We start from the raw sequence: 72,089 nt of genomic DNA, 5'->3' as shown, positions 1-72,089 counted from the left end.
TTTCATTTTTTAATGTTTTGATTTTTTTCATTTTTAATCAGCTAACATGCCTACCAAGGCACCACTTTTTATCTCCTAGGAAAACGTTAGGGTTTTAGGAATTCAGCTTCATTGGATATTTGCCCCACAGTGATTTAGAAAGTCCTTCCTCATCTGTCACTTATGAAGGAGATGTTATGAACTGAACTGTGTCCCTGCTCCCACCAAAATTCATATGTTGAAATCCCAAGACTCAATGTGATGTATCTGTAGATGAGGTATTTGAAAGTAATTAGAGTTAGATTATGTCATTAAGGTGGGACCTTCATGCTGGGATTACTGTTCTTATAAGAGACATCAGAGAGCTTACTTGCATTCTCTCTTTCTGCCATTTGCAGACACACAGAGAAGGTAGTTGTCTACAAGCCAGGAAGAGACCCTCGCCAGGCATCAAACCTGCTAGTATCTTGATCTCAAACTTCCTAGCCTCCAGAAATGTGAGAAACATCGATCTATTCTTTAAGCCACCCAGTGGTACTTTGTTATGGGACTTTGTTATGGCAGCCTGAGCTAATACAAGAGGCCTTGGCTTTTGACCATCTGTGTATGTGCTCTGTGGCCAGTTTCCAATGAGACAGCTTGTTAAAGTCCTACTGTAAATATAGGATGGTTTCAAACACTTTCTCACTTCAGGGTTGTTGGGGTCCACGTGTTTCCTAAACAAAGGAATGAACACACAAGACAACACAAGACAAGACAAACATGGCGGCCACCTCGAATCGCGCTCACCTTTATTTTATACAGTCGTTTGTGGACTGTTGCCAAGTCACAAGACACATTGTTGTTTTTCTGACCTTTCCCTGACTTTCTGGATTTTCAAGATATTTACATATAAACAGGCCCCCAACGCCCTGCTTCGTTTGCAAGAGCAGGACTTGTCTGGAACGCCCTGCTTCGTTTGGGAGAGCAGGACTTATCCGGAACACCCTGTTTGTGAGCATGTAGTCCTCTACATTTCCCCTTTCCTTATTTACAAGTTTGAATTTCTTTTAAAAAGATCATTACATGTTGGGCTCGCTGGGATTCGGTGTTTGCCCTTTGGCACCGTCTCCAGCAGACTGTGAAAAATGACAAAGGCAAGAACAACAATCAATACATTACAGAAACAGAGGTCAGCAAAGTTTTTACAGGACTCATAGGGTTCAAAGACGTCAAACTTTGTGCAATAACAGTCATCAAATCTGCACCAGTCAGCAACGGTAACTGATTGCGAAATGTTTCAGAAATGTTCTGTGTTAATTCTTGTATTTCTAGGGAAAGATTATTATGACCAATTAAAAGTCTCTTTATCTCAGTCCAATTATGTACAGTGCTGTTAAAAGGAACAGGAGTAATACAAAATTGGGTAGTGTTCCAATCACATTTCAACAAAACTCGGGTATTCAACACTGTTAGCTGATATCCCAACCAAGAAACCACTTGTTCCAGATTATCTACTTGTTCAGTCAAATGAGCATCTATGTCTCGTTGCTGCTGCCGCAACAAATGTGATTGTTCATGCCATTGTTGCACAAATTCTGCATTTTGTATACTCTGGTGTAGAGCTAATCCAGCAACAGCGGCGGTGGAAGCAATTGCTACAAGTCCTATCACCGTGGTCACGACGATTCCAACCATCCTCCGACTGCGGTGGACAAGATCTTGCATAACCTTGTAAATTTGAGTAACCCCAGCAGATTCACTCCAAGTACGTGTTAAGTTTACAGGTAGCCAGGTTTCTTTTCTGGCTCTTAGTATATATAAATCGGAATGAGACTCATTCCAATTATTATTCCACCAAGTAGTATTTATACAACTTAAGAATGTACAATTGTTTGTACAGTTAACTACCCCTGTATTATTATCCTATTTAAAAATTCCTGTCAACAACAAGTAAGGCTTTCTTACACATGCAATAACATATCTAGAACTATTTCAATGCAAAGATATATGGAAAGGGTTAGCAATATTAGTAAGATTTAAGGACATGTTTCCCATGAAAGTGAACATTGGTTTACCAGCAGCTAGCAACTTCCAAATATGACCTTGTATTTGTGAGGTATTAGCCAAATGTGGCATAGGGGGTGATAGACCACCATCATGCCAAATAATAGTTTCATTGCCATCTGCAGCGATGTTGTGATTACCTATATGCCAACGCAGGTTGACATGGTTGAATTTAGTCTGAAAATCATGTACACTCCAATCTGTAACAAGGTATTTCCGACTCTTTCCTTTTACTTCTAACAACAATCGTGGCCCACTACTTCTACATCTAGTCCACTCTAGTTGGGAAACACCTCCGGACACATCAGGGATAGGGCATAAAGATAATGTACTTGGCAGAGTTTCATCAAGTACTGCAGTATGATTATACTTGAAACTTTGAGCCACAACAATCATAGTAAAGGCAGAGATATGACTATGGTTATAGCGAACAGCCCAAGCCTCATGAGAAAGATGCAGACAATGCGGACTACCCCCCCAAGACATATAGGTAACCCTTTAACCCCAAATTGATATGAACTATTTACTGTGCCAGTGTTTAATTCAGGATCCTGGTTTAAAAAAGGTGATGGCATCCAAGCAGTATCATTAGTAAATACTGGGACTTCTCTGACTCCCCAGGCCACACCTTGATATAAGGGTGGAAAAGGAATATAAGCCCAGTATGTAAATTCTCCAGCTGTTACCTGACAGTTTACTACGGCCAGCATAGCCAGGAATAAAGTCAGTGGGGTTTTGGGCTGCCCAGCTTGTTGAACAACCCCTTCAGCTTCTTAACTGTTTCAGTTGTCCCCATGTAGGGGGCTCCACACGAGTTCCGAAGGTGAATGTTCTCTGAGCGCTCAGATTTAGCTCCTGGAATTCCTTCAGGAACTCTTTGGATTGGCTCCTCTTCGCCATGGCACTGTTTCAACAGTCGAGATGGAAACCACTCGTCTCTGGCACCTGTACGGACAAGAGCATAGCCTAGGCCCCATTGTAAAACTTTTCCTTTTAAATATTGCCCTTGTAATGAAGGATGATACACCCACTGATTACTGTTTTGCAGTTTTTCTAAAGGCTGTTGAAAATGTTTCACCGCTGCAGACTGCTGTAATTGGCGCCAATGGTTGAGAAAATTTAAAGTAAAAAGGGCTTTCAGAATTTGATGTTTTGGGGAATCTCGCCCATCTCCCCCTTTTAGTTTTAAAAGTTGTAATTTTAAGGTAGCATTGGCTCTTTCAATAATTGCTTGACCTTGACTGTTAAATGGAATACCAGTGGAATGATGAATATGGTATAAAGAGAGAAAGGCAGCCAATTTGCAAGAGCAATAAGCAGGGGCATTATCAGTTTTTAATTCAGCAGGGACTCCCATAACTGCAAAGCGAGTAAGTAAATGAGTAATAACAGAGTCAGCCTTTTCAGAGGGTAATGGCGTAGCCCACTGTAAATGTGACCACGTATCAATAGTACGATGAACATATTTTAAACGACCAAAGGAAGAAACATAAGTTACATCCATTTGCCAAATGTGATTTTGTTGAATGCCTCGAGGATTAATACCTGGACTTAAAAAAGGTGTAATAATAGGAGCACAAGATCAGCAGGCTCTGACAATAGCTCAGGCTTGATGGCGTGTTATAGAAAATCGCTGTTGTAATCCTAAATTATTAGTATGATGTAGGTGGTGCTCATCCTGAGGCCGCTGGACACTGCCAATAAGTAAAGAATCAATCTGAGTGTTGCCAAAAGATAAAGGTCCTGGCAAAGCTGAATGAGAATAATTTTTATAGGGTCAGCACCAAGCAACTGACGAGCTCGATGTCATCCTTTAATAATTAATTCAGCCAATTTATCAATATATGGGTGAATTTTCTTAATGGCTTTATTAGCCAAAAACAGCCACTCCAGAATATTATTATCTTGGTGTAAAACGGCCATTGGTGAATGGGGAGTATGCAAAAGACACAATGAAAGTGGAAGATTGGGTGCAATATAATCAAGGTGAGCTTCACTAATTCTATTTTCTACAAATGACAATTCTTCTTCTGCTACAGGGGATAAAGTCCCCATAGGTTGAATACAAGTATTTACAGCTCTAAGATCAGTTAATAAGTGCCATTTTCTTTTTTTCTTTTTTCTTTTTTTTTTTGACAAGACAAACACAGGGGAATTCCATGCAGAAGTACTTGGTTCAATATGCCCCTCGGCCAATTGTTCCTTAACTAAATTCTTTAAAGCCTTAAGTTTTTCTTTAGATAATGGCCACTGTTCCACCCGAACAGGAGTTGTAGTTTTCCACTTCATTTGTAAAGTTTGAGGCTTGTGGACAGTGGCTAAGAGTTTAAAGGATTGTAGCCCATTTTGAACATCATATTTTTGGCAGCAGAAGAAATGAGGAATGCTTAAAAAGGCACCAAATTGTTGTAAAAGATCATGGTCCCAAAGCTTAATATTAATGGGAACAATATAAAAGAACACTTTTCCTTGTTGTCCTTCAGGTCCTACCCAGCTCAGGGGCTCGACAGTTTGGTAGACTATGGAAGCAGTACCTAGGCCAGATAGAGGAACCGATACTTGTTTCTTTTTCCAATGATAGGCCATTGAGCCAAACATTATTATATACATCCTCTCCTGTGTCGACTAATCCCTCAAAAAGTATCCCATTAATTTGCAATGAACATAAAGGTTTTGATCAGAAACTAAAGTTTCCCAGAAAACAGTTTTCCCAGTACTACCGAAACCTCCTTGACGAGACACATCTCTAGATAAGAAAGGAAAAAAAGGCAATAAAAGCAATTGTGCAATACGTTCCCTTGCCTCTAGGTGCATAAATTGTGAGACTTGTATCATAATAAGGATTTCATCAGTAAAATCAGGATCAATAATTCCTGGGACCATCATTAACCCCCGCATAGCGTTGCTGCTTCAACCTAGTAAAAGTCCTACATGTCCCTTTGGCAAAACACCACACACTCCGGTAGTCAAGTTATATATTCCTCCATTAGGAGATAAAGTATAAGGTTGGACAATAGCTAGGTCAGCAGCGGCACTCTGCTTAGTGGCAGCATAAAGCTGAGACTGGCGTAGGCCTGCATTGTAGTTGGGGCCCCAAGCCTGCGGGCCCCGGTTCCCGTTTCCCGAGAGGGGTGACAGTACATTCCCACTTTATCAGTTTTTGAACGGCATTCATTGGTCCAATGTCGACCCTTGCCACATAGTTTACACATATCAGATGGTAACCTTTTTTCTTTTAGAGCAGAAGAGCCTAATTTTTTCAGCATTCCTTCTTAAAATGACCGAGTTTCCCACATTGGTAACATATACCTTGTTTAGAATTACCTTTTAAAGCCTTAGAAAGTGCCCCAGCAAACAACTGAGCATTGTAAATAGCTCCTCCAACACCTGCACAAGCCCCAATGTATTCAGCTAAATCAGCTCCACTAGCTTTTAGAGGACGCAGCAATTTTTGGCACTCAGGATTAACACTCTCAAAGGCCAGAGTATCCAAAAGAATTTTAGCAGCAGGGCCTGAACCTACAGTCTTTAATACAGCATCTTGAAGACGGGCTACAAAATCTGGATACAGCTTAGTGGCTCCTTGTAGGATCTTTACAAAAGGTAAAGAAGTTTTACCCACTATTCCAACCTTAGTCCACGCTTTTATAAACAAGGCTTTAATCTGAGTGAGAGCAATATCATCTAGGCCTGCCTGAGCATTAAGAGTGGCGTATTGTCCTGAACCTGTAAGCTGCTCCTCAGTAGCCCTGGGGGATTTCGCGTAGCATTTTTTCTAGCTTGTACTCTTGCTTTTTCCCACCACCAACTTTTTAATTGAAGCCATTGCGAACGATCAAGGACAGCCTGTCCCAACGTTTCCCAGTCAATAGAAATCATCATATGTTCTAAAGAGAAGAAATCGAGAAGGCCAAGAACAAACTGTGACTGAGGTCCATAATTAGCATTTCTTTCAAAAATTTAAATTGTAGGGCTGTAAAAGTCACATTCTGGCCACCGTTTGGGAACTGAGCATTGGGGCCAAAAGCAGCCCGTGTTATTGGGAATAAATCTAATTCCTCGAAATCATCCTTTTCCTTCGATTCCTTCTTTTCTCCTACAGGAGGAAGAGGCACAGAGAAAACCTGACCTGACATAGGCAAAGAGGTTGGAGGTGGAGGCAAAGGGAATTCCATTTAGCAGAAGGGAAGGTAACAGGGAAGGCTCATGGCGGAGAGATAGGAGAAACAGGAGCAGCGGTACCTTGCAATTTTAACAACTGTTGTAACATCTCTAAAATGCACTGCAAATCAGAATTTCCTTCAGATGAAGGAGGCATTAGCTCTTTTTCCAATTCCTTGTCCTCAAAAACCGGGGCGTAAATATGTTCCTCTCTAGGATCATTCCTCTCTAAAGCTTCAGATGCCTCACCTCCTGTGGCAGTATCGCCATGCTCTGAGTCAGTTTCAAGTAACTCTAAGGCCTGAGTAATGGAACTACACACAAAGTCCACAAAGTCAGAGGCATCATTTGCCCTTGCTGATGAGCTCGACGCAGTACTTTAACCACTTGTAACCATTCCTTTTGATTTAACTGCACTTTGGTTTGATATTGAAACCAATAACAATGTTGTTCAACATGGGCAAACAATCACTTCAAAGTCTTATGTTCCTTAACTAACTTCTACTCCTATAGACATCAACAGTACCTGCAGTAACCACAAATATTCAGAGGCCAGACAGGTGGAATTCCCCATAATTTTCCCGTGGGTCCCCCTTTCTTTATTTACCTGCCCGGGGTGTTCCCCCTCCGGTTCCTTGCTCTCGTGGAGCCACGGACCCTGCTCGCTGCGCCAGATGTTGGGGTCCGCGTGTTTCCTAAACAAAGGAATGAACACACAAGACAACACAAGACAAGACAAACATGGCGGTCACCTCGAATCGCGCTCACCTTTATTTTATACAGTCGTTTGTGGACTGTTGCCAAGTCACAAGACACATTGTTGTTTTTCTGACCTTTCCCTGACTTTCTGGATTTTCAAGATATTTACATATAAACAGGCCCCCAACGCCCTGCTTCGTTTGCAAGAGCAGGACTTGTCCGGAACGGAACGCCCTGCTTCGTTTGCGAGAGCAGGACTTATCCGGAACACCCTGTTTGTGAGCATGTAGTCCTCTACAAGGGTTGTATCCCAGGAACTGATACGTTACAAGCCAAAATCAGACGCTACTCGCCAGCTCATTTGGAAAACATTTTAAGAATGTATTGAAGACATGCAGCAGGATGATCAGATGTCTAAAGGTCGCTATTCAAAGTCAAATGTATTTTTGCTATTAGAGGGGCCCCAGTGTGAGGAACAGGGACAGTCAGGGACTTCTGCAGAAAGTAGAACTGTTCTATGTCAGGAGAAGGGCAGGTGACTCTTGGCTGTTCCACTTAAGTAGGGCACAGCCTTTAAAGGATGCAACCATGAAGAGCTTAGCAGCAAGCTAGATTCCAGAATTGGACAGGCAGGCATATGGGGCAAGACCATTGTGGAAGGGTGCTATAATTCGGGAAATTGCTGGGAATGCACTGAAACGCTGGCACCTGGACAGAGTTGGCTCTCACGGAACCACAGACAATCCCTGAATTCTGTTGGTTCTCCTCGTCATCTTCCTTCTTGTCTTAGTTATTTCATGCTGCTGTAAGAAAATGCTATAGACTGAGGGTCTTACATAACAGACGTTTATTTTCTCCGAGTTCTGGAGGCTGGGAAGCCAAAACTCAGAATGCCAGTATGGTGGGTGTCTGGTGAGGGTTCTCTTCCTGGCTTATAGATGCCTACCTTCTCTGTGAGTCTTCACATGGCAAAGAGAGAAAGGGAGAAAAGTGCAAGCATTTCTTCCTATAAGCAAGATACGGTGTGGATCAGTGTCCCCACCAAATCTCATGCCGAATTGTAATCTGCAGTGTTGGAGGTGGGGCCTGCTGGGAGGTGACTGGATCATGGGGACAGATTTCTCATTAATAGTTTAGTGCCATCACCTTGGTACTGTGCTCATGATAGTGAGTGATTTCTCACGACATATGGTCATATAATAGTGTGTGGCAATGCCCCCCGTCTCTCTTGCTCCTGCTTTCACCAAGTGAAGTGCCTGCTCCTTCTTTGCCTATTGCCATAAGTAAAAGCTCCCTAAGGCCTCTCGAGAAGCAGATACTTCCATGGTTCCTGTACATCCTGCAAACCACAAGCCAATTAAACCTATTTTTTAAAAATAAATTACCCAGTCTCAGGTATTTCTTTATGGCAGTGCAAGAATGATCTAATACAGACATTAATCCAATCGTGAGGGCCTACGCTCTCAGGACCTCATCTAACCCTAATTACCTCCCAAAGGCCCCATCTCCAGGCCATCACACTGGGACTCAGAGCTTCAACATATATATATATATATATATATACTTTTTTTTTTTTTTTTGGAGGGGAACACATTTCAGTCCATAGCACTTCTTTAGGTGTACTTTTTGTAGCTTGACCACAGGGTCCTTCATTTGGTTGCCTGAGAGACATGGATTCCTGAGAAGTAAATAGCAAGACAAAAGTCAGCTTCAGTTTGGGACGAGAAGGAATGACATACACTCAGATGAATTCAGACCATGTGTATTTGTTTGCTTTGGCTGTCATAACAAGGTACCACAGACTGGGGGAGCTTAAGCATCAGAAATGTGTTTTCTGAGTCCCAGAGGCTACAAGTTCAATCTCAAGGTGTGGGCAGAGTTGAGTTGTCCTGAGGCCTCTCTCCTTGACTTGTAGATGGCCATTCTCTTCCTGTGTCTTCACATGGTCTTTCCTCTGTGTGTGTCTGTGTCCTAATGTCCTCTTCTTGTAAGGACACCAGTCGTATTGGATTGGAGCCCACCCTCATCTAGCAGGGATACAGTCCCAACCCTGTTGCTTATTAGCCATGTAATTATGGGGAAATTATCAAGCTGCATGAGCATCAGGTTCTTCATCTGTGAAGCAGGTTTGATAAAGTCTTATACGACTGTCGGAGTGTGTGCAATGAAAGTAAAGCACTTGGCTCAGGGCCTGGCGTGTATTAGATCATTAATGTTTGGCAGTTATTTGTGTTAGTATTTGGAACTCAGATCCTACCGCAGTTTCCTCTGGAAATTTTGTTGTTGCTGTTGTTATTGTTATCTAGGAAACCTCAGAGTACCTAGCACAATAGTACAGGGAATACCAACTCAGCCCAAAGTGTTGCTTCATAGACAAAACACAGTAGAATTTCCCTCCTAGATGATCTATTATTATTATTATTATTTTTTTTTTTTTTTTTTTTTTTTTTTTTGAGACGGAGTCTAGCTCTGTCGCCCAGACTGGAGTGCAGTGGCGCGATCTCGGCTCACTGCAAGCTCCGCCTCCTGGGTTCACGCCATTCTCCTGCCTCAGCCTCCGGAGTAGCTGGGACTACAGGCGCCCGCCACCACGCCCGGCTAATTTCTTTTTGTATTTTTAGTAGAGACTGGGTTTCACCGTGTTAGCCAGGATGGTCTCGATCTCCTGACCTCGTGATCCGCCCGCCTCGGCCTCCCAAAGTGCTGGGATTACAGGCTTGAGCCACCGCGCCCGGCCCTAGATGATCTATTATTTAATTTGTGTGCGGAGGAGTCTTCTTCAGCTGGATGCAGCTCAATGTTTCCTGACTTTGAGGACAGGACCAACTCTTTTCCTCGCTCTCAGCTGCTTTTCCATCTCAACCACTATTTTCATTCATATAATCACCACCCAAAATCTAGCCCATGCTTAGGAATGGCCAAATGACACTTGAGACAACCTAATTAGAATGCCATTTGAATAGAGTCAGCTCCGGCTCTCCCACTAAGGCAGAAGAAGAGTACCTTGCCAGTGGCTTCTGGGCCTCCCTTCCTGAGAGATTCACCCTTACCTCCCAGGAAACCCTTGCAGATGATGAATATCCATCACCTAGCTCTCGGGCTGTATTCAACCGCGCTGGCATAAGAGCACAGGATGCCTTCCACTCCTGCCCCAGGTGGAAACTCGTCTATGTTCATTCACCGACCATAATGAACTGCCCAGAGCAGTTTTCCATTCCAGGCTTTTCTCTCACTGTTTGAGAATCTGGCCCTGGGCCCACCCAGCTTCATTAGAATCAGCGTCCTCAGAAGGAACTGCAGTTTCCCAAAGCCTGAAAGGCCCTCGCCCAGGGCATTTACACTCCACCACTCTCACCAGGGCACCACACATTCTGCCCTCTCTTACTTTTCCTCTAGGTCTTAGAGGACATCTCACCAACTTAATTTTATGACTATAGCTCCTAGATTCTACCACCCTTCGGGTAGGGGTGGGTCTGACTTATTCCAGTATCTCCACTAACATAGGGCCTTCCAAAGAGCAGATGTTCAGTGAATGTTTGAGAAAGAATGAGCCAGTGACCAGGACTTCCATTTAAGATATAATTTCTCCTACATCCTTGAATAAGCCAAGAAAATCCAGGTACACATATATGGTTTAATTTTATAGAACAACACATGAATAAAAAGCTGAGAATTAACTGTCTTTTCCTTTTATTTTTATTTTTTAGAGTAAAGTGAGAGCAAGTTTATTAAGAAAGTAAAGAAATAAAAGAATGGCTGCTGCTGGTTGTCCTTTTTTTTTTTTTTTTTTTTTTTTTTTGAGACTGAGTCTCACTCTGTCGCCCAGGCTGGATTGCAGTGGCGTGATCTCGGCTCACTGAAAGCTCTGCCTCCCTGGTTCACACCATTCTCCTGCCCCATTCTCCCAAGTCGCTGGACTACAGGTGCTTGCCACCCCGCCCGGCAAATTTTTTGTATTTTTAGTAGAGACGGGGTTTCACTGTGTTAGCCAGGATGGTCTCAATCTCCTGACCTTTGGCCTCCCAAAGTGCTGGGATTACAGGCTGAGCCATGGTGTCCGGCTGGTTGCCCATTTTTATGGTTATTTCTTGATTATTTGCTAAACAAGGGGTGGATTATTCATAAGTTTTTCAGGAAAAAAGTGGGCAATTCTTGGAACTGAGGGCTCCTCCTTTTTTTCAGCCATATAGGGTAACTTCCACACGTTGCCATGGCATCTGTAAACTGTCATGGTGCCGGTGGGAGTGTCTTTTAGCATGCTAATGCATATAATGAGCAGTGAGGATGACCAGAGGTCACTCTCATTACCATCTTGGCTTTGGTGGGTTTGGGCTGGCTTCTTTACTGCAACCCGTTTTATCAGCAAGGTCTGTATGACTTATATCTTGTGCTGACATACTGTCTCATCCTGTGACTAAGAATGCCTTACCTCCTGGGAATGTAGCCCAGTAGGTCTCAGCCCTATTTTACCCAGACCCTATTCAAGATGGAGTTGCTCTGGTTCAGACACCTCTGACATTTCCCTCCTCTCTTTTATCTGAGAACCTTTATTCCTAAAGGTGGTAGAGGGATGAAGATCCATCCTCTGTAACTTCTTCAGGCTGAATATGGGTGATGATATTACCGCCTAATTATGAGAGTCTTTTGAATTCAGGGCAGAGAGGAACTCAGTCAGAAAGCGTCAGTGTGGTGAGGGTCATACACAACTCTGAGTTCTGACAAAAGGCGGTATCTGGAAGATTAATAAGTGTTCAGTTTAAGAAAACATTGAGTAAGCTTATCCTGCACTCCTACACCAAGAGTACAACACCAATGTATTCCACAACAGTAAAGCAAAATAGGTAAAATTATCCCAAGTAAACTAAATAAGAAGGCTTTCCTTGAACTGGGCAACTGTTAGAACCAGGCAGATATGGGGTCATTATCTGATTTCAGTATGTGCCCAGAACTAGAATATTGATCCAGATTTTTACATTACCTATCCCTCTTGTTTCTTCTAAATAGCAGTCAGAGATCACTGATTAGTTCACAGGAATAAGAAAAGTGAGTCTAAATTGCAGGAAAAAACTTGAAAACAACTAATGAAACTAGAATCTAATAACAGGGGTACCATAGTTTTTGCACCATAATGTTTTTTCTCTCTCCAGTCTCCCACTTTTACTAAAGACAAATCGTGGTAAGACTGATTTGTTTTATCATACTTGGCCTGATCATTTGTATAAAGTGCAGCAAGAATAATTATTTTTCACATACGCTCTTTATATTTTTATTTATATTTTGTTTTTTTAATAGAGTCAGTCTCCCAATGTTGCCCAGGCTGATCTCGAACTCCTGGCCTCAAGCAATCCTCCTGCCTCGGCCTCCCAAAGTGCTGGGACTGCAGGCATGAGCCACCATGCCCAGTCTCACATAAGCTCTTTTAAAATTGACTTTGATGGTCCTGGCATAGTGGCTCACACCTGTAATCTCAGCACTTTGGGAGGCTGAGGCAGGCGGATCACCTGAGGTCAGGAGTTCAAGACCAGCCAGGCCAACATGTCGAAACTCCATCTCTACTAAATATATATATGTATATATAATTAGCCAGGTGTGGTGGTGGGTGCCTGTAATCCAAGCTACTCGGGAGGCTGAGGCAAGAGAATCGCTTGAACCCAAGTGGTGGAGGTTGCAGTGAGCCAAGATTGACCCCCGTCCCTGCACTCCAGCCTCGGCAACAAGAGCGAAACTCCATCTCAATAAATAAATAAATAAATAAATAAATAAATAAATACAAAATTTAAAAATAAATGGCTTTGATGGAGCTCTCTTCCATAGAAGGAATCTCATAGAAGGAATCTCAGATAAGACCTTTTAAAAGGTATATACCCCTCACCCTTCACTGACCCTGGCTGCATCTCCTGCTGAAACTCTCTCTTCCTCCTCTCTCAAATCCTCTTCATACAGGAATGGGTATGAAGTGAGTTCTCTTCCACTGATCTTGGTCACGTACTCCAAGACTTTCTTCTTGCTGGTTTCAGCATGGGCCCTTGGACCCCACAGGAACTCATAGCATGCAGGATCACTTCTGGGCACCTGCCAGTACTCCAGGTAATTTTCCTGCACCCAATCCTGGGTGAGCAGCTTCCTGGGCTCCCCATAGATGAAGTGCTCCCACCCAGCATACACCTCTATCACATTCAGGGCTTCCCACATAACCTCCTCTGGGGCACAGTTGCCCTCCATGTAGATCACACACAGGACAATTATTAGGAGGTCCGTCTTGGGCTTGCTCAGGTCATCAACCAGCATGCCATCATAGGAGAGGCCCAGGGAGGTGACAAGGACATAGGAATGACCGGGGAGGACCACTCCCTTCACGTCATTGCCAAAGATCAGCTGCATGTACTCGGAGGATTCCTTGAAAATGAAAGGAAAGTAGTCTTTGTAATTTTTGATGACACTACCCACCATTTCTGGCGTTGTGATTGACTCCTTAATTTGAAACTTGTGGAGCAGGACACTAACTAAATCAGACACCTTGTCAGAGTGCTTCTCGGAGCAAGGACTCCATGACACTTGGGTTGGGCAAGGTGATTGGCTCCTTCTTTTCTTGGTTGCTGGAGCCCTCATCAGATTGGTTCCATAGAGTGTTATCGATGGTAGTGGGGGGAGGAGGAGGCTCCCTGCATACTCTGGGGAGGACTCAGTGCCCCAGGAGCACACAACTCCAGGGTGCCCATGGTCAGACTAGAGGAAGAAGAAGCAGCCTCCTCCTCCTCAGGCACAGGATCCTGCCCACCCACCAGGCCAGGGGTCTCTCCTTGGGCCTCACGGCCTTCCTCAGGCATGTAGTGCTGACTCCTCTGCCCAAGAGGCATGATGACTCTGGTCAGGGCAGCAGACGGGAGTGTGGGCAGGAGCTGGGTAATGGGGATCCACAGGTCTGGGAAGAGAGGGAGCGTGTGAGAGACCTCAGCTAAGAACCAAACCTTGGAGGCTCTAACAAACGCCTATTTATGGATTTTCTCCTTCAGTGCTCCTCTAGGGCCTCCTTGGGTTCCTGTCCTCCTGGTCAGCCTGTCCCCTGAGAATCTGAAGAGAAGTGAGACAGCTCCTGAGGTTACAGCCAGCCAGCAGAGGCCAAGGCTCCAACACTGATGGTAGGGCCGGTGGGGCTGGGCGCTCTGGAGTCCCATCCATTATGGGTGGGTGGGACCCTTGGTATACATTCAGGGTAAACACCTCAACTTGACTGCTGACACTGCCTGGGTCTCCTCTGCTCTGTGACTTGAGGACACTGACTCAGACTAAAGCCTCACCTCCAAGTTCCTGGAGCTCCTAGAAGAGGAATCAAGGGGTCCTCAGGGTGCAGGCTGCAAGCACTGCCTCAGTCCCCCAGCACTGTCAGGAGGGTGGGCTGGACTCTGTCAGTTCCCCCACTCATTTGCATAGATGGTCCCTTCTATGCTCACCCAGGGCCTTCACATTTCTCCTAGCAGGGCCTGAATCCTGCCCCTTTGCTGGCCTGAGAAAATCTCAGATCAAGAGCTCATATCCCTGATATGGAACAGAAGGGCATGAGGGGACCCACATCTGGCCACACCTGCTCAAGGCTTCACAGCAAGGACAGTAAGAGGTGGCCATATTCAGGTGGGTCCGTATGTCCTGAGATGAGGAACCTGCTTGGTCCACATCTTGATGCCTGCAGATCCCGGGACTCTTCCTGTTGACCTGAGGCCACCACCTTAAGTCAAAGCCCTATCTCCAAGATACACCAGTAAAGGAAGTGAGGGGATTCCATCCACCCACTGTTCCCTGCAGTTTCCCATGCCTGACAGAAAAGGCAGGGCAGGGCTGGGTCATTTGCATTCTCTGTGTGGGGTCCACTTAGTCCTCAGCTTGACTGCTGGCTGAGCCTGGGACCCTCCCTCTGACCTAAATGCAGCCCCTCCAACCAAGGCCTCCCCCTCCCTGAGACCACTGATCCTGGTATAAGAGAGGAGGCCTCAACTGACAGGTCTGACCATGCTCTCTGGGGGAACAACAGGGGCAAGGCAGATTTCTGTGGGGCCTCCATCTGCCTTCTGGTCCAGGGGTACCCTTCATCCTCCCTCAGGTTCCTCACCTAGGGTCTTAGCAGATCCTGGGTCCACTCTGTCTGTCAATCAGATGGGGGTCCCTGTGTTGGCCTGAGTAACCCACTGAGACCAAGGTCCTCACTTCCCTGAGATCCCAAAGCCGAAGTGAGGAGGACTCACATCCCATCAACCTTCCATGGGGTGTTCAGGGCTGACACCAGGGGCTGCCCCCTTTTGTTCTATAGGGTGGAAGTTCCAAAGTCCTCCTGTGGGTTATTCATCTTTACTCCTGCCGGGACCTGCCGGTCCTCAACCCTCAGCCCCGTGAGGTGAGCAGACATCTCCCCTTTACACATCTCCCTGAGGGTTCTCTAACTTCCTGCCCATGGCACAAGTGAGATTGCCACTTAGGGCTACCGTGGATCAGGTCCCCCCAGAGCCAAGAACAAGGACAGCAGACTCTGCGGGGTCTCTTCTTTCTGGGATGGGGGTACCTCCAGTCCTCATGAAAGGTGCACACCTTGGGTCCTGCAGATCCTTGGACTCCTCCCTCTGCTGACCTGGTGTGGCTCCCTCTACTGGCCTGTCAGTGTCACTGGGACCAAGGTCCTCACCTCCCTGAGACCTCCCGCCTCCAACCACATGGCAGAAATAAAGGCATGCCACATGCCATCCCTGCCTGGGGCCTCCCAGGGCTGAGAACAGGGGAAGCTGGGCGGCTCTGCAAGTTCCCTTCTTCTTTATGATGTGGAGGTAACTTCTTATCTTCAGTCCTTACCAAACTTCCTCCCAATCACTCCTGGAAGACCCTGGACTCTACCCTGTGCTGACCAGGTGTGGCTACCTCTGCTGAGCTGAGGACGCCCCTCAGACCAAGGCCCCCACCTCACTGAGACCTGGGAGGTAGAGGTGAGAGGGCACCACACCGTCACCCCTGCGTGGGATTCCCAAAGCTGACAGAAGGTGCAGGTTTCGGGGGGCCTCCACTGTCTGGGTGTCTTCCAGGTATTCAGATTGAATCCCGACAGGGCCCCGCTCTTTCCCTTCTGCTGAACTGTATGCCAAGGCCACCATGTTCCTGATACCCTCAGGGAGAAAGTGGTGGGACAGCATCCCTTCCCCACAGTCCTGCCGAGGCCTCCCAGGACTGACAGTAGGGGCAGGTTTCCTAAGTCTGGGAAGAAAGGTCTTCTGAGTCATCCTTCAGAGCTCTGGAACTCCTCTCTCTGCTGACCTGAGGCCCCACTCTCCAAACCACAGCCCTCTCCTCCCTGACACCCCAAAGGCACAGCGAGTTCAGGCCACATGTGGCCACTGTGCCTGGGACCTCCCAGGGTCGAGGTCCCCACTGATTTGGACTGCAAGTTCCCGTCAGTCCTCCCTCTTCTTCCTGCCCTTGACTCCTGGCAGGCTTGGGCCCCACCCCAGCCTGCTGAGCTGAGTCTTCATCCCTCAGATTCCCAAGGCCAAATGAGGAGGCACCTCAGTCTCAAACAGGGGGAGGGTGGGCCCCCTGTCCTGAGGTCCTGGGTGCCCTCAGGCCTCTCTCAGGTCTCCCTTGTCTCCCAGCAGGGCCCGGGCCCTCCCTCTGCTCCCCACGAGCCGTGCTCATGACATGAAGCCCCTTCCCTCCGTCAGCCCTGGATTCAGATGCCAGGATCCACATGCCTGGCCACCATGCCCGGAAATTCCCAGGGGTGACAGCAAGGACAGAGCCCCGCTCTGTGGAGCCCTCAACCCTCTCTGAGGGTCCTGAATGTGATGGCTGGCAGAGCCTGGCTGCTGCCCTCTCCTAGGCAGCCCTGCCCTGGTCACACCAACCTCTGACTCCAGAGTCCCCTGAGGTTTAAGTGGCAGAGAGCTGGGGGAGGCCCAGCCTGAGAAGTCCGCCCCCGGGGTGGTCCTGGGTTGGCAGCAGTGCTGGTGCTGGATTATTTAGGATCCTCTATCTTGGCTTGCAACGTGGCGTCCCGAGTTCTCCCTCAGCGCCTCACCTTTCCTTCACACAAAGCCTGGGCCCGCTTTCCTCCGCCGCTCTTAGGCCGCCCCTCAAAACCAGGCCCTTGCTTCCCTCTGATCCCTGAGGCGCAAATCAGTGGCGTCACATCCGGGCATCTGGGGCTTTCCTGCGTTGACAGCAGGGGCAAAACCTGATTCTGTCGGGGTGGGAATGGGAATGGGAATGGGAATGGAGGAGGGGTGGGGGCGAGGATGGGGGTGATGATGGGGATAGGGGTGGGGATCCTGAGGCTGTAGGTCCTGGCGGTGACGGTGGGCCTGGCGATGAGGAGGGCCCTCAGTCGTTCCTCAGGGTCCTCACCTTGAAGCCTGGCAGAACCTGGGCCCTACCCTCTCCTAACCACCCCTGCTTTGGTCACACCAAGCTCTGACTCCAGAGTCCCCTGTGGCATAAGCGGCAGGGGTTGGCAGGGTGCCGGGGGGTGACCCAGACTGAGAAGCACGCCCCCAGGTGGTGCAGGGCTGGCAGCAGGGGCGACGCTGAATGATTTGGGGCCCTCTATCTGAGGTGGAGGCGTCCTCAGTCCTCCCTCAGCCTCTCACCTTGCCTCCTCACAGAGCCTGGGTCCACTTCCCTCTGCCGATCTCAAGCCGCCCCTCAGACCGAGACCCTCGCTTCTCTGACCCCTAGGCGTCGCAGCCGGCCACCAAGCCTGGGGCTTCCTCGGGTTGACTGCAGGTGTACCGGATTCTGCTATGAGTGGGGGTGGAAATGGGGGTGGGGGTCGTGAGGGTGGAGGTGGGGGTCGAGGTCAAGGGGGTGCGGACTCTCAGTCATCCTCAGGGTCCTGACCTTGATGCCTGGCAGAGCCTGGATCCCATCCTGTGCGGATGGTGTCTGCTCCCCTCAGACCAAAGCACTGACTCCAAGTCCCCTGAGGTGGCAGTGGAGGGAGGGATATGGTCGGGGCGACAACATTGCCAGGGTCTTCCAAGGCTGACAGGAGGGGCTGAACTGGATTCTGTGGCCCCTCTATGTGGGGTGAGTGGACCCCCAATCCTCACTCAGGAGGGCCCTCCTCCTGGCTCCTGACTCTTTGATGAAGTGATGGGTGGAGGATGCTCAGTTTCTGTCACCTCTGAGTATTTGCCCAGCTGTACCCCTTGCAGAGAATGGCTGCGGGTCCCAGGCCAGGTGCTCCCTGGGGAGCTGCAGCACCTGTGATTGTAGTGACCTCTGAGAGAAGATAGACACCTTCCCACGGGGGCTCCTCCCCAGCCAGAAGTTGACTTGTCAAACCTTTTGTCCTAAAGGGTTTATTTTTACACTGAAGAGGCTGAGCAGCAGCAAGAGAATTGAGGAGTCCTGCATTTTGAATTTATCTGACATTTCATTATACAGTTTAGTGACTTGCATATTTTAATCCGCATTCATACAGTGAGAAATAAATTTTACATTTCTGCTAATTGTATGTGTACACTATATGTCATATATGTAGACTACGCTTATGTTTAGATACATAAACTCCTATGTATGTATATATGTCTATTATATATGAATTTTATGTATTCACATGTATATATCTTTACAGATAAATGTGTAAATATGTATTACATATACTTATTAAACAATATCTACTCATACTATGTATGATTCACTCACGCTATTCCATTTCTAGTTCATTCTTTATATTCTATTTAAATTATATTTTTGGAAGGCCAGGCCTCACCTACTAAGATGGTTTCAAGTGGGTATTAACAGAACTCTGGAGCCATCGTGTCTCAATCACACCAAGATTCCTGGTGTCCTGATATTACCCCAGGGCTACTGGCATCACATTGTGAGATGCTGCCTCATATTAGGCAATAATAATGGGGTGGGAGTTTAAAATTTTTTTTCTACCCATTCCGTAGTGTGCTGTCAGCACAGGCTACAGACCTCCCCAACTTCTCTGCCACTACCGCATGCCCCAAACACAAGTACCAGTTCAAGAAAGTCTTAGTCTCCCCAGGGATTTCTCTGTTTTGTTGTTTAGATTTTATTGCTAATACTTTTTTTTTTTTTCTTTTTCCATTGTATAGTTTTTCAGAATTGATTTTGGGAACAGAACACAGCAGCCTGAACTTGATTGTTATTTTGACAGCTACAGGTAAGGCACTAGATCTGTACATAATTTAAGCAGAATTGACATCCTTGCAATATTCTGTTTTCCATCAACGAATATGGGATACTCCTCCATTTACTTGGAAATTTTTTTCCAGAATCTATCAGTAAACTTATACAGTTGCCTCCGTTAATATCTCATATATTTTTGTTAGGCTTCTGTTTAATTTTGGATTTTATTGCTTTTTTGAATGCTATATTTTCTGTTTTATATGTTCTAAGTTGCTTTTGTGTGGCAATCCTCTTGATTTTGCTATAGTGATCTACCATTTGCTGTTTTCTGAATCCTCTTAATTATTTGAATATTCCATGTGTCTTTTCCTTTGAATTTTCTTGATCGATAATCATATTCTCAACAAATACTGTGTTTCTTTTCAATCTTCATACCTCTTTTTCATTTTGATATCCATAGCTCTGACTCTTTTGCATTTTTGTTACCCACTGCAGCTATGGACGGTAGCCATGACAGCATATGTCAGTGACTTGTGCCTGACATGAATGTGAATGCTTCTTCTAACAGTTCGTATTTAAATATGGTTGCTGCCAATTTTAGGAAATGGAAGTTCCTCTTCATCTTAGTTTGCTAAAAGTTGTTAATTTGAAATCGCATAGTATTTCTTTCAGAGGCTTTTTCTGTACTCATCGAAATGACCAAATGTTTTTCCACTGTATCTTGTATGTACATAATTACAATTGAATTTCTTTCTAATGTTAAAAATACTTTTGGCTTGCAGGCAGAACAAGATGGCCAAACAGAAGCCTCCACCAATTGTCCTCCCTGCAGGAAGATCAAATTGAACAACTGTCCACACAAAGAACATTTTAATGAGAATGAAAAATCAGGTGAGTGATCATAGTACCTGGTTTTAACTTCATACCAATGAAAGGGGCACTGAAGAGGGTAGCAAAGACAGTCTTGAATTGCTAACACCACCCCTACCCCATGTCCCAGCAGTGGCTGTGTGGCACAGAAAGAGAATCTCTGTGTTTAAGGGAGAGAGAGGGCAGTGATTGTGGGACTTTGTGTTGGAACTGACTACTGCCCTGTCACAGCAGAAAGCAACACCAGGCATAAATCAGCCAGTACCCACAGAGGGAGCATTTGGACAAGCCCTAACCAGCGGTCAGAACCTGAGTTCCTCAAGCCTCGTCACTGTGGGCTAAAATGGTCCTTGGTGCTAAATGAAAGGCAGTCTAGGCCACAAGGATTACAATTCTTGAGCAAGTCCTGGTGCTGGGCTAAGCTCAGAGCCAGTGGACTTGGGGGGCATGTAACCTAGTGAGACAACAACCGGGGTGGCCAAGCGGGTGCTCGCACCACCTCTCCCCCCCCAGCCGCAGGCAGTACAGCTTGCAGGTACAGGAAACTCAAGAGAGGAGAGGGAAGAGTAAAGAGGACTTTCCCTTGCAACTTGGATACTAGTTCAGCCACAGCAGGATAGGGCACCAGGCAGAGTCCTGAGGACCCCATTCCAGACCCTAGCTAACAGATGACATTTCTAGACACCTCTTGAGCTAGAAGGGAACCCACTGCCTTGAAGCAAAGGAACCAGTCCTGACAGGATTCATCACCCGCTGACTAAATATCCCTTGGGCCTTGAATGGTCAGCAGGGGTACCCAGACAGTATTTGCTATGGACCTTGGGTGACACTCAGAGATGTGCTGGCTTCAGGTGTGACCCAGCAATTTCCCAGCTGTGGTGGCTACAGGGAGAGACTCTTTCTGCTTGAGAAAAGCAGAGAGAAGAGTAAAGGGGATTTTATATTGCAGCTTAGGTACCATGACCAAGTGGGATTTATCGCAGGGATGCCAGTATGATTCAACATACACAAATCAATCAATGTGATACATCATGTCAACAGAATGAAGGACAAAAACCATATGATCATTTCAATTGATACTGAAAAAGCATTCAATAAAATGTAACATCTTTCATGATAAAATCCCTCAAAAAACTGAGTATAGAAGGAACGTACCTCAATACAATAAAAGCCATATATGACAGATGCACAGCTAGTATCAGACTGAATGGGGAAAAACTGAAAGTTTTTCCTCTAAGCTCTGGAATATGACAAGGATGCCCACTTTCATAATTTTTATTTAACATAGTACTGGAATTCCTAGCTATTGCAGTCAGACAAGAGAAAGAAAGAAAGGGCATCCAAACTGGAAAGGAAGAATTCAAATTATCCTTGTTTGCAGATGATATGTTCTTGTATTTGGAAAAAACCTAAAGACTTCTCCAAAAAACTTATTAGAACTGAAAAATATTCAGTAAAGTTGCAGGATGCAAAATCAGCATACAAAAATTAGCATTTTTATATGCCAATGGTGAACAATCTGTAAAACAAATCAAGAAAGCAATCCCATTTACAATCGCTACAAAGAAAATTAAATACCTAGGAATTGCCTTACCTGAAGAAGTGAAAGATCTCTACAATGAAAACTATAAAATATTAGTGGAAGAAACTGAAGAGGACACAAAAATATGGAAAGATATTCCGTGTTCATGGATTGGAAGAATCAATATTATCAAAATATACATACTACCTAAAGCAATCTACAGATTCAACACAGTCCCTATCAAAATACCCATGATATTCTCTGCCAAAATAGAAAAAAAATCCTGAAATTTACATGGCACTGCAAAAGACCCAGAATAGGCAAAGCTATCCTGAGCAAAGACAACAAAACTGGAGGAATCACATTACCTGACTTCAAATTATACTACAGAGCAATAGTAACAAAAACAGCTTGGTACTGCCATAAACACAGACACATAGACCAATGGAAGAGAATAGAGAATCCAGGAACAAATCCATACATCTACAGTGAACTCGTTTTTGACAAAGGTGTCAAGCATATACACTGGGGAAAGGATAATCTCTTCTATAAATGGTGCTGGGATAACTGGATATCCATATGCAGAAGAATGAAACTAGACCCTTATCTCTCACCGCATATAAAAGTCAAATCAAAATGGATTAAAGACTTAAATCTAAGACCTCAAACTTTGAAACTACTAAAAGAAAACATTTGGAAAACTCCCCAGGACATTGGTGTGGGCAATGATTTCTTGAGTAATACCCCACCAGTACAGGCAACCAAAGTAAAAACGGGCAAATGGAATCACATCAAGTTAAAAAGCTTCTGCACATCAAAGGAAACAATCACCAAAGTCAAGGGACAACCCACAGAATGGGAGAAACTATTTGCAAAGTACTCATCTGAGAAGGGATTCGTAACCAGAATATATAAGGAGCTCAAACAACTCTATAAGAAAAAAAATCTAACAATTCAATTTAAAAATGGGCTAAAGATCTGAATAGACGTTTCTCCAAAGAAGACATACAAATGTCAAATAAGATATGAAAAGGTGTCCAACATCATTGATCATCGGAGAAATGCAAGTCAAAACTACAGTGACATATCATCTCACCCCAGTTAAAATGGCTTTTATCCAGAAGACAGTAATAAATGCTGGCGAGGATGTGGAGAAAAGGGAACACCCTGCTAGGTACAGAACCACGATCAGCTGAGGTGGTTGCTGAAGGCAAAAGAGATACAAAATGGGCAGCAGAAGATGATGCTTATGAAAACCAGCTACCATGATGTGACCCGTGATAGAAATGAGGACTGTAATAATCAAGAGGATTTTCTTGCTATTTTATTATGAGTACACTTGTCAGCAAAAGTGCCTTTGAGTTTGATCCAAGTTGTATGTATCTTTCTTTCTTTTCTTTTTCTTTTTTCTTTCTTTTTTTTGGTAAGTAGTATAGCATTGTATGGATGCAGCACAGTTTGTTTAGCCAACACCCATGGAAGTATATTTGGGTTGTTTGCAGATTTTGTGCAAATATGAATAGAACTGTTATAAAAATTGAGGTGTAGGCTTTTGTGTGAACAAACATTGTTATTTCTCCCAGGAGTGGCATTGCTGAGTCATATGGTAAGTGTATGTTTTTGGAAAATTACCAAATCATCTTCTGCAATGACTATAACATTTTACATTCCCACAGTAATGTATGAGTTTCAAGTTGTTCTTTATCCTTGCTAGCACTTAGTAATGTCAATTTTAAAATTTTAATCATTTTCCAATATGTGTAGTATTAACTCATTTTGATTTTAGTTTACGTTTTTCTGATGGCTAATGATGTAAAACAATTTTTTATGTGCTTATTTTACATCATATGCCCACTTTGGTGAAGTACTGATTGAGGTATTTTGCTCCTTATCAAAACTGAGTTAGGCTGGGCACGGTGGCTCATGCCTGTAATCCCAGCACTTTGGGAAGCTGAGGTGGGTGGATCATGAGGTCAGGAATCTGAGACCAGCCTGACCAATATGGTGAAACCCCGTCTCTACTAAAAAAATACAAAAATTAGCCGGGCATGGTGGCACACACCTGTACTCAGGAGGCTGAGGCAGGAGAATCGCTTGAACCCGGGAGGTGGAGGTTGCAGTGAGCTGAGATCACACCACTCCAGCCTGGGTGACAGAGCAAGATACCGTCTAAAAAAAAAAAAGAGTGAGACTCTGTCTCAAAAACAACAAGCAGCAACAAAAAAACTGGGTCACGTGTTTTTTAATTGTTAAGTTTTGAGAGCTCATTATGTATTCTAGATACAAATCCTTTGTTGGATATACGATTTGCAAATATTTACTTCTCCTCCATTGTTGACTTTTTGACTTTTTATTGTCTAAGAGCGAAAGTGTTTAATTTTGAGAAATTCTAATTTATTTGTTTCCTCTATGAATCCTACTGTTGTTGTCATGTTCAAGACCTCTTTGCCTAGTCCAGGTCATGAGATTTTCTGCAATGCTTTCTTTAAAAGTGTTGTTCTTTTTCATTTAACTTTTAGGCCTATGATACACTTTTTACAGCTGGATATCTAATTGTTCCAATACCATTTACTGAAACGACCAACATGTGTCAATTGAATTGCTTTAGGTCTTGGTAAAACTCTACAGGCCATACTTATATGGGTGTACTTCTGGGCTCTCTACTCAGTTTCATTGATCTGTGTCCATCCCTTAACCAACATCACAAGGTCTTGATTACTATAGGCTTATCGTAAAATCAGGGGGTGTAATTCTTCCAAACTTCCAAATTTATTATGCTTTTTATAACTTTTTGACAAATAAAAATGCCTGTATAGTCACTTTTTACATGTGGTGAATACACTTAAGATCTACTCTCTTAGCAAACTTCAAGTACATATAATACGTTATTATTAACTATAGTAACCATGCTGTATATCAGATCTCCAGAACTTACTCATCTTATGACTGAAATTTTGTAGCCATTGACCAGGATTCCTCCATTTCCACCAACTCCCAGCCCTTGACAACCACTTTTCTACTCTCTGTTTCTATGAGGTTGATTTATTTAGATTCCCCATGTAAATGAGATCATGCAGTATTTGTCCTTTTGTGCCTGATTTATTTTACTTAGTATAATGTCCTTCAGTTTCATCCATATTGCTGCACATGACAGGATTTCATTTTTTTATGTCTGAATAGTAACAGTTTCTTTATTCATCCATCCATCCACTGATGGACATGTAGGTTGTTTCCATACCTTTGCTACTGTGAATAATGCTGCAATGAACATGGGAGTGCAGATGTCTCTCTGAGATCCCAATTTTAATTTCTTTGGATATTTACCCAGAGCTGGGATTGGTGGATCACGGGGGTTATTTTTCATTTTCTGAAAAACTTCCACACTGTTTTCCATAATGTCGGTGCCAATAGAGACTCCCAGCAACCAATATACAAGGGTGTTCTTTCATCCCCATCCTTACCAAAGCTTATCATTTGACTTTTTGATAATAGCTATTCTAAGAGGTAAGATGATACCTCATTGTAGTTTTGATTTTCATTTCCCCGATGATTAGTGATGTTGATCACTTTTTATATGCCTCTTGGCCTTCTTTAGAGAAATGTCCATTCAGATATTTTGCCTATTTTAATTTTTTTTCCTGTTGAATTATATGACTTCCTTATATATTTTGGATATTAGCTCTCTATCAGACATATGGTTTGCAAGTATTTCCTCCAATTCCGTAGGTTGCCTTTCCATCTCATTGATTGTTTCCTTTGCTGTGCAGAAACTTTTCCAGTTTGATTGAACTCCATGTGTTTATTTTTGCTTTTGTTGCCTGAGTTTTTGGAGTCACAGTCATAAAGTCATTGCCAGGAACAATATCAAGGAGCTTTTGCATCCCCAGGATAAATTCCACTTGATCATGGTGCATAATTCTGTTAATATGCTGTTGAATTCAGTTTGCTAGTATTTTGTTGAGGACTTTTGCATCTGTGTTTAACAGCATATTATAATTGTTTTAGGTATTCTAGTTCCTTTTCCCTTCCATGAACTTTTGGAATCAGCCTATTTATATTTACAAAAATCCTGCTGCAATTTTGATGGATCTATCTTTGAATATATAGATCAATTGAGTGAGAATTGACATCTTTACTAGGTTGGGTCTACCAGTCCACTAACACGGTATGTGTCTCTATTAATGAATGAATGAATTAATTAGGTAATATTTGATTTATTTAATCAGCGTTTTGTTATTTTTGGCATATAGATCCTATGCATAATTTTTAAGATTTATACATACATATTACATGTATGGAGCTATTAAAATGGTATTTTAAACTTTTGATTCCCCGTTTTTTACTTGTAGTTATGTGTAATAACACTTCATTTTTGTATGTTGACCATGTCACCTTCCTGAAGTTCTTGTAGTTTCCTTAGGGATTTCCCTGGTTTCCTCCCAGGCTGCTGGGTATGAAAAGGCTCATGGGTGCCTAGCCAGCAAATGAGCCCCATGCCTTCTCAAGGCTGTACTCCCACTGCCATAGGTTATTCCAGATGCCAAGTGCCTCACCCACTGAAACAGCCATGAGCTGGCCAGCCAGGGCCCCCCACTCGGCCTGAGACCTTAGTCCCCGGAAGGTTGAGATTAGAATCCTTATATGTTCTTTGCATCAAAGAGGAGACCAAGGACAGTTGTGCACAGTGACGACAATGTGCTGGACTCTGACTGGTGCCCAAGAAACCTGGTAAAGGTGGGGAGAGGCAGGCACAGCCCTGGCCCTTGACTAAGGCAAGGTCCCTGGAAGATTCCACTCCCATCCATCCTGGACCTACTGCAGCCATAGCCTTAACTCTGGTCGCCCTCCAGGTGAAAGTGTTGGAAGAAAAAAGTGAAAAGAGATGGGAGGAGGGAAGAGAAGACATGATCTCTAGGCTATCTACCAAGACTATAGAAATAGACCAGCTGTATAGAAATACTGGGGAAAGACAGAAAGGAGGAGCAATCACTTTGTCTATAGGAGAGAACTCCTGGAGTTATTCATCTGCTGTGATTTTGTTTGAAATACAGGAATTTGATTTGTTAGTGTTCTGGAGATACTGTGAAAGGAAAAGTGAGGATCTCATAAAAGCAGCGAGTCAGCAGGAAAGTCAGAACTGGATGGCCAGCCCAGACCTGGTTCCCTGAAGAGGACACCCTCCCAGACAAGCTGTGGAAAATGCTACTGTTGGGACAATATCATCCCACAGAGCACCCACCCCTCCCTAGGGCCCCACTTGCCTCCCTGGGACTATCAACATGGTGGCTAAACATGACTCAGGTTCTCATGGATGAGTTTCTCCACTCCCCCTACTCACATGGCTTGCTCTAGAAGGCCTCTTCTCTTCTTCATTCCAATAGCTAGATGTGAGTCACCTTCTAAATAATCAGAAACAGAGGCTGCAGATACAAGATAGACTAATAAGGGGAAAAAACAGCAGTTTTTGGCACAAGTTCCAGACAGAATTATTTAAATACATACTTCCAATTTCAAATATAAAGATACTCAGTGGTACTGAGGAGAGGAGGAAAGGAGAAGATTAAGAAACCATAGCTAGGGCCTCAGACCTTCATGGAATGGCAATTGCCCAACCTGCTTACACCTCCACTCCTGTGGGACAACTTTCCGCTCCCCCTCCGCCCTCAGATGTGCACTCTTCACAGCCTGGCATGCTCATACACAAACCCCAGAAGCTGTGTCCAGTACTTTGAGGAATGATGTTGGATTGAAGGGAAAGTATGACCCTGATTACAGTCTACTATAGAGAACCAGCTTTAAATCACTCTTTGAGAAAATAGTAGCCTGGTTTTTTTTTAAAAAAAAGGAAGTTGGAAGGAGGGCGAGAGAAAGTTCTTTGTATCAGAGAGGAGACTAAGGACAGTTGTGTGCAAGCTGAGGGAGAGAGAAAAGGAAGAATTTTTTTGGGGGGGATTTATTTTATTTTATTTTATTTTTATTTATTTTTATACTTTAAGTTCTAGGGTACATGTGCACAATGTGCAGGTTTGTAACATATGTATACATGTGCCATGTTGGTGTGCTGCACCCATTAACTCGTCATTTACATTAGGTATATCTCCTAATGCTATCCCTCCTCCCTCCCCCCTCCCCACAATAGGCCCCAGTGTGTGATGTTCCCCTTCCTGTGTCCAAGTGATCTCATTGTTCAGTTCCCACCTATAAGTGAGAACATGCGGTGTTTGGTTTTCTGTTCTTGCGATTGTTTGCTGAGAATGATGGTTTCCAGCTGCATCCATGTCCCTACAAAGGAAACGAACTCATCCTTTTTTTATGGCTGCATAGTATTCCATGGTGTATATGTGCCACATTTTCTTAATCCAGTCTGTCACTGATGGACATTTGGGTTGATTCCAAGTCTTTGCTATTGTGAATAGTGCTGCAATAAACATACATGTGCATGTGTCTTTATAGCAGCATGATTTGTAATCCTTTGGGTATATACCCAGAATTTTTTTTTTTTTTTTTTAAAGAACGCTGAAGCAAATATGTGAGAAGATAGGGTCTGCTTTGGAGAGGAGGGAAAGGAAAGGAAGGGAAAGGAGAAGGAAATAAGAATGTGGATGACAAGTTGTACAGTGGTAAGAGCCTGGGACAGGGGTGAGGAGATTCACATTCCAGTCCCTGCTCTGCACTAACTTACTAAGTAGCAAGTGCCATCTCTTCCCTGAGTCTCAATTTTCCCATCTGTGCAATGTGGGGAATGTGGGGCGTTTTTTACATAGCATAATGTTTTCAAGCTTCATCTATGTTGCAGCATTCTTTTTAGGGCCAAATAATATTCCATTGTATGAATATGCCACATTTTGTTTATCTAGTCTTCCACTGATTGACATGTAAGTTGTTGCTACCTTTGGGATATTGTGAATAGTGCTGCTATAAACATTTTTGTACAGATTTTTGTGTGGACATATGTTTTCATTTTTCTTGGGTGTATACCAAGAAGTGGAATTGCTGGGTCAAATGATGACTCCATTTTTACACTTTTGAACAACTGCTAAACCGTTCCAAAGTGGCTGCACCATGTTACAATCCTAGCAATGTATGATGATTTCAGTTTCTCCACATCCTCACCAACACTTGTTATTATCTGTCTTTTAGATTCCAGCCTTCCTAGTGGATGTGAAGTGGTATCTCACTGTGGTTTTGATTTGTATTTCCCTAATGCCTACTAAGATCGGGCTTCTTTTATTATGCTTATTGGTCATTCATATATGTTCTTTGGAGAAATGTCTATTGAAATCTTCTGCCCATTTTAAAATTAGGATATCTGTCTTTTTATTTTTGAGTTGTAAGAGTTATTTATATACTCTTGATACTAGTGTATCATAAAATATATGATGTACAAATACTATAATTTTTCAGGGCGCTGTTTTTTTCCTCTACCCAGTACAAAGGCCATGACAAGTGAATTCCTTTGTCATCTCATCCATCTGGTACTGTAGCAAGTTTCCAAGCAGATGATCTTCTGTTATACTTGCTATTAATCTCCCATTAGACTTCCCTCCTTGGGAAGGCTATAGGCTTCATCTCCTGTACTTTGTACTTCATGTACCCATCACAATAGAAGCACACTTCTAAGATTTTCCAGAAACCCAAGGATTAAAGCTGACTTTGGTACTCTCTCACCTCCCAGGATTCCCACTATCATTCCATACATGGCTCTGGTAAATTCCATATTTCAATGCCAAACAGTTAGGTATTTAAAAAGATTTGAGGTATTTACTCAGCACTTTAGTTGTTTTCGTAATGGGGGTTATTCAGAATATCTTTTTAAATACTTTGTCAAAAATGGAGGCCTGCATACACTTTAAAAATGTTTTATGTTGAAATAATTATAGATTCAAGGAAGCTACAATGATAGTAGAGAAGTTCTAAGTAACCATCCAATTTCAGCCAAGGATTACTACCTCAAAATCAGGAAACTGATACAATGTATTTGTTGCCAATTTATCAGAAGTATAGATTTGCGCAACTACCACCCCAGTGAAGGTACAGATCATGATACAATTAAGATACAGAACTATACCATCTACACTAACTTCCCTGTGCTACCCTTTATAATCACACTCACTCTTCGCCCTCCCTCCACATTCCCCAATTCCTGGAAACCAATAGTCCTTTGTCCATATTTATTAACTGTTATATCAGGAATGTTATATACATGGAGCCACACAGTATGAAACAGAATTTCAATACTGGATTTTTTCAATGAGCATAATGCCCTTGAGGTCCATATAAGTTGTTGTTGCACCTTTCAGTAGTTTTCCCATTTCTATTGCGGAGTTGTATGTATCACAGGTTGTTTAACCATTTATTTATTGAAGGATATTTTTATTTGTTTCAATTTTTTGACTATTACAATTAAAGGTTCTATCAACATTCACGTTTATTTTCAACCTACTTATATCATTATATTTGAGTGAGTTTCTTACAGATATCATATAATTGGGTAATTTTTTTAATTCACTATTCTATTCTTTGTATTTCAGTTGGTATGTTGAGATCATTTTCTGCGCTTGAAAGATCTTGTACCACTTTTTCTAGCCTCTGTGTTTTCTACATAGAAATCCTCTGTCATTTGAATTGTTATCCCCGTACAAAAGGTGTCATTTTAATACATTTGCAGACTTAGTCTCTTTCTCCTTTCCTTCTGGGACTTTGATGATAGAAATAACAGATCTTTTGGCACAATCCTATTGGTCCCTGCAGCTTTGTTTATGTTTTCCTTCTATTTTTAACTCTGTTGTTCAGACTGGATCATTTTTACTACTCTGTCTTCAGTTCACTGATTTCCCTTCTGTCCTCTCCATTCTGCTGTTGAATACATCAGTTAAGGTTTTAATTTCAGTTATTGTATTTTTTAGTTCTAAAGTTTCCATTTTTTGTTATATCTCCTATTTCTTGCTGAGACTTTCTGTTTTCCTGTGTTTTAAGTGTGTTTGTAATTATTCATTGAAACATTTTTATGACGATTTTTTTCTAATACTTTTCGGAGAGTAAGTCCAACATCTGCGTCCTCTTGGTATTAGCCTGTCTTGATTGTCTATTCTCATTTAAGTTGAGATTTTCCTGATTCTTGGCATGATGAGGTTTTATTTTATTTTAATTGTATCCTGGGCATTTTAGTATTGTGCCATAAGACTGAATCTTGTTCAAACCTTCTATTTTAACTAACTTCCTCTGACACTGCTCTAGCAGGGGAAGGAGGCCACTGCTTCATCACTGCCAGATGAGTTCCTAGCTTGGCCTCCACTGACACCCAGGGAGGTTGTCTTTGTTACTGTTGGGAAATGGTGGCAGTTCCAACTCCCTACTAGACTTCCCCTGAATATCTCCTTCCTGGAGGGGTAGGACTGCCTCATTACTGCTCTCCATGTGGAGCACTGACATCATGGTGGTTGGGGTGGTTGCACAATTTCTATGCCATATTGAAATCCTGAGTCTCTGCTAGGCCTCCTTACCAACTGGTAGGGAATCAAACTCCCAGGCCCCTACTGAGTCTTCTCTGTCATCATCTCTGGTGGGGGGCATTCGAGTGGGGTTTCAAATCCTTTGGTATAGCCTGATAGGGTTAGATATCCGGGCTCACTACTTGATCTTTGCTGTCTGTTTGGGGTGGAGCCACATTTTTTTCTGTGTTGTCTGGCTGGAGTGGAGCAGTAAATGTCTAAACGTTTTCTGCCTTAATGGGTTACCCCTTTCCTGGTCCTTTGGCCGGAGCGAGCAAGCTTTTGTTGGGGTTTTTCTTGTCTGTGCCTATTGGCATTTCTGGGTTTGTTGCTTCCTTATCTCCAAGTCTGGAATATATGAGGCAAAAGGAAGCCCAGGCAGTGCCCCACCATGCCACTCTTTTGGTCCCAAGGTCACTAGAGAGTTTTCTTTCTTCTTTCCACTATTCAGACTCTTCTTGTGCTTGTAGTATAGCCAATGTCCAGGCTGTTTAGTTATGTCTACCACATTAAACAGAGAAAAGTACCTCTACTCCATCTTCCTGAAGGCAGTTGAATCCATACAGAGTATTTTTAAATAGCAAAAAACCCATTAAAAAAGTCTCGATTTTTAATTAACACCATATCCCAGGATTTTAAAATAATTCCAGTGATTAAATACTCTCCCTTCCCAAGTCTTTTATTTTTATTCTTTTCAAAAGCTGTTTTGTTCCTGCAGAAAATATAATTTTTGAAAAACAGCTCTTGTAAACAGTAGGCTTCTCTACCTAGAAAACCCTAAAGATTCCATCAAAAAGCTTCTGGAATTGATAAACAACTTGAGCAAACTTTCAGGATACAAAATCAATATACAAAAATCAGTAGCATTTTAAGCTGACAGCCAAATCAAGAATGCAGCCACATTTACAATACCACAGAAAGGTGGAATAGCTAGGAATATATCTAACCAAGGAAGTGAAAGATCTCTACAAGGAGAACTACAAAACACTGCTAAAAGAAATCATAGATGACACAAATAAATGGAAAAATATTTCATGCTCATAGATTGAAAGAATCAATATTGTTAAAATGACTATATTGCCTGAAACAATCTACAGATTCAATGCTATTCTTATCAAACTACCAATGTTATTTTTCACAGAATTGGAAAAAACTATTCTAAAATTCACATAGAAGCAAAAAATAGCCTGAACTGCCAAAGTCATCATAAGCAAAAAGAACAAAGATGGAGGCATCACATTACCTGACTTCAAACTATAGTATAAAGCTACAGTAACTGAAACAGCATGGTACTGGTAGAAAAACAGACACATAGGCCAATGGAACATAATAGAGAACCCAGAAATAAAGCCACACACCTACAGCCATCTAATCCTTGACAAAGTCAACAAAAATAAGCAATGAGGAAAGGACTCCCTATTTAATAAATGGTGGTGGGATAGCTGGCTAACCATATGCAAAAGAATGAAACTGGACCCCTTTCACCATATACAAAAATTAACTCAAGATAAAGATTTAAATGTAAGACCTCAAACTATAAGGATCTGTATTAGTCTGTTCTCGTGTTGCTATAAAGATCTACCTGAGACTGAGTAATTGAAAAGGAAAAGAGCTTTAATTGACTCACAGTTTGGCAGACTGTACAGGAAGCATGGCTAGGGAGGCCTCAGGAAACTTACAATCATGGCAGAAGGCAGAGGAAGGAGGCACGTCTTACATGGCTGGAGCAGGAGGAAGAGAAAGAGAGGGGGGAAGTGCTACATACTTTTATAAGCAATCAGATCTTGTGAGATCTCACTCATTATTATGAGAACATTGGGGAGAAATCCGCCCCCATGATACAATTCCCTTCCACCAGGCCCCTCTTCCAACCCTGGGGATTACAATTTGACATGAGATTTGGGTAGGAACACAGACCCAAATCATATCAGAATCCTAGAAGAAAATCTCAGGAAACACTATTCTGGACATGGGCCTTGGGAAATAATTTATGACAAAGTCCTCAAAAGCAATTGCAGCAAAAATAAAAATTGACAAGTCAGATCTAATTAAACTAAAAAAACTTCTGCACAGCAAGATAAAGTATCAACAGAGAATGGGGGAAATAGTTGAAAAGTATGCATCTAACAAAGATCTAATATCTAGAATCTATAAGGAACTTAAACAATTCAACAAGGAAAAATAACCCATAATCCCATTTAAAAACTGAGCAAAAGACACAAAGAGACACTTCTCAAAAGATTGCATACAAGCAGCAAACCATTGTGAAAATGTTCAGCATCACTAATCATCAGATAAATGCAAATCAAAACCACAATGAGATATCATCTCACACCACTAAGAATGGCTATTCTTGAAAAGTCAAAAACAACAGATGTTGGTGAGGCTGCAGAAAAAAGGGAATGCTTATACACTATTGGTGGGAATGTAAATTAGTTCAGCCACTGTGGAAGGTACTTTAGCGGTTTCTCAAATATCTCAAAACAGAACTACCATTTGTTCCAGCAATCCCATTACTTGGCATATATCCAAAAGAAAACAAATTTTTGTACCAAAAAGGCACATGCACTAGCATGTTCATTGCAGCACTAATTCATAATAGCAAAGACATGGAATCACCCTAGCTGTCCATCAGTGGTGGATTGGATAAGGAAAACGTACATATACACCATGGAATACTATGCATTCATAAGAAAGAACAAAATCATGTGCTGCAATTTGCAGCAACCTGGTTGCAGGTGGAGGCCATTATCCTAAGTGAATTAACACAGAAACCAGAAACCAAATACACACTGGGGACTACTAGATTGGGAAGGGAGGGGATCAAGGGTTGAAAAACTAACTGTTGGGTTCTGTGCTTAGCACCTGGATGACAGGATCATTTGTACCCCAAACCTCAGCATCAGGCAATATAACCAGGTAACAAACCTGCACATGTACCTCGTGAATCTAAAATAAAAGTTGAAGAATAAGAAAAAAGGCTTTATTAAAAGATATTTGACATAAAAACCTGCATTATATGTAAATGTGATAAGCTTTGACACATGTATACCCCAGAAAACCATCACCACAATAAAGAGAGTAAACAGATGCATCACTCTCAAAAGTTTTCTTCTACCCATCATAACTTCTCCTGTAGGAGCCCCCTCCCTGAACCTCCATTTCCAAGAAATCATGCATCTTCCTTCTGTTACAATAGATTCTTATACATTTGGGGAAGTTTTATATAATTACCTAGAAGTGGTATACTTGCATGACATGATAGGTGCATGTTTAACATTTTAAGAAACTGCCAAATTCTCACCAGTACTTGGTATTGTCAGTCTTTCCATATCAGCCAATCTGATAGGTGAATGGTAGTATCCCATTGTGATTTTTAGCTTTTTTCACTTAGCATACACTATGATCTGAATGTGTCCTCACAAAATTTATGTGTTGAAACTTAATTGACAATGTGATAATATTAGGAGGTGGGACCTTTTAGAAGGAGATTAAGTCATGAGGGTGGATCCCACATAAATGGAATTAGTTCAAGAGGTTCGAGGGAGCTGTTTGCCCCTTTCACCATGTGAGGACACTGCAAGAAGTGCTGTTTATAAAGCAGAGAGCCCCCACCAGACACTGAATGTGCTGGCACCTTGATTTTGGACTTCCCAGCCTCCAGAACTATGACAAATAAATTTCTAATATTTATAAATTACCCACTTTAAGGTATTTTGTAATAGCAGCCTGAATGAAGACAACATAATTCCCTTGAGCTGTTGCATATATCAATAGTTTCTTCCTTTTCATTGCTAAGTAGTATCCTATGTACAGATCTACCATAGTTTGTTTAGACATTACCCCATTGAAGGACATTTGGGTTGTTTTCAGCATTTGGGTATTATAAATAAAGCTACTATGGACATTCACGTACAGCTTTCAGTGTGATCATACATTTTCATTTCTCCAGGATAAATACCCAAGTATGAAATCTGGGTTGTATGTTAGTTGCATACTTTATATTTTTAATTAATAGACATTATAGAACAGTTCTAATTTATAGGAAATTGGACAGTACTGAGAGTTCCCAATAGCCTCATCCTCTTACACAATTTTGCTTATTATTAGCTTTTTGCATCAGTATGGTAAATTTGTTACAATTAATGAACCAACGTTGATAAATTATTATTAACTAAAGTCTATTGCTTACTTTAAGGCTTACTTTGTGTTGTATATTTTCACGGTTTTTAAAAAATGTCCAATGTCATTTACTCACCATTCCAGTACCATATGGAATAGTTTCATTGTCTTAATGAATTTCTTGTGCTTCACCTATTTATGCTTACTCCTTCTCCCTGAATCCCTAGCAAGCACTGATCCTTTTATATCAATAATTTTGCTTTCTCTAGCATGTCATATAGTTGGAATCATATGGTGTATGGCCTTTTCAAACTGGCTTTTTTCACTTAGCAACATGCATTTAAAGTTCCTCTATGTTTTTTTCATGGCTTCATCGCTCATTTTTATTGCTGAATGGTATTTTTATTCTGAGGTTTCAATGTACCAGAGTTTGTTTATCCATTCACCTATTGAGGGGCATCTTGGTTGCTTCCAGCTTTGGGAAATTATGGATAAAGCTGCTATAACATTTGTATGGAGTTTTGTGTAGAGATAAGTTTTCTACTAAATAAGATAAAATATCAAAATCTATGATTGTTGCATCATATGATAAGGCTATGTTTAGCTTTGTAAGAAACTGCTGAAGTGTCCAAACAAGTGTACTATTTTGTATTCCTACCATCAATTAATGGGAATTTCTGTTGCTCAACATCCTAACCAGTAATTGGTATTGTCAGTGTTTTGTATTTTAGGCATCCCAATATGATGCAATGATATCTCGTTGTTATTTAAATATGGAATTCCCTAATTATAAATGATGCTTATCTTTTCATATGCTTATTTGCCATCTGTAATTTTCTGTGATAAGCTATCTTTTCATATCTTTTGCCCATTTTTAATTGGTTTGTTTGTTTTCTTATTATTGAATTATGAGTACTTTGTATATTTTGGATACAAGTCCTGTATCAGATATGTGTTTTGCAAATATTTTCTCCCAGTCTGTGCTTGCCTTTTCATTTTCTTAACAGTGCCTTTCCGTGTGTTAATGAAGACCTTCCACCATCAAACTGGGATTTGCAGCTCCTGGTAGGAAACACTTCAGGCTGACAATCAGCCTCTATATGAGAATGGGGTCATTCAAAATGAGCCCCAGGGTGATTGCTGTGGGGGTTATGTAGGATGAAGTGTGCCATCTTGTTAATCTCATCCACCCATGATCAACACCCACCCGAATCAACACCTGCCCCACCTCTGTTCCACATACTTCCTCTTAGCTGCCCTCACTCTTGACAGGACCCTCATCAGAATTCAGGAACCCTGAGATTCCAAAAGAGGTTGACTTGTGTTTTCATGAAAGAGTTCACTGAAGGTTTGGGTCATCTGCAGATTCACTGTGTCCAGGACCAACTCAGCTGTTGAGGATTTTTTCTTCCTCAGCTTTGGCTTTAGTGTCTCTGCTGCAGTTAGCCTTTCTTATAGCCAGAATGGGGTATACAGCCTGTGATGGTTAATTTTAGGTATCAAGTTGACTGGGCTATTATCCAGATAGCTGATAAAGTATTCTTTCTGAGTGTGTCTATGAGGGTGTTTCTGGGAGTGACTGGCATTTGAATCAATGGCCTGAATAAGGAAGATCTGCCCTCTCTCAATGTGGGTGACGCCATTCAATTGGCTGAGACCCAGATTGAACAAGAAGGTAGAGGAAAGGCAAATTTGCACTCTCTCTCTTCTGGAGCTGCGACATCCATCTTCTTCTGCTCTTGGACATCAACTCCAGGTTCTCTGGCCTTTGGACTCTGGGACTCGCACCATCATCTTTCCAGGTTCTTGGGACTTTAGCCTGGGATTGAGAGTTACATCTATTGGCTTCCCTGGTTCTGAGGCCTTCACTGGACTTACACTGAGCCACACTGCTGGCTTCTCTGGCTCTCCAGTTTGCAGATGGTATTTTGTGGGACTTCTCAGCCTCCATAATTGCATGAGCCAATTTCCCTAATAATCTTTTTTCATCCATCTTATACCTATCATATATGTATATGTATATGCATATGTATATGTATATGTATATGTTTCTATCCTATTGCTTCCAAACCTCAGAGGTGAAGGTAGAAAGCTTACAGAAGAAAGGTCTGCTCCTAAACCTGTAGACAGTTGGGGACCAAGTTTCAGCTCCTGGCCCCCATGTCCTCTGGGATTTTGGTAGTGTGGCCTGTCAGAAATAGCAAAGGTGCTGTTTTTCCTTTTCCTGGGGGGAAAGGATGAGGAGAATGACTGTCTGCCTGGAGCTTCTTCTGAATACTACCTGTAGTAGACACTCTCACTGATGAATGGCAGTATTAGAATTTTTGCATATGTTACTGGCTTAAGATGAGAAGACTACTACAAAGGGAGGGCATGAGTACTTTTAAGTGGGGAAATGACAAAGTAACATCCTTTCAAAGATCAAGGGAAAACACCTATGGTTGCCACTAGTACAATTCAATAATATATGGTTCACCCCTCCTGTGTACACAGCAAACTGAATGTCCTGGCTCCCTATAGTCAGGTTAGGCTATGGTATTGGTTCTAGCTAATGAGTCGTGAGTTTAAGTGAGGTATGTTCTTTCTGGCTGCAGCATTTAATTACTAGTGTGAGCCCCACTATTTTCCCTTCCCCTTACTACAAAGATTGTAGAAGCACACAATGAAACCTCTGTCAGCTTGTCCCTGAGTTGCTACCATGAGCAGAAGCTCCCCTGATGACCGGCATTAGATGCACAACGTGAGAAGGAAATAAACATTTTTGGGGGGTCAAGTCACTGGAATTTTGGGATTGTCACAATAGCAGCACCTAACCTTTCCTGACTCATTATCTGATACTAAATTGGGTATTTCCATGTAGTTAGCCATTGTCTGGTGGTGTGATGGGGCAGTCATTTTTATTTATTGGAGAAGAAGGTGGAGATTTCACTTTCTTCATGAAAGGATTTACATACTTCTCCATGGAGAGTGTATCAGGGTGGGATTTCTCGAGGCCTGGCCCATACCAAACTAGAGTAACAAGAGGGTTTTTGATTAGGTGAAAAATGTTATGCTTTAAGAGGCAGACCAACAGTAGCAATAGAAAGGTGTGTTTGTGTGGTGGCCATGGAGGTGTGCCTTTCACCTCTCCAGTAAGAGAATCTGCTGTTGTAGGCGTTGTTACTTATCAGCTACAACTGTACTTGTGTGGAGGCCATGCTTTCCCCGGGGCTGCTCCCATCCAGGGGCTGAGAGGAGCAGGGATGACAGTGCTGGCCTGTTCCCAGCCTGTGCAAGACCAGAAAGCACAAGTAACTGCATGAGCAGATGGCTTTGACCCCTACGCCACTTATCACAGTAGTACCAGTGCTCCTTCCCCACTTTGTACCTGTGGCCACATGGGGGAGCCCTTTATGACCAGCTGTAGGAGGGAAAGGGCCCTAGCTGGTTTATAAATGAGCTGGTTCAGTCTGTGTTACAAGCTGAAAATGGATGCCACTGCATGTCAGGCACACCTGGGAGTGGTCTGGGAAGAGAGTGGCAAGGGAAAATCTTCCCTTAATGGGTACAGCTCTGAGCACCTGGCCTGGGGTCAGAATGGGCTAGCTAGCTGGTCAGGGGCCAGGGAGAGACAGGACTAGAAGAGGCTCCCAAATGAACAAAGTCTTGTCCAAGGGCACACAGAGTGCTTCTGAGAGAAGCGGGTGGGGAGGAGTTGGTGGGTGGAGAGCTGGGGTCCATAATCTCCAATAAATTTTTAACCTCCTTTCCCAACCCAGAGTGATACTGGAGGGAGACTTCCCAAGAAGCTGGCGTAGTTCTACTCCCTTTTGTTTCTCTTTGAGAACACTACCTTGGAAGATATCACTTCTTTTAGGTTCTTTCCCCCAACCCTTTTGGTTTGTTTTGAGACAGTCTTGCTCTATTTCCCAGGCTGGAGTGCAGTGGCACGATTATGGCTCACTGCAGCCTTGACTTATGGGCTCAAGTCGGGACTCTCCCCCTGTAAAATTGAACTAAACTTCCACTTTGTATTTTGGCACCACAGTGGCCTGTTCCGTTTTAAAAGTTTTGTTTTAAAAGATTAAGAATGGCTTCTGCAAAAATCAAAACTAATTTAAACTGTGTTGTTGCTAATTCCCCTCAGCTTGAAAACTATGGTTTCCACTGTCCCGGGGCATGAGGAGGTCGATGTGCAAAGCTGTGGGAAGGCCATGGGAAGTGAGTGATGGAAGCCAGAGGTTTCCTGGGCCCAGACAGCTGTCCTGTGCAATATCTTCTAATCCAACAGAGAAGAAACACAATGACCTGGTAGAGTACTTGCTATTATATTTATTTTTCTCTTTTAGCTATTTACAAAATTTTATTTCAGTATATTTTTCAGAAGCATAATTTTATGTTTCTTCATATTTTACTTTGTTAAAGTCCGGACCAGTCAAGGTCTTTTTCATGCAAAGATGTACATTTAATGAGGACAAAGAAGCCACCTAGTCACCTCGTGAAGCTCTGCTGCTTTGTGCCCCTTTTTTGGTCAGGTCATCCAGAACACCCAGGTCTTGGTCCTTCTCCTCTTTTCTTGGTTTTCACTGCCTGGGCCCAGCATCACTTCTGAAGACCTGCATGTGTTTGATTTTACTGTATTTAATCTGCTTCACAGAATGTTACCGACTTGGCTGACCTCTGAAGAATCCCCCAGTACTGCCCTGTGTCAGGCACTACAGCCAGTTGTGCTAAATTCGGGCACCTTTAGCTCTGCTGATGATTGCTGATCCTGGGCATGCAGTCCGTCCGGCAAGATAGTGAGTGCAAAGTCTCACACAAATTGAGTCAATAGAAGTGACCCTGAACAACTGGGCTATTCCATAATTTATCAAAGAGAAACTTTAACACCCTCCCCTGAAAACCCAACACTGATAATACAGATTTTATATTGATCACAGGACACTACACAACAAACACAAACACACTACACTTTTAGTAGGACGAGTCACGATTTCCTTTGATGTTGGGCTATGGAATCGCTAGAAAGTTACTGCTCATCACCACAGCAGGGTACCATGCGAGTGGATAGTTTAATAAATGCATTCATTAGTTAATAGCTTTAAGGGTTAGCTATTATATATATGGAATGAGGAAACCTCATTAGGAATGGCCATAGTCTCAGCAAAGCTCAGCTCTAAATATGCAAAGACTTTGCAGCCCTGCTATTAACAAGATGACATGAATTGTAAGAATACATTTGACAAGCTCTATTAAGACCCACCAGATCATCCATGACCTGTGCAAAGGCACCTAACAGCGGCAGATGGAACTGGCAAGAACTTGGTAGGAAATGTGTCACACATCCCTACAACAAAATGACACTTCAGAAGACAGACAGGGGTATCCTTCCCATGATAGTGGCAAAGAAGGGATCCTCGGGGGCGGGGAGTCGATGAGAAGGAAAGAAATGGAAGGTGGGTAGAAGAGTAAAATAGGGGTTGCTGCATCCCAGATGCTGCCCAAGCTCCAAACTACCAAGCATTCTGCATTTCCAGAGTTACTTGGTGTGAGGTGACGAGAGGGAGGGGATGGAGGCAGCCAGCTGGATAGGGGGTGGGTGACTGCAGGCTGGGGTGGGGCTGGGAAGGGGTTGGGGACAGCTGAGGACTCAAATGACGCAGACGACAGACCACATACAAGACTCAACAAGGGGAGATCTGGCAATGTGCAGGCTAAAATGACCAAATCCGTAGCAAACTCAGAAGGTTCACGTTCCTGAAAGGGTGTCACTGCCAAATCTCCACCTCATTTTGACACTTAACCTACAGAGTATGAGTCGCAGTAGAGTTCAACTGCTCTCATTGCAGCACGTTAGGGCAAGATATTCTGTTTAAGGTATAATATTATATCTAGCTCTATGGATCTATAGAGATATTTACAACTGGCCTCGCTGCCCTTCCTCTGTGCTGTGAAGCCTTCATGTGCATTGCTTCCAGACAAATCTTAAAACCCTCCTTTTCTTCCCACTGCTCCAATCTCCCTTTATGGCTTTATCCCAAACGAACTGCTTGCTGCCACAAGGATGAAAGCATCTCCAGGGTCCTGGAGACCCAAATCCACGTCAACCAACCAAGGCTTAGGCTCCAAGAAGCCAGCTTGTCAATAGCCATGTTGGGAGCTTCAGACATGGGGTCACTGCTCTCCCCTCAACCTGAATCTCTATATGGGGTATCCAAAAATAAAGAGGCAATTTTAGCTCTTCCAGTGGTAACTTTCTTGTTTTCAAATGTCATACAAGATTTGTGTGTGTGTATGTGTGTGTGACTGTGCAAGTGTCTATTCTCAATGCCTCTTTCAGCCTCACTCCCCAGCCTGTTACCCCTAAACATGTTCTTCTAGGACAAAGTGAAATGCTCAGTACTTGCAGCTTCTTCCATGGATTGACCACTTCCTACCTCAAGGCACTAGCTCACCACTTCTTAGGACTACATTCACTTCCTCAGTCTTCTATCTAGGAGACAGCACAGATGGATGGAGGGACAGGGCAAAGAGTGGAAGGGAACCGGGAGATGCTGCTCCCTGGAACAGGAAGTTGGAAAGAAACAGTCAGTTAAGCAGCCCGGCCAAATAGGGCCCCTCCACCGTATGGGAGCAGGCCAAGGGAATTCTAGTGATTCTAGAGGGTCACCAACAGGGAATACATATGCTTTCAGGGGTATTTCCTTTCACACCCATCCAAATCAGATAAACATAGATATGCAGACACGCCCTTATATACATGCACTCAGCATAGACTCAGTGTACACAAGCACACAAACACATACATAAGCCACACTTTTACAGGGATGTGCACACACAGGCATGCATCCACATGTTGTAGATACAATTCTATACACACCAATGTAGATTTACACCACTAGACACAGGACTGTACAGCTTCTCAAATGGTTGTATATGTACACACACCCACCCGGATGCATATGCATACACCCAGGTATATACAGAAACACAAACACAGAAGCACAGTTAAAAGGGTGAGTGGGTAGAGGGCTAAGGGACTGAGGGAGAGACTGCATAGGGAGGAAGGGGCGGCATATGTTGAGTGCTCAGCGAAGTTCACTCCCTCACAACCTCCATCAGTGAGGTGGAGCTGCTTGGCAAGTTGGAATGCTGGCCAGTCCTACTTCCGTTAGGGGCCCTGCTCAGTGGGCAGAGTGTGTTCTCCACCTGCTCACATCACGTTCATTGGCTTGTCGCCAGCCTATTCCTGCAGAGATGCCCTAGGTGCTGTAGGATGTGGTGGGGGCTCTCTGGAGCACCCTCTTTGGGGAGGGAAGAAAAGGGAATTCCTCAGTTGAGAGTCAGGAGAAAAAAGACAAGAAAGAGCAAGTGGGGTGGATCTACCACTCACTGGCTGCACATCCTTAAGCATGCGGCATAAGCTCCATTCATTTTCCTTGGAACACTGGGGACAATGTGCTTTGCCTTCCCTGGCTTACAGGGCTCCTGTGAGGCTTCAGTGATGTAATGGGTCAGGGAGCTTGTTGACACTTACTATGCACTAGACAAATAGAAAGGATTAGTATATAGATTTACAATAGATAGTCATCTGCTAGTCTAGATCAGATGGTAAAAGAGCAAGTGTGAATTATCCTAACCTTAGTGTTTATTCACCAAGTGCTGTAACTGGTGATCAACTCAGCAACTGATAGAAAGCTAACTCCTCACTTAGACAGATGTATTGAATCTCTATTGTCAAGCATTCTGAAGCAGAAATATAGGCAAGACAAGTTCCAATCCCTCTGAAGAGGCCAGCTCAACTGTGTAATTTCCAACCTGACATCATCCCCCACCCTCTGCCAACCCCACAAGCTGGGTATGTGCTCTCTCATCCTGATGTCTCACTCTGCAGCCCCACTCACCCACATTCCCCTCCCACCCTTGCATCTAAACACCACACTCAAATGCAGCAAATACAGTGGGGGAAAGGCACTTACAAATGCTCCCTAAGTGTCCTACAGGCAGTTCCCTGAACTTCCAAGCCATGGTTAGCCCTTTAGCTGTGAACCCCAGCCCAACCCAGCTTGACTTTCTTCTATAAAGCCCTAAGCAGAGGGTGAGCAAGATCCATAATCCCTAGGAGGAAACAAAAAAAGAAGAAAAAATGTAATAAAAAAGAAATGTTGACACCTCAGTGGGGACAGAAAAGCCCCCAGAAACGTTTGTGGGCAAGGCCCAGATCCTTGCCCCATTCCCCAACCTGGCTCTTCTCTGTCCTCTAAACATTTCCAGGGGCTTTTCTATGCTTATTCCTTGTTACAAGTCTTTGAAAAGGTGAGAGTCTTCTAGCTGGAAAGGAAATCCATGTGCTGTTTACCTCCAACTCCTACTCAATCCCTTCCCTTCCAGCTAGAACATGTTCCTTCCAATTACTCCCCACCTCATGTTTATAAAGAGAAGTATGAACTCATTGGATTGCCCAAATAACCACAAAATAAAAGGAACAAAGGAAAGAGGGAAAAACCCAAAAGAAACTGTGAAATGAGCACAGCACAGTGCTCCTGCCCTTCTGGAGCACTGGGGGACTAATACATATGGTATACCCAGTAAACAATGTTGAATAACCCAAAGGCCAGAGGGAAGAGGAACCGGGACCACTTGTCAACCTTAGGGACGTAGTCAGGGTTAAAGAGATCAAAGGAGAACCCTTCAGTGAAGGAGCACCCAGGGCTTGGGGGGCAACTATCCTCAGACTCTGAGCTATTGTCCTTCTCATGGCCATGGGCCATGAGCTCATCCTCATTAAGGCCCCAGGTACTGTTAGTATCACATTTGAGTTGCTCCTCAACGGCAAGGCAGCCACTCTTGACACTGTTGTCATCAAGGTCCCAGCCTGCTTCTTGCACACCCTTCTTGCCATCGTGAAGCATGGGCTTCCCACTGGGGCCATGACCATGGTGCTCATCTGAGCTCAAGCTCTCATCGGAATCTTCATGGTCATGGGTAACACCACGGCCATGGGCTTCGGCACGGTTGCGGATTTCGGTAGGAATAATACTGTCATCAGCCTGGAAACCATTAAAGCGAACACCATAGCTGTGCCGGGCCTGCTCTGAGGTGGAGGGGAGATCACTCAGGCTTTCTCCAGTGGCCAGGGGGGCCTGGCCTGAGAGAGAAGTGAGTGGGCTGAGGCTTTCCGAGGTGGCCAGCTGGGCCTGCTCGGAGGTGGACGTCAAAGAACCGAGGCTTTCCGGGCTTGCCAGGGGGGCCTGCGCTGGGGTGATGGGGAGAGAGCTGACTCCGTCTTCCACGTTAATCAGGCCATCCTTTGAGGAGATAATGGATAGGCTCATCAGTTTCATATCGCCTAGATGGATATGCACTGGGGGGAGGGAGGAGGGAAGGGACTTCCCTCATCAGCACTTGCAATGTTACTGCTGATCTCTTTGACAGATAGAGCCAGCTCCTCTTGGGGTCTCTGCTGTTCAAGGGGTGAGGAACAGGACCAATCGGCTGTTAGCATGCAAGGGAAGGCTATGGAGGCTGCCAAGCCAGTGTCTCGCTGGGGGCAGCTGCTCCCTCAGGAGTGCTGTGTGGTGGGTGGATGCCTGCTCAGGTAGGCAGGACCGGGCTTTCTGCGAAGGAGGGAGGTTGCTGGGCATTAACATACTGCCCACAGCAAAAGCCTCAGCATTGCCTTGGGAGTCTGAAGTGCCAAGGAAGGAGGGGTAGGTAGGCCAGTCTCTCCGGTGACTGTCTTCCTTTCAGCCTCCCTGTGCCCATCTTCCCTTCCAGCTTCATTGCCTGCTCTGGAAGCATGCAAAGTGGACCAAATTCAGTCCAAAGGTCTGGAGAAATTTAGCTCTGCCACTTACTTGCCTTGTGACCTTGGACAATGATCATCTATAAAAGAGTGATGGGAAATAGTACTACTTCTTATATGTTGTGTGTGTGCTCTGTGTGTGTGTGTGTGTTTTGCATGTGCGCCCGTGCGTGTGTGCATATTTAAAAAGCTAAGAAATGCAAAAGGGTCAAAAGCGCTAAGCCTGGGCTCAAGAGGTGCTCAGGGAAAGCTGATTGTCAGTCAAAAAGTCAAACCTGCACATTTTCCACCACCACTTGCTGGTAGCGGTAGTGGGCAATGACTCTTCGGGGTCTCCTGCGTCGCCTAGGCTGGCGCCGAGGTCCTCGACTGTAGAAAAGATAGTTGATGTAGACATACTCCAGCAAGGACAGGAACACAAAGAACAAGCACACGAGGATATAGATATCAATGGCCTTGATACAGGAAATGTTGGGGAGCTTATCCCGCAGATGTGAGTCGATGGTGGTCAGGATGAGCATTGAAGTTAGGCCTGTAAGCAACACAGTACAGGCTTAGTCTCCTCTGATGGCTAAGATTCTTGGCAACCTATTGGGCCCACAGCCAAACATCGTATTTGGGATGAGGAGGGCCCACAGCAAAGGCCTTCAGCTCTCTCTTTATTCCTTTTCCCCCATCTTTAAACTCAGCCTATGCTTCAATGGTTCAATGACTTCCTATTGCTCTTAGGGTCAAGTCTCAAACCTCTAGCCATGGCTTCATAGCAATTGACATCTTCAGCCCCACCTTGTCCTATGATGGCTCCTTTCCCTTTTGCCTTTCTTTAGTTATTGGGAAGGTTTTCTGAGCCCTAAACTATCACACAAATATAAAGCTTTAGTCCAGAATGTACTCCTAAAGAGGGAGGCTGAGGAGTCTGCCCACAGATGGTGAAGGAGAAACCAGACCTGGATCTGGGACACACTGACATTCTGCTGGGTGGGGCCAGACAAACCAGGGAGTTGATCTCTTAGGTCTCTTCTTGGTACTGCTCAAAAATTTTTCATGGCTCCCCATGCTTAGACATAAAGTACAAGGTCTTCCTAATCCTGACCAGGCTGTCTTTCTGCTGCTCTCCTCATTTCCTCAGCTCCTCTTTCAGACACCCTGTGATTTAGCCCGCTTTTAATGGCCCCTATGATCTAAACTTATGACTTGTCCATTTACTTATGGATTCAAGAAATAATGAATTCTGGTACTCGGGGCTCAACAGGCCAAGATTGCAACCTTGATTTTTTTTTTCACATCTGTTTCTAATGTTGGTCTCTCTACTGGGGATTGGCTGTGCACCTGTACGTAGGTACAAATGTCTATTGGAAAAATCCTTGTTTCCTTGCCTGTGTAGTCACACACTGTTCCAGGTACTTTTTCCTTACTCTCAACTTTTTTTGAGCCAAATGACCCAAATTCCGTCAAGGGACAGAGACAGAACCTACCAATTGTCACCCTGGCTGCAGAGGAATCATAGTTCATCCAAAATGATATCCAAGAGGTAATAGTGGTGAGGACAGTAGGCCAGTAGACTTGCACAAGGTAGCTGTTAACTTCCCTCTGAACCTGGAACTTCAGTATCAGGCGTATGTAGGAACCTGGCAAGGAGACACGCTGGAATTAGGGTGGCAGGGCTGAGGGGCATTTGCAGGGTGGAGAGGTACAGGATGGAGAAGGAGGGGAGGAGGGGAGAGCAATGGGCAGTTCAGCTTGTAATACTCCATCCAGAGGCATCCAGCTTGGGCGGACCACAGATCTGGTTCTGTTTGTTGCACCAGCAGGTCAGTGACAATGGCATATCTCAGTAGGCGCATGAGCATAGCAAGTCTGCTCTCTCCACCTTCCTTTCTCACTTGCTCCATGTTAGGTGAAGTTTTGGAATGGGTGAGGCAAGAGATGTTCCCAAAGTGCAAGCAGATGGAGGGTGAAAGACCAGCCCTGAGAGGAGCATGAATCTTTCACACCTGCAGAGTGTTGTGAGCCTGGCTAAGTGCTTCCACAGCCATTCCTCATTGGCAGTGGATGAGCCACTGGGGCTTTATTAAGGGGGCCTGGAACCAGTAGGAAATGGAAAAGGAGGCATCAGAGATTAGGAGCCAAAATCAGAGGCCACTAGGAGTTTATGGAGGTGCAAGGGAGACATGAGACAGGAGAGAAGGAATGGGTCAGACCCACCTGTGTAGAAATACACCTCCTTGCTAGTAATCGTCCTCCCCAGGAAAGTGAACTGAGGGATATGCAGCTCCTCAGTCATGTGGATGGCGTTCCCATTGTCATCCCAGAATAATATGATGTCTTCAACTGTGTAACCATCTGGGAAGGAGAGAAACAGAGGTAGTCTCAGATTCTTAGAAAGAAAGAAAAAAGACATGCTACAAGCTCCTACCCACTAACTTGCACACACTTTCCCAATAGGAAGGTGACATTTTCCCAGAGGACCGTTTATGCTCTAAAGACCACCTAGTCCCAGATGCCATATTTATACATCTATCCATCAATAAATCATCTATCACCTATCTATCTCTCTACCATCTTTCTCTCTTATTTCTATCATCTATCTATCCTCTAGCATCTATTTATTTTGGGAGAGAGAATGGAGGGAGGGAGGGAGCACAGGAGATACACTGTTCCTTTTACTGTCAATTTAGCCTCTGCTTCCCTGATCACCACAGCCCCAAGTAGGGAAGAGGGGGCCATAAGAGACATACGTACAGCTCTCCACCACCAGGTTGCAGGCCTGCTTGTCCATAGGGAATTTATGCAGATCCAGGGAACAGGCTGCTGTAGTGGTGAGTCTGCAAAGGAAAACAAAAAGGAAGGAGAAAGTGAGTCAAGCCTAGGCAAACAACCATTGCTGAGGAAACTGCAGGGGTGGGGAGGGAAGAGTTACCCTGAGGACTGACCCATGTGTAGAAAGGAGAGAGGAAATTTGTATGTGACAAAGTAACCAAGAGACCTGGCAGCACATAAACAGAGAACACATGTATGGCTGGCACGTCAGAAAACTGCAGGGTGTCAGATGGGAAGGGCCCTGGAGGAAACTGAATGCAGAGACGGAAAGGGGTGCTTCCTACAGAAGGAGTGAGGCTAGCAAGAGAAAACTGTGCTACACCAAATCAGCTGAGACTCCAGATGCAATGTGAAGTGCTGGTCTCAAGTGTGCATGTACATTTGGGAGCCTCAATCCAGGCCTGCCTCTGGCCACATCTGTACACAAGCCAGAGGTGCAGGCCTATGTGGGTATTGGGGACTAGCAAAATGTCAGCGGGTATGAAATGGACAGAAGGGATAAACATATCTGTGGTGGGCCATGGCACTGTTGACAGTACATGAAGTGGGCAGGAGCTTTAAGTTGCAACGTGGTGGGAGCATCCATAAGAAGAATCTGGCCAGGCGCAGTGGCTCATGCCTGTAATCCCAGCACTTCGGGAGGCCAAGGCAGGCAGATCAGGTCAGGAGATGGAGACCATCCTGGCTAACACAGTGAAGCCCCGTCTCTACTAAAAATACAAAAAATTAGCTGGGTGTGGTGGCAGTCACCTGTATTCTCAGCTACTGGGGAGGCTGAAGCAAGAGAATTGCTTGAACCCAGGAGGTGGATGTTGCAGTGAGCCGACATCATGCCACTGCACTCCAGCCTGGGCAACAGAGCAAGACTCCATCTCAAAAGAAGAAGAAGAAGAAAGGAGAAGAAGGAGAAGAAGGAGAAGGAGAAGAAAAGGAGGAGGAGGAGGAGGAGGAGGAGGAGGAGAAGGAGGAGGAGGAGGAGGAGGAGGAGGAGGAGGAGGAGAGAAGGAGGAGGAGGAGAAGGAGGAGGAGGAGGAGGAGGAGGAGGAGGAGGAGGAGGAGGAGGAGGAGGAGAAGGAGGAGGAGGAGGAGGAGGAGGAGGAGAAGGAGGAGGAGGAGAAGGAGGAGGAGGAGAAGGAGGAGGAGGAGAAGGAGGAGGAGGAGGAGGAGGAGGAGGAGGAGGAGAAGGAGGAGGAGGAGGAGGAGGAGGAGGAGGAGGAGGAGGAGAAGGAGGAGGAGGAGAAGGAGGAGGAGGAGGAGGAGGAGAGGAGAAGGAGGAGGAGGAGGAGGAGGAGGAGGAGGAGAAGGAGAAGAAGGAGAAGGAGGAGGAGGAGAAGGAGAAGAAGGAGAAGGAGAAGAAGAAGAAGAAGAAGAAGAAGAAGAGGAAGAGGAAGAGGAAGAGGAAGAGGAAGAGGAAGAGGAAGAAGAAGAAGAAGAAGAAGAAGAAGAAGAAGAAGAAGAAGAAGAAGAAGAAGAAGAAGAAGAAGAAGAAGAAGAACCTGAGGGGGTCTCAGAGGTTCTGAGAAAGTGGGAGAAGTGTCCAGTGGGAGAGAAGATAAAACACAAGCTCTCTACAGCCTCAGCTGAGAGGTTCTGCCCCATCCCTTATTCTGCCCTTCTCATCTGCTAACCCCAGCTGAGTCCCTTTCAATTGCTTCCTTGAAATAATTTTCATTTTGTACACTGGATATGGTGTATGCGTGCACGTGTGAGTGCATGTGTGTTTTTCTCCCTTCTATGAATCCTCCATGTAGCATTATTCAGCTCATTCTTCCTTTAAGTAGAACAAGTGTGACCAGTGACCTGTTCCCTGTGAGTCTTGTTATTTTCTGATTCCAGAGCCTGGGTCTGTGGGAAAGGGGATGGAAAAAGAAAAGAATGGAGCAAGAGCTCCACAGAGAAAGAGAAACCCAGATTAGATCTGTAAAAACCGTAAGAGCCAAACTTTGGTAGCTACTTCTCAGACACATTTTCTGAGCTAAACTGATCTCTTGCATATGTCTTTGGAGACAGTTTGTAAGAGATGCCACTGTGAGAACCCTGGTGACTGTCTCCTATGCTATAACTAGACTAGTGAGGAGTTTCAGCTTGCAATTGTTCTGTGTGTATGGAGAGCCATAGACCAGAGACCCATGCCACACACACTCTGCCCCTCCGCACTCCTGGGGGCCCTGCATGATGCAAAAATGACTGATGGCAGAAAGCAGGCCCCCTCATTCACTGCATGGACTTCAGCATTCATCTTCTCCCTCCCTCACTGCGTGGGAGAGAAAAGACAAAGATAAAGAACAGAATGCATGCAACACTAAGGTGGAGGAAGAAGTCTTTCAGTTGAGGGAATCAAGGAGGACTTCTTGACCAAGGGGGCATTTGAGTTAGGGATTTCAGGGTGGGCAAGGTTTCAATTCATGGAAAGGGGGAAAAGACTGACCAATCAAGACAGAAGGAACAGCAGAAACCAAGGTGTGGGGACAGAACAGCTAAGGGTGTCTATGGGAAACTGAAATTTCCACTTTGGCTACTAGGTCGAACAAGTGAAGGGGGAAGTTCAAGACAGGTTTGGAAAGCAGTGGGTGCCTTTGTGTGTCCCTTAGAGTGTGTTTGTAGAATATTCCGTAGGAAGAAGGAAGTCTGCTGGGACATCCCCAGACCCCTAGGGGACTCACCGGATGCCATACCGCACCGTTCCATCTGGGTGAAGCTGAAACACGCGATTTTCCACAGTCACATCATGCACGAAAGCATCCTTGCTATTCAGAAAGTAGCAGTCAGGGACCCACAACTTCTCATGCATCCGATAGTCCAGGGTCAAGTTCAGGGTGGTCTCATAGTATGCTAAGCGTGAATCTTTCCAAGTCTGATGAAAAAACATCGTGATCGTGTAGTCCTGGGAAGATAAATGTAAACCCCAGTTGTAAGTTTGGTTGTCCAGCGCTCCGTCCTTGGTGTGTGTAGGGTATGTGTGTATGTGTGCATGCACGTGTGTATGCAAGTGTATGAAGTATATCCTAACTATATACAAGTGCATGAAACATACAGATGTTTAAAGAAAGAATAAAATGTATCTTGTGTAATTAAAATCCAGGTTAAGAAACAGAATATTACCAATAACTTTCAAACCCCAATGTATCTCTTCTAGAATATATTTCCCTCACATCCCCAGCAGCAACCATTATCCTAGATTTTATGATAATTCCCTTGCTTTGTGTTAGAGTTTTATTGTCTATGTATTGCTGGAAAACATATTGCTTAGTTGGACCTGTTTTTAAAATTTTATCTGAATGAAATAATACTGTATGTATTCATAATTTGCTTCTTTCACTCAACATTATCTTTGTGAGAGTCACTCAGGCGGACATGTGCAATTATAATTTGTTCACTTGATTTTCTGGATAATATATGAATGTACCACACAGATTATCATGTGAATATGCATACCAAAAGCGTGATGAAATAAAAATGATGAAGTAGAAGTTCCACTTTATATCCCTGCCGAGAGCCGAGAGCCAAGAGCCAGAAAGCTGCAGAGGGTTCCCAATGCTTCTGCTTCATCAACATTGGTATTGTCTAACTTTTGACTATTGCTAATCTGGTATGTAGTGGCTTCTCACTGTGGTTTTATTTTGCACGACTAACAAGGCTAAGCATCTTTTCATATGTTTCATATATTTACCTGCTGTTTAATTTTCTTCACAGAAGTGATATTCTTGTTCACATTTTCTGATAATTTTTCTATTGGTTTAAAAATATTCTCATTAATTCACAAAATGATGCATATTTTGAATATCAGTTCTTCATGCTGCATGTATCTTAGTCCACTGTGATTGATCATTTCACACTTGTTATAATGGTTTTGTTTGTTTTGTAAAACAGGAGTTCCATAAATTTGGTTACACAGAATTTCAATGTAGTTGAAATTACTAGATTTATTTTGTGTGGTCTGTGTTTTCTGTGTCTTTTCAAAGAAATCCTACTGCAAGACACAAAGCCAGTGTTCTACACTATCTTAAAAGCTTCATAAGCCTTTCACTTTTAAGTCTATAATCCATCTGGAACCAAGTTTCTGGATGTGGTGTTGTGGAGGGGTTGAATTAATGTAGTTTTTATTCTGAGTGGCTGCAGTGTCCCAAACCAACCTTGTTCCTTTATGTGAGTTCTGTCACAGGTCAGAACAACTGGACTTGGATTATGAGCCTGCTCCTTGTTCCATGTCCTCTGTTCCCAACCCCATGGCTGGAACTAACACACTTACCATATTCATTTCTGAGATCTGTTCAATGCTGGTGACATAAATAGATATTCTCACAGGCACGGGGGCACCTAGAAGACAGAAAGACGCAATTACATGAAAGGTAGAATAAAGGTTAAGAGCATAAACTTGGGAGCCAGACTGCCTGGGTTTGAACCCTCTTTGACACTTGTTAGTTGTGTGATCCTGAGTAAGTCGCCTAACCCTGCTGAGTCTTAGTCTCCTCATGGGTAACATGGGGATAGTGATAGCGCTGATCTCATGGTTAGAGCGAGGCCTGGCCCACGATATGTGCAAAGGAAGGGGTCAGGGCAAAAGAAAGAGAACGTAAGGGGATGAAGCACTCCTTCGAAACGTTTTCCTGATAAAAACTGAAAAGCAATGAGCCCCAAAGCAGGGGCCAAGATTCATGGTTGTGTGTGCACATGTTTGTGTGTGTGAGTGAATGTGTGAGCATGTTTGTGGGAGTACATGTGTGTGATTGTGTGAGCTGTGTATATCAGTATGTTCGTGCATGTGAGTGAATTTGTGTGTTCATGTGCAGGTGAATGTGCCAGTGTGTGTAAGCATGTTTGTGTGTAAGTGAATGTGTGAGCATGTTTGTGCTCTTGAGTGTGTTGTATGGAAGTAAATCTGTGAGCATGTGAATATGTGTAGGTGTGTTGTCGTGTGGGAGTGTATGATTGTGTTCATGTGCAAGTGAGGGTATGACCATGCATGTCCGTGAGCTTGTCTGTGTGTGAGAGTGAATGTGTGAACATATACATATGAGTTTATGTGAGGATGTCTGTGTGTGAATATGTGAGGGTGGTTTTGTGGGACTGAACCTATGAGCATGTCCATAAGTATGTGTTTGTGTGGAAGTGTGAGTGAATGTGTGAGTGTGTGCATGTATTAGGATATGTGAGCCTGTTCATGTGTTTGTGTATTTGTGAGTATGTCCATGTGTGAGTGAACGCATGCACATGTTCATGTTTGTGAACTAGTTGTGTTGACATAAGTGTACATGAGAATATTTGTGTATTGAGTGATGTGTCCACCTGTACTGGCATAGTCACGTATATGGAAGACTATATTAGCATGTTCGTGTATGTGAGAATGCTCATGTGTGGGTGAATGCAAGAGTGTGTGTGTAAGCATGTTAATGTCCATGCACCTATCAATACAGATGTGCGTATTTTCAGGTGAGTGAATCTGTGAGTATATTGTGAACACGTTCACGTGTGTGAGTGAATATGCGAGTGCTTTCATGTATGTGAGCATGCTCTTGCATGAATGAAGGTGTGATTATGTTTATGTGTGTATGTGTGAGCATGTGTTTGCGTGTGAGGATGTTTATATGTGTCGTGTTTTTGAGTGAATTTGTGAGTGGGCATATTTGTGTGTGGGTGAATGTGAGTATATTCATATGTGTATGTAGATGTGGGAGCATGTTTGTGTGTATGTGTTAATGTGTGAGTGAATTTGAGTGTGGTATTGTATGTAACGTGTGTAGTAAATGTGTGAGTGTGAGTGTGTGAGCATGTTAAAGTGTGTGAATAAATTCGTGAAGGTGTTTGGATGTGTGAGCATGTTTGTGTGAGTGAATGTGTGTGCATGTAAGTGTGTTAATGTGAATAAATTTGCATGTGTTTGTGAGCATGTCTGAGTTTGAGTGAATGCGTGCATATGATCATGTGTGTATGTGGGCTTGTGTGTTTGGTGTATGTGAGCATGCTAATATGTGAGTAAAAGTGAACGTGTGATCATGCTCAGTGGGTGTGTCTATGTGTGAGAATGAATTTGTGAGCGTGTTCATGTGACTGGGTGAGTGCACAGGAGAGGGTAATTGTGTGTGTTAATGTGTGAGTGTGACAGTGTGTGAATGTCTGTGTTAGTGTACTTCTGCCTCCTAGCTTTTTTCACACCCAGGTGTTAGCACTGTCCACTTGCAGGACTCACATGTGTTCATGGATGTGAAAATATGTAGTAAACTGTAAGGCACTGTGGGCAAATGCATTTTTATTGTTCGCTCCTCAGCTCAAAGCTTTCTACAGCCAGTCCCACAGCAAAGCCCTTAAGTCTCCATGTATTACATCACACTGCTGCTAGGGAAACATGCATGATGCCTGCAATTCAGCCTGCTGGTTTTACTGCAGGCTGATTGCCCAGAAGCTGAGCTGCAAAGAGAGAAATGTGTTATTCCAAACCCAAAGCTTCACAAAGGAAAGCTCTATTGGGAATAAGCATCTGAATGGCAGCCGTGAAATAAATGAGCCTCTGTGTTAGGGTACAGCCCAGACTCCAGCATCCAGGCCTGTTGTGAACAAGCCCCAGAAAAGTGCTATGTGGTGACAGGAGTTCCGAGAAACACAGTTCTTAATGACTGCCTTTTGGGCTCCCCACATGCCTTTAGAGAAGGGAAGCTGTGTTAAGCAGGCAACAAGCTCCAGAGGGGCCAGGCAGCCAGCTACACCTCAGTGTTAGACTTCTCTAGACCATTCCGCATGATTCAGGCAACTCCTTTCCTTATGGTGGAATGCTGACGACCCCGAAGGGCTAGGCCAGAAACCTAGTTCAACTAGAACTCCTAGTTGAAAGGAAAGCGGGAGCTGAAATGCAGTTCACATTCCCCTCACCAAGCCATGAGTAGCACAGGGATGCAGCTCAGAGGAAGGGGACATTCTTCTAAGTTATCCCCTTAAAGGGGAACCTTTTGTGCTAGTAGTGGTCAGGATGAGAATTTAGATGAGGAATCCCATATCCTTAAATGGATAATGGGGGTGGGGGGCATGAGAAATGTCATATCCTTAAACGGCTAGAAAGGTGGGGGTGGGGGTGGGGGATGAGAAACGTCCTGATAAGGAGTCCAAATACCACGTCTAGGATGGTGGCCCCAGTACATCACTGTCCCACCCTGCCCCCTCAGGAAGGCAGGAAAAGTGGTGGGAGTAATCACCTCCCTTTCTCCTGGAACCTTTGCTGCCTCAACTCCTCTTCCTACCTAGCAGATGAATGAAGGAATGATGAAAATATCTCCTTCATTCCTTCACAACATGGGGTGCCTAAATCATGCCAGGTGCTAAGCTAGGTGAAGCCCTCAAGGGCGGTCTTTTGCCACAATGCACAGTCCCAGTTCTCTTGCCCAGAAGGAATTGGCTTTGTTAATCTTCTCTGGATCCTCCTCCTCCTTTTCATCCTCCTCCTCTTCTCATTGTCCTCCATATGCAAGGAAGGAATAAGGCTCTTGTTTGAACTGGACCACAGTTAAGTGAGGCCTCTGCATGTGGGGTATATGTGCAGAAGTGAGGGGAGGTATGCCCTGAAACTCTACTCCACCTCTGACACAGGGGAATTTGACTCTGTGTCTAGTGGGGGAGCCCTGGAGTCCCCAAACGCAGACTGCCTTGGCCCAGCTATCCCATCAACTGGTCTCTCCTCCCACACCCACCATGCAACAGCCTCAGACCTAAAGCCTGTGGTGCCCCCTTCTGTTTAAATGCTAGAAGGTCCTGAGTTGTCCTTGCCCTCCTACCTTCATCTGTTTGGCTAAATCAAGCCAGGGATCCAGTTTTTCTCACACGCTGCAGGTGTGCACGTCCACAAAGCTTAGGGTAACCCTCCCCAGAGATTGATTCTTGCCCCTGTTCCCTCCCCCGGCCCTGGATGCCTGCAGAGATGGCAACCTGGCCCTGAAACAGTGGGGAGAATGTGGTTGGTGTACTCAAATGGTTGTTGGTCAGCCTCTGCTGAGAAACGTGAGAAAGGCAAGACAAAAAAACGAAGTAGCTATTCCCATGTCACCCATTGGTGCTTGGTGCAGCTAATCCAAAAGATCCCAAAGTCGCTGCCATACAAGGACGTGCTGCCTGTACTCTAACACTTGGATTCCCATATGGCCAGACCTTTATCCCTCGGGGACCCACCCAGAAGACACGCTGCTGTTTTTGCAATGAAAGAGCCTGCCTTCTGGCCTTTCTATCCTAGCTTCCCAGTATGCTCTCAGCTTTAATCCCGCGGGCTGTGCCTTCTGCTCTCAGACTCTGGAGGGAGCAAGGGAGCAAAGGGGGAAGCACCAGTTCAGGGTCCCACCTCCAAAGCTGAGGGCCCAGGGCTACCACCTTGGTTTTCCCGGTGGCGCTCCCCAGGCCAAACTGGTCTACCCAAGGGCCGAATCCTCTCAGCTGTGTTTTCTTAGGGTGGAGACAGAGTGTATTTGGAAGACCTCTATTCATATGCATAAATGCATATCATTAGCTTTCATTAACCCTTTAGAGTGGGAGCTTCCTTTGAGCTGGAATGTAACTAACCTCTTTTTAATGGACCGTTTCTTTTGTTTGTCCTTGATCTAGGTTTTCTAGGTGTCCCCTGGGCTACGGAATGCTGCCGTTGCTATGCGGGGTCAGGGTAGGTTGCCTGTCGCTTAAAGTTGTGTGGTCCAGGCTAGTCGCCCTTTTTAAATGGGAGGCTAATTACGAAAATGGGGGAGGAACTGATGTATGATTTTCCTGGGGGGTTGTGTGTCAGTTTCTTTGTCAGTTTTAATTTCAGCACCAGAGATCTGAGTAGTAGGCTGAGGAGTTTGGATTTTATTTGGTAGTTAGATAAAACCATTAAAAGTTCCTGAGGTGATCTATCTGGGTTTATAAAGACCACACTGACTGCGGTGTCTTGAATAGACTGGGAATGAGGGAGCTGAGGTGGAAGTGTCCAGTGCCTGGGTGAGTTAAGTACACTAGACAGAAAAGACCATGCTCTCAGTTTTGAACTGGCTGAATGGGACAAGTGCCCAGGGTGTGAAGAATGTGCTCAAGTAGAAGAATATGTGTCCTCCCAGGAGCTGGAGCAGAAAACTCTAGCCTGAGAAACACGGCACGCTGCATCCTGTACACCCATTTCTGTGCTTCGCTCTTTGCCAGCCACACCATTGTAAGGGGAGTGTGGAGGAGGTAGAAGGCCCTCATGTATCTGAAGGCAGAGAAGTGAGAGATATTACAGGGTGCAGAAGGCCTGGGGGTGCTTCCTTGCTGGTCTCTGCAGAGTCAGGAAGGTGGGATCTAGAGAGGCACAGGTGTAGAGCCCACCGGGTACCACTGGTCAGCTTACAGGGCAGGGCTGGCTTGCTGTGTCTCTGCTTTAGGACACCTAACCCAAGTTCTCTTGTGTCTGGATATGGCTTACCTCCAAAATTCGGTCTCAGGCGGACATCGTATCTCGACAGCACCCTGTCCAAAATCTTTTGAACCACAGCTTCATTTGCACAATTTTTGCTGAAACAGAGAAGTCATAAGTAAATGCTGGTCGATTTGGGGCCGACTTGCCAGTGGTTGCCTTGCTAGGGCCTTCTCTTCTCCAGCACATACGCAGACATGTCCAGTCATATGTGTACACACTCTCTCTCCCTGCTCCCCTCCCTCCCCATGGTGAGTCAGCCAGAAGCGCAGTGGTGACGCAGACTCCTTTTCCCCCCTATCTTCCCAGCTTTAATCCAGAGGGTGGGGCTCAGAGACTGGATCCCTGTTACCAGGCAGGACTTGTGGGGGTTGAAGAGAGGAGGTGGTAGGAGAAGGGGAGACGAAGAAGAGTGGGCAGATGAAAGCCCTCAGAAAAATGCATTACCTCAGCCCCCTCAAGAGCCCCATCTTGCAATCAGCCTGGGCGCTGTTTTCTAGGTTGGTGGGGGTCCTCCCTCCAGGGGCACCTGCTTGCCCCAGGAAAAGTCATCTTTCACTCTCAGTGCCCTCGTAAGATGAGCTCAAAGTCACATTTTCCCTTACCTGGGCTAGGGCTGGGCATTTTTTAGTCACTTTTATGTCAACCTTGTTTCTGTACACCTCTGTTTTCCAGACTTGGCATATGGCATAAGACACACAGAGAGAGCCTTGCTGGTGTAGCTGAGATTTATGACCCTCATCCAACCAAACCATTTCAGATTCTTGGGGCTCAGAGCTCTCCTCGGAAAGACATCTATTCTGGGAGCAGGTATCTCTCTTGCTAAGCATGTGCTTCCACCCTGGAGGTGTCTTGGGTGAGCATAGGTAAGTGGACCCACCCCAGCTCTGCGGAGAGCTGACCTTTCCAGAGATCTCTGACATGCTCACCCAATTCACCTAGACCTTCAACAGGGCTCCTTCCCCAACAGGGCTTGTGAATCAGAACAGGCCCCGGCATCACTGTGACTCTTCGAATCTTTGACGCATTGCCCAGGGAACGTCAGCCCCTGCAAATGTGTGTGTGTGTGTGTGTGTGTGTGTGTGTGTGTGTGTGCGCGTGCGCGCGCGCATGTGTGCATGTTCACTGGCGCAGTATGGTATGTTGGGTTGAGGGCACTGCAGGGCTGTTTGCTGGAACCTTGCCAAACTAACACCACCCCCGCCCCCCGCCTTTTATGAGTACATGTTAATTTCTGGCTTGCCATTTAAACATTGTTAAAAATTACTCCTAATCATCTTTAATCAAAAATTTCATTTTGCAACATTCCAAAATGTGTACATGAATTATTCCCAAATTAAAGCAATGCATTCCCACCTGTTTCCAAGCACACATTACCCATGTGCCAAAGCTCAGGATCTGTGGCCACCCCAAATACACATTTCTGTGTGATTTACATGTAAAGGCTTCAGATATTCGCACATCCAAACAAACTTGAAATCAAAATGAGAAAAAAACCGGAATCTTCAAATATTTTCACACGACTAAGTACAAAAGCATACCCATCCCAGACCACACGATTCGTGGTTATTCAGACACGATCGCACTGTCTGGGCTCCGATGGGTTTGAGTTAATCATTTCTATCTGCCGCATTGGAAAGAGTCCTTCACCCCCTCAACACATGCATGCACGCGCGGGCGCCTCAGGGAATGTACTAAAATGTAGACTCAAACAGGTGTCTCTCCTGTCTGTGTTTTGTGAATTGCCCATCATCCTGTACCCTCCTCCCCAATCCCACAGGTGCCAAAGCTGGGGAAAGCTGCCGGGAACCTTAAATCCTTGGGGATGGATGGGCAGATCCTGGGACGAGGGCAACTCCCGCCCCCACCCCTCGGGCTGCGGTTTGGGCACACGCAGGGCTCAGTCAAGCTCCGCAGTAACAGGTGGGCGGAAGCACAGGGCTCCATTTCAACACCCCACTCCCACCTCACCCCTTCTAGGGGCCAATAGGCAGGGGCCCGGGCGCCAGGGCTCAGCGAGCCCGGGTCCAAGTCCCCTCCAGCCCGCTCCGTCCAAGAGGCCAGAGGTTATCTGCCCGTCTCCATTCCCGTCCCCGCCATGCCTAGCCTGGCGGTGCCCGCTTACCAGTTGAAGAGGTTCAGGACGACTTCGGGCACAGCGGAGGAGAACTCGAAGTGGAATTTCGGGATGGGACTGGGGTAGTTGCCCTCCGCGAGCCAGGTCCTGATGAGCAGCAGGATCACTGCGGCTCGCAGCATGCCTCGGATGCCCATGGCTGGGGCGTTCTGGGCGCCTAAAGGCGCGGGAGATGGGGCCTCGAAAAGCGACAGAGGTGGGGTGGGGAGTGGATCACTACTGGGGCCGGGGAAGGCGGGATTGCTGGCCCTTCCCCAGAGTCGCCTCTAAGGAGAGAGCAGCGAGGGCAAGGGAAGTAGGGGTTGCGGGGGTAGGCCCGGATACCGGAGGTGAGAGCCCGGGAAAAGCAACCACCCAGCAGCTCTGCCGGACGCAGCTCCCCCCAGGGCGCGCCCGGCAGCTGCGAGGTGCGCTCCGTCTGCTGCCACTCCTGGCTGCGACTGGGCACAGATCCCAGCTCGCTGCTGGCTCCGCCCACTCCGACGGCGGCGCAGACCCAGCCAATCGGACAGGTGCTAGGAGCCGCACAAAAAGGCGCGCGCTCCTGCCTCCGCCCGCAGCTTGCGCGCCTCCCGGCCCCCGCCCCTTCAGGCTTCTGCAGTCTTTCCCCGGCCATCTCCAGACACAGACAGGGCGGGGCCGGGCTGGGGGAGGGGGAGGAGGGCTGGCTCCTCGGGGGTTGGGCGGGGAATCCGCCTCAAGGGGCACTGGGTCCTCTCTCTTCTCTGCAAAATGTGAAATGTGTGTTTTTCTTGGAAGAAAGAGCCTGTGCGCGAGAGTTGTATTTTATGGTGAAGGGAGTATGGTAATTTGACTGCCATGGCTGAATCTGCATTCTGAAAGACTTGGACAATTTGGGGGATCAGGAAGTACCCAACGACTGGTCACTCAGTACCCTTGAGCCTCCAGTAACCCCGCGTGCCTTGCTTCTGAGTGAGGTCAAGGGGGATCCTAATGGGTTTTGTTACAGGGCTCCGGCCACATAGGAATGCTCCTCCATCAGAACGGACATTGGGCTACAGGAGCCCAAGAGTTGCTTAAGACTTAAATTTCCTCGAGTGCTCTTCACCCCAACTTTGGGTACTCAGGAAAACGACTCAGGGAACTGGAAGGGCTCACCAACTGGGGTCTCTCTGAGATGTGGTCGTGTCTCATCAGCTAGGGGATGCAGAATGATGGTTCAGGGCTGACACGAGAAGGGGAAAAGAAGGCCAAGGTCAGTGTTTGGGGGTGTTCAAGGGAGTTAGGCACTGGAGACCGGGGTATGCTCATGTTCCTGCGTTCTGACTCCATCATATGGAAAAGCCTGGCATCTTGACTAGAGGGCTCTTATTCTTTCCACTACCTCAGACACTGCCCCTCTGGGACAGAAAAATCGTGGAGGATAAGAAATGCCTCCACCCAATTTCCTATGTCCTTCCTATCCCATGACAAAGCAAGTTCAGAAAGCTTAGAAAGTGACCTCACCAGAGCCCATAGGTCAAATGGGTAATCAACAAATAGAGCTGCCATGTTCACCAGCATGCCACCTCCCACATCATACCATTGAGAAGAGTTGCAATCAAAATGGATTTCAGGTTTACTTTTGGTTAACTGAACATTCACTGAGAAACAAAACATCTCCCCGTTTTTTCCCCCTCAGTATTTGATGAAATGAGTTGAGATTGCTTGTGCCCAGCAAAGCATGACTTAACCTGGTAGGCCAAGCGATTTTGCACAGCTGAGCGTTTAACTCTTTTACCACTCCCCATTTAAAATCATTTTAGAACCGTACTTTTATTAAAAATGTCGCTCATAGTTTCCTGCCTTCACCTTTCTTTCCCATCTCCCCTCTTTCCCTGTCCATTGCAGTAAGAAAAAGGATGGTGGGACCCATTTGTCAGGATCACATATAAGAGCAGATTAAACCCACCCCTACTGCTATCAGTCCTGCCCCATGACCTCTGGTCACACAGATGTCGTTGTAGAGAAAATCCTTGTTTGCCAAAAATGTTAGGGCCATTCCGGGGCATTTTGTCCAACCACCTTGGTTGTAATGTAGGGAAACTGAAGCCCAAAGAAGAAAAAGGGATTGGCCCAATGTCACACAGTAGCGGAGGCCAAAACTAAAATCCGTATTTCCAGGTTTGCTTACTTCGAGAAGAGTGCATTTTCAGTCTAAGTCAGCTTTGACTGGAAGTTCAAGCAACCACCAGCAGGTGGGAGTAGATTTGTTTGAATGTGGGATGTTCCCAGCACTGAGGAATCAAATTCCACAGGCAATTGGTTTGGTCCCTCACTTGTCAGAGGAAACAAGCCTGAAGCCTGAAGCCTGAAATTTTGTTCTTAGATACCCTTGTGACTATGGAGATCGACAAAAAGTTGATGGCAACGATGAATTCTCTTCCAGAACTTACATCCCAGAAGGCCCTCCCCTACTTCGGGTCTCCCTAGAGGTAATGCTTCATTGAAATTTCTGACTCACAAGAAAAGGATAGGCAAAATGCAACAAGAAATACAAAAATGCCATTATAATTTGTACTTATTAAGCGTTTGTCTGGTTAATTTATTATAATATCCATAAAGATCTAGATTGAATAAGCTTAAGCCTGAATATAGGATAATGGTGTAGGGCAAAGAATACTCATCTGGAAGTTAGCCCATCTGTGTTCTGACCCAGCTCTGCCCACGACAGTGTATATTCCAGTTTGGCTGGAGGGTAGAGTAAGTTTGGAGGTAAGAAAACAGGTGAAATAGGTAAGAGGTGAGAAATTAGGTAGAACTTGACTTTGTAAGCAACACACACTCAGTGCACAATAAATTCTTGTGTAATGAATGAGGCAAGAGAAAGTATCTGGGTCCTAATTTTCCAAAATAAAAAATTGTATTTTATTTTAGAGTCAACAGTAATCTTTTGAAGGATTTGTGCAAGGGAATGACACAATCAGAGTGGCACCTTGGCACTGAAGGAAACACTGGGAGGAAGAGGGACTGGGGGCAAGAAGAGCACACATCTCCTTCTGATAATAGCCAGCTAGGTAGCTTGAACTAACTGTTCCAGTGAGGACAATGAAACAAACTGGCTGAATGTAGAAAGAAATAATTGTTATAAAGAACTGAGAGATACTGAGGCTAAAATCCAGAAGAAGACAAGAACCCAGGGAGGAAAGCCCAGCACTAGAATCCTCTTTTGTCCTGATGGCTTCTACTGAATCTGGAAGAGAGTTATGAAATTGAGCTGCAGTTTTGGTGGCATCATAAGGAAAAAAGTGAAAGCCCAAGGTCCAAGGAAGTAGGGGATTTGATTAGCATTCTTGTCATTCTCAGCTGAAACCTTGAGTGGCTACCCCTTTGGGTTAATGGCGACCCATAAGTAACCAGCCCTTGTGTGGTCTTGTAAACCTAGATACTCATCATGTGGGCAGTCCAAGGAACCTAAAGCCATGATCTTGGGTTAAAATGGCCTTGGACAAGTAGTATCCTCAGGCATTTGAAAATACTCCCAGCAAATGAAAAGACTCTCTACTGGAAGGTATTATCATTTTGGGCTTAGAATCATTTGTACAATAATTTTTCAAAAATATGCCAGCATATAGTCAAAGATAACTTGGCATAAAAGGAAAAACATAGACCATGACAGCCAGTAGAAAAGAATAAACAACAAAAACAAACTCTCAAAGACTTCAGGTATCAGAATTACGTGACAAAGACTACAATAACTATGGTTCACTTTATTCCAAAAAATTAAAATTAAGTTTGAAAATATCTGTAAGGAACAGAAAATCATAAAGACTAATAGAGCTATTTTGAAAAAAATCAAGGCAAAAAACGAAACTATAACTAGTTTAGTTATACTAAAAACTATAACAATGAAACTTGAGAATTTAATGAATAGGTTTAAGAGAAGGCTAAACACAACTAAAAAGAGAATTATTGAATTGGAAGATAGGTCATAAGAAATTGCCCAGAGTTCTGTCTGGAGAAACCAATTATTTGGAAAAATAAAAAAGGGAGGACGAGAGACTCAATTAATAGAGTGAGAAGGTCTGCCATATATTTAATTGAAGTCCCAATTGAAGATGATGGCTGTAAATTTGAATTCACAAATTCAAAAAGCCCAATAAATCATAGGCAAGATAAATAAAAAGAAATCTACTCCTAGACACATCATAGTGAAAAGAAAGCCAGAAAGCCATAAAGAAAGCCGGAAACAAAGAAGGCTATACTACTGGTCCAATTAAAAATAATGAGTTCATGACCTAGAGCAAGAACAGGAGAGACTGAGACTAGGGGATGGAAGTTAGACCCTGGACTTTAGAATGCTTTTACTCATTTTTTTCCAAGTTGAAAAAGGCACTTGTTAGAATAACCTGACACCCACGAGCCCTCCCTAGTTGTCATGTTTGGAAGGCCATTGTTCTATCAGTGTGAGTCCATCATCTCATGGGCCATCAAAGAGGCAAATATTTTCCATGGGTGTAAAATGCTAGTTGCTGCTGAGGTCTAAGGCTGGAGAAATGTGCTTATATATGGCTTCTTAAGAGAAATCAGAATAAAAGTGAATCTTTGTAGAAAAGTTCCCTTCTGCTTACCCTGCCCCCATCATTCACTATTTCTAAGGAAAAATATACAAAATGAACAGTTCTGTGGTTCTCAGGGTGTCTTGCTACACTTGGGCTTCACTATATGCACTTGCTCCTTGGGCTATCTCATGCTGGAGCAGAGTAACATTCCTGCAGGGGTTTATATTATAATACACCGAGCTAAAAATGAAATAGGCTGTCTTTTGAGAGTGTGGGCTCCTTATCTGTTACTAGAGCTGTTTATACAAAGACTGAATGAATGGCCTCTTGTCATGGGTAGAATAGAGGAAATTCTGCTCCATATGGGAAGTTGCATTAGAGCTCCTGTGTTTGGCTCAAAATCCTTCATGCATTTATTCTACTTGAGGGACAAGCATTTTTATGTACCCTTAAGGACTCTTCCACCACCACCACCACCACCACCACCACCACCACCACCACCACCACCGAAATCTCTTTTTCCAAGAGTGGAGAGTGGGAGGGCAGGAAAGCCTTCTCTATTGCCTAACCTTAAATCAATCAGAATGCTGTCTGACAGTGAAGACACAGACCTACCTTCACTTGTAGCATTCAGTATGTGACCCACACTTTTGACTAACTGTCACAAAGGGAGGGGGTGCTGAATTTTTGGTTCTGAGTTTCCATATTTTCTCTTCACTTTTTCTGGGAATTCACAGTTTATGTAGGTCACAGCTCCCTCTCTACCCCCAAGCCTGCAGAAATGGGTACTGCATTAGGTATAGCATCTTCTAAAAGCATCTCCCTCCCTAACTATGAAAGGGCAGGAGCAGTGAGAATACTCCACTAACTCTAGAGTTTTTCTCCCAAAGACAGGTTGTATCATAGTGTATTAAAAGGGCATTTGATTATGAACTTGAAGATCTAGATTGGAGCTCTGTCACCAGCTATTATACATAGGCATGTGTCTCAGCCTCTGAAGCTCAACTCTATCATCTGGAATATGGGGGTGATAATAATGCCTACTTGTTAATGGGACAATCCAGACAAAAGGGGCTCCCTTTCCATCACAACTTCCTAGCTTTGGTACCTCACCTCCCTTATCCAGTCAGATTTCTCCTTTCTCCATCTGGAAAGGCTGCAGTCACTACCAGATAGAGCTACTAGAAGGCCTAAGCTCCCCTGGTCTAATTGTGGAACAAACCTTTCCATTTATCTATTAAGTAATTGTTTCCCTGAATCCAACAACAACAGCAAAACACCTTATTCAGAAGCTCACTGAAACAGAAGGGGATAAGCACAGGGAGCAGAGACTTTTTTGAAGGAGGAAGTTTTAGTGCACAGATGGATAGACCTTTATTTCTACACTGGGGTCGTTGCTGCCATCAGCTACTCTGCCCCTCAGTGAGGATGGTGATGGCTAACTTGTGTGCATCCCTGCCCCTGTTCCCAAGGGGTGAGAAACATTGATCCTGTACAAATTGTGAACGGATATCTCCTGGAGTTGTGGAGGGCACAGCCAGAGTGGCCACATGTGGTACACCTGGTGAGAAAGACTGCTTTCTTACCTGACTCCCTTACCCCTGTGATATAGTTTGGCTGTGTCCCCACCCAAATCTCATCTTGAATTGTAGTTCCCATAAATCCCCACGTGTCATGGGAGGAACCTGGTAGGAGGTAAATGAATCATGGGGGCGGTTACCCTCATGCTGTTCTCCTGATAGTGAATGAGTTCTCATGAGATTGGATGACTTTATAAGGGGCTTTTCCCTCTTTTGTTTGGCACTTCTCCTTGCTGTCGCCATGTGAAGAAGGATGTGTTTGCTTCCCCTTCAGCTATCATTGTAAGTTTCTTGAGGCCTCCCCAGCCATGCTGAACTGTGAGTCAATTAAACAAACCTCTTTCCTTTATAAATTACCCAGTCTCGGGTATGTATTAACAGTGTGAGAACCGACTAATACACCCTGCTAGTCTTGCACCTGTCCTCAAATCATTTTGGGTTACATAACCCCCCTTAGCCCCTAATTAATGTACTCTTGTATCTTTAGCCATGTGCTCTCTGCTCCTCCCTCAGGTTAAGTTCTACCTGACCAGAGGATTTTCTTTTAGATAGTCTTTTGACATCAGTATACTCTACATTTGTGGTAACAGCAATAATTCATAATAAGGCATTGAATCTTTCAGCAACTCTAGTCCCTTGTACTTCTCCAAATTGCTCAAAACCGTGCTTTTCTGCATGATCTCTGAGACAGAGTCAGTAGTACTTACTTCAATCTGCAGGCTCCTTTCAGTTAGTTGGGGCCATGTAACTGGTTTTAGACAATGAAATGCAAACATAAGTGGCACAGACTATTCCCAGGATGAGGCATTTGAGAGTCAGTTTACTATCCTTAAGCTCTCTCTTTCCTTGCCCTGGTGACCCTGAAAGCCATATGTTGAAGTGGGAATCTCAAATATGGAGAGAACCTAGACCCTGAGTCTTCCAATAGAGGATGTGACCTGTATCTGACCATGTGTGACCTGGAAATCAAGCTTTGGTATGCTAAGCGGCTAAGATTTAGGGACTTAGTTATGATTTCAGCAAAGCTTAGCCTAACTTGATAAATAGACTCTGGCACTCCTCTCAGTTCCTGTACCATTATTCTAAAGTCCCATGTGCAACTCTTTCTGCATGTTTCACAGGTAGCTTGAATCCAAAATATCCCAGTCTCCTCCTACTACTCTGCAAACATGCTCCTTTTGGTGTGTTCTCAGTCTCTGTGGTCTCATATTCAGTTGGGACCTGGTTGGGACCTATAATACATCTATAGCATTTCCTTCTATCTCCCCACCCCCATATTCAGAAAGTCATCACTCATTCATTCATTAGCTGTTTACTGAGTACCTTTTGTGTACCAGGTACTACTCTGAGAACGGGGATATAAAAGTAGAAAATAAAACAGTAAAAGAAATCCTTGATATAGTGGAGCTTATATTATATAGGAACAGGAGGCAGATTACACAGAATTGAAATAAATAAAGTATCTGGTTTATTAGATGATGATAAGTGCAACAAAGAAAAGCAAATCAGGGAAGGAGGGTAGAGAATGCTGGGTAAATGAGGTGGTAATGATTGGAGGGCAAAGATATTATTTTAAATAAGGTGGTCAGGAAAGAACTCATTGTGAAGGTGATATTTGAGCAGAGACCAGGGTGTAAAGCCGTATAGACATTTGGGGGAAAATGATTCCAGGAGAGTGGACAAGAAGGGGAAATGCCTGAAGTTTTTTGGTGTATGCAAAGAATAATAAGGAGGCCAGTGAGACTGGAACACAAGTGAGTGAAGCAGAAAAGAAATAGGAGATGAGGCCAAAGTATAACGGGGGCTAGATCATGTAGTGACTTGTAAACCATAAGAACTTTGGCTTTTACACAGAGTGAGAAAGGAAGCTGATGGCAGATTTGGACATAGGAATGACATGAGCATATTTATATCATGATAGTGGGATCATGCTCTTTGCTGATTGGAGAATAGGCTCCTGGGGTGGGGGTAGGGCAGAAGCACAGAGAGCAGTTGGGAAGCTGCTGCAATAACCCAGGTGACAGATGATGGGCTCAACAGACTAGGGTGGTAGCAGTGGAAGATGTGAGATGTGGTCAGATTCTGGATATCTTTTCAAGGCAGAGTTGAAAGGATTTTCTGACAGATCAGACAGAGGATATGAAAGAAAGAGAGGAGTTACAAAGGATTCCAAGAGTTTTGGCCTGACTAGGTGAGGTAACTGATTTGCCATTCATTGAGTTGGGAAAGACTCTGGGAGGAAGAAGTTAAAGTGCGTGAATAGCCAATAATTTTATTTTGAACATTTTAAGTTTGCTTTGAAGTTAGGCAGCTAAGTGATGATGTTACATAGGAATTTGTATATATGATCGTCACTTTCCCTGCGCAGAACATTTCTACTCATCCTTTAAGGCCCAGTTCAGCTGTGATGAAACTTTTCTCCCAACTGGCCAAGCAAAGATAGTGACTCCTTCCTTCATGCTACAAGGGAGCCTTCAACAGTCCTGTAGAACAGCATTTTACTCCTGTATTATCATTACTGCCTTTCACCTCTCTTCCACGACAGACTGACTGGGCACTCCTTTAGTCCAGGGACTATTTCTGGTTCATCTTGTGCCTGCCTAGAACACAGTCCAGAGTCTGGGTTATGGTAGGCTCTCAGAATATATTTGTTGAATGAAGCATCCCACAAATGAAAATAAATTTTCCATAAGCTGGAGCTCATGAAAAATGAAGACTTGGAAGTGGCCACCATATTTATTGGTTAGAAGGCTCATCGGTGACCCCTGGGACAGCAGAAGCCTGAGAGCCACATTGAGGAGTCAGGAATAGGATACCCTTCTGAAAGTGTTGATATGTGGCCTTTTTTGCCTTTCATTTTGATAGTCTTGTCAGTGTTTCTCAAGTGTTTAGGTGATGAAAGGGATCAAGATTTGTGTCTCTAATTGCACCTCAAAGAGGGCATCCTTTTCCCTGGAAGAAATGCTGTAACTGTAGTAGTGGATGGGATTTATAAGGAGACAGATTGGCTTAGATTTAGTTCTAATGAAGGGAGCACCAGAGTCAGACAAATTTAGCAGCTCAAGTCCCAGCTCTGCCACTCATCAGCTGTGTGACAAGTAACTTTCTCTCCTTAATCCTCAGATTCCTCATCTGTAAAATTTGATGTTGTGGGGATTAAGTGCAATCAAGTTGGCAAAGAGCTTTCAATAGTTACTGACACAGTAATTGCTAGGGAAGAGTGGACAAAAGAGAAGCAATAGCAGGGCTAACCAAAGATAGAATGCGTTCCCCATTCCTGGAGATATTCAAGGACAGACTGCATTACCATTTTGTGGGAACATCATGGAAAGGATTCTAATGGTTGGACCAGTTGAAAATTGAGGTCCAGTTTAGCCTTGAGTTTTATAATCCTAAGAATCCCAAGGAATAGAAATGCAGATACAAATGTTACTACTGAAACCACTCTACTCATAGTGGAGCACTCATGTGCCAATGGGGTCTTTTCCAAAGGCTTGTGTGTGCATGGCAGCATTGTCTGTGCGGCGATGTTGTGTGGGCAGCAGTGCTGTTGCTGCTTTGAGAGCACACTGCCAGCTGTGCTGCCTGCTGCTGCCACACCTGGCATGCTGCCTCAGCACTACATGTCCCTTCCATAGTCAAATAGGCCCCTGAAGTGACTGCATGTTCATTTTACTCTTTGATTCAGTCAACTGGGGCGTCCCGTGCTAATCTCTCATTTACTCCTTTGCAGTATAATCATAATTGACTCCCGTTTGGGGAAAAGGCTTCAGGAGGTGGTACAGTGAGAATGCTTGCTGCTTATCTTGGTTTTACTGTGTGGTGTTACCACTGATTTTTCAATTTGACCTTTGAGACTATCTCTGTGATGCTTCTCCCCACTGTGTCCTCCTCACACCCTGCTCTTACCCCGAGCTCAGGCCTTCATCCCTGTCTTGCACTCTTGTAATAGTCTTTTAATTGGTTTGCCCCTTTGGTGTTCACCCTATCTTTAATCCACTCTGATTCCAACTTACACTTTTAGCTCCTTCCTCTTCCTCCTTCCTGTCATGCCCACCCAGCTCCAGTGCATAGGGGCTACCGGCCTTTCTCTGAGTGACCCCCACCTGGCAGTTATTCAGTTAGTCTCCTTCATCTGCCAAAATTAAATCTATCTTTTAAACCCAAGACCAGATACCCTTTTCCCCAAAGCTAGCTGTGATGGTTTTGACTGGGTGGCTTTATTTGTGCCCTGATCACATGGTGCCTTTTTTTAGAGTCCCATGTGTGCATCTTATTTCCCTTAAAAGTCTGGGAGCTTCATTTCTCTCATCAGTAGCTACATTATCTCCATATCTCTCCTCATTTTGAAAACAAACTCTTTTTGTCCACCATGATTTCTCCCCTGAATCCCTACCTCATTAAAGAAATAAATGAATAAACCCAGTCAGGATTTCTGTGGGTTGTACTGAAAAGTAATTTTAACACCTGACATCCTAAAAGCACACATCACGTAAGTAATTTTAGGGACTAATTGACAATGTAGAAGTCTGAGTGAAAACAAACTCAGGCTGCAAATGATTGATTCTGCTGAATGTTGCCTAAGTGCTCTTAATTAATCAACAAGGAGCCACATTTGCTCCCCTGGTGCCCTTTTCTCTCTTTTAGAAAAGCCAAGCCCAAGGGAAAGGTGTTTAAACTATTTATTTGATTCATTTCTTAGCTTCTGAGCTTGACTAGCTTAAGCCTTTGGTTTGTTCTTGAGGATTATGGGGCTTTTAAGAATTGAGCCATCCTCTAGTTTGCTCTTCAGGATATGGGCATATTGCATTCATCTAATCCCTTGAATTTACAGAGTGGGCTAGCATAGAAACCAGAAGTGAGTATAGCATTTATTTGAGCAGCATGAATTTCCATAAAAGAAGGTGACAGGAACTCGCTGCAGTCCTTCTGTCAGCTCCCATGTTCCTGATGTTTATAAGAGCATTGCTTATATAGTGAGTCGTTCCCCTAGACAAATTTCTTCCACATGATGCCTAATGAGTTGAGGTGGAGCGTGAAGGGCCAACATGCCCTAGTGGACAAACAGCCACCAAAGCGATGTTTACTAACACTTTCACCACTAAAGTATGGCAAAGGGATTTCAGAACAGGGTGCACTCATATTCAAGTGCATGACACTGTTCCACAAGTTACTATGACCGGAAAAGCTTTATTTTGAATTGAAGATGCTATTTGGGAGTCAGTTTTAGAAATAAAGTCAAAATGACCCTTCTTGTGTTCCATTAGATGTAAATATACTGAGACAGCTTCTTCCCAATGAAATGCACTATTATAGAACTCCCCTTATACAGTACTTCACTTTAGGTTCACTTAGATTTATTAAACTAAATGCTTGTTCCAGACACCTAATTTGCAAAATGTACTCACTATTCCAGCCCACTGCTCAGAAAATGGCCAGCCTACTCCAGAAACCAATAATAATAATTTAATCATCACAATAGTGCTGTAATCTGGGTACTATTATCCTTCCATTTTCCAGCCAGGAGTGGAGAAGACATGATGGGGGTCAGAGCTTGAGCTCTAAAACCTGACTGTCTGGGTTTGAATCGCAGCTCTGACACTCACTTTCTGTGTGATCGTAAGCAAATTACCTAACTTCTCTGTGCCTCAGTTTCTTCACCTGTAATGGGTATAGTAATAGGAATTCCTTATGGTGTAAAATGAATTAATACATGGAGAGTACCTAAAATTGCTGAGCACATGGTCAATGCCCAAGTAATGGGAAATCTTCTGGAGTTAGGTGGCTGTTTTCTGGTCAATCAGTAAGACAAATGGGATGAAGAGAACAAAAAATGTGGGTCATTGGAGCAGGCTGGACTTACCCATAGTTACTGGGATAAGCTATGTGATTCTGGTTGGGGCAGAGGCACATGTATAGAAAGGTTGCAGAATGCAGGCCAGAGGGAGTCAGTGCTTGGGATGTGTCCCAAATGTGTCTGCCCCAGCCTGAAGTTCTTAAAGCCCAGGAAATGAATAGAGGCCTTTTCCTACACAGACAAGACTATAAGAAGAGTTGAGAACCCCAAGTAATACGCAAACTACTAAGTTCAATGAGCCACAATTCATTTTTAAACAATTAATTCACCTTCTTAATTTAGATGTGGCAATTTACAAAGCAACGGACCACTTGGCATAGATTTTCTTTGGGGGACATGGAGCACAGTTGTTGGCTTATACAGTAGGGGCATCAAAAACCCTAACAAGGTGGGACCACCTTGTCATCTTATCTTGGAATTTCTAATGATTTGACTTGGCTTCGTGTTTTGTTGGTACTGTACAATTTAAATATCTCAAACAGAGTTTCATTCAAAGCTCTCAGTCCATGTTGAACTAAATGATGACTCCCTTTACTTTCTAATCACACAGTCAGGGAAATTTCTACAGCAGCAGCTTCAGCATTTATACCCTGCTGTCAGTAACTTCATCTCGGATATCGATATGGACATGTGTGCTGGTTCACAATGGAGCACGGGGCAAGATACAGGATTTCTTTATGTTTCCAGTTTGATATAGTGAGGTATAGTGTGCTTAAAGAGGCCAAACACCACCCCACCCTGCCAGAGAGAAAAGGAGAAATACAGTCCTGCAAAGTGTTTCTTGGCTTGAGTAAGGTTAGATATCATGCCCCTCACTTGGAGTTGGGTTTCAGTTTCTGACTACCCAAAGGGTTTCACATCCAGAGATACTGGCAATGAGTGAGAAGAAGAGCCCCTTAGTATAGATTCACCAGGCTACTAAATAGGTGAACTCAAGGTGATACAGTACCCCTCCATCCATTTTTTCTTTCTTCTCTTAAAAATACCATC

General features: G+C 44.3%; 1 protein-coding gene and 1 long non-coding RNA gene across 2 annotated transcripts; one reads left to right on the top strand and one right to left on the bottom strand.

Moving 5' to 3' along the window:
• Positions 1 to 12,829: 12,829 nt before the first annotated feature.
• On the top strand, positions 12,830 to 20,348 carry LOC126945447 (uncharacterized). Its single transcript, XR_007722451.1, has 6 exons — positions 12,830 to 12,972; positions 13,899 to 14,024; positions 14,364 to 14,514; positions 17,520 to 17,640; positions 18,984 to 19,051; positions 19,800 to 20,348. It is a non-coding gene; the product is annotated as an uncharacterized LOC126945447 (long non-coding RNA).
• Positions 20,349 to 43,550: 23,202 nt separating this feature from the next.
• Positions 43,551 to 59,573, bottom strand: GABRQ (gamma-aminobutyric acid type A receptor subunit theta). The gene is made up of 9 exons (XM_050775405.1): positions 59,149 to 59,573; positions 57,033 to 57,121; positions 51,876 to 51,943; positions 50,290 to 50,510; positions 47,549 to 47,631; positions 47,012 to 47,149; positions 46,282 to 46,434; positions 45,082 to 45,338; positions 43,551 to 44,309 (listed from the first exon to the last, which is right to left on the bottom strand). The coding sequence occupies exons 1-9, from the start codon at positions 59,295 to 59,297 to the stop codon at positions 43,569 to 43,571; spliced, it is 1,899 nt and encodes a 632-aa protein (XP_050631362.1). The 5' UTR covers positions 59,298 to 59,573; the 3' UTR covers positions 43,551 to 43,568.
• Between the last annotated feature and the right edge of the window lie 12,516 nt (positions 59,574 to 72,089).

The sequence above is a fragment of the Macaca thibetana genome, chromosome X (assembly GCF_024542745.1).
Source record: "Macaca thibetana thibetana isolate TM-01 chromosome X, ASM2454274v1, whole genome shotgun sequence".
In the NCBI taxonomy this organism is placed as follows: domain Eukaryota; kingdom Metazoa; phylum Chordata; class Mammalia; order Primates; family Cercopithecidae; genus Macaca; species Macaca thibetana.
The sequence above is the reverse complement of the archived record's forward strand: the minus strand, read 5'-3'. Positions and strand labels throughout refer to the sequence as shown.

Coding starts and splice junctions, on each gene's coding strand:
- GABRQ (XM_050775405.1), bottom strand. CDS start 59,297: ATGGGCATCCGAGGCATGCTGCGAGCCGCAGTGATCCTGCTGCTCATC. Junction 47,632..50,289: donor ACGGTGCGGTATGGCATCCG/GTGAGTCCCCTA, acceptor TTTCCTTTGCAG/ACTCACCACTACAGCAGCCT. Junction 46,435..47,011: donor GGAGGTGTATTTCTACACAG/GTGGGTCTGACC, acceptor TCTCCTTGCCAG/GTTCCTACATACGCCTGATA.